Below are 71,739 nucleotides of genomic sequence, written 5' to 3'. Positions count from 1 at the left end.
ATTTTCATGACTGATAGATGAGTACACTCAAATCTTGTTTTACATCCACTATTGGGGGGACGTAAAAAATCGGTCGTAAAAAAGAGAACGTTAATTCAAATTTTAGACGTAAAACGAGAGGACGTCTATTCAAATTTTGGCCGTAAAAAGAGATGATGTTAATTAAATTTTTGGACGTAAAAAAGTGGACATTAAATCGAATTTTCTAAAACCACCCAATGATTTTTGACGACGACGTTAATTCAGATATTGGACGTAAAACGAGAGGCAGGTAATTCAAATTTCGGATGTAAAACGAGAGGACGTTAATTCAAATTTTGGACGTAAAATGAACGTAAAAACAGATTTTAGTCAATAAGATCGTACGTAGCACTACTCCTCAATAGGCGACTAACATTTAAATAGGGCCGTAGTACAACACGTAAATACCGAATGAGTGAAATTATTGGAGTGTCTTAGTGGAATACGAAGCTTGAAATTAAAGAGAAGAAAACTTTTTCCGATTGAATTTCATTGTTTATTTCATTCACGACAGATACGTATTTCGCCTACGGCTTGCAGGCTTCATCAGTGTCTGTTTTCGAACTAGAGTGAGGTTTCTTTTTTACTGGGCCGGCGTACACAATAGAACCACAGAGAACAGACTACCAGGTAATTGACAAAAAGTGTGTAAAAGGGTTTTATGTAATCTACGAGTAATCCTTCAATAGAGCGCCCCTCGAGCAGTAAGTGGTAAACTAAATCTGGATGTCACTGCCATCGCTGCTATGTAACTCCAGCACAAAGAAATATTGATAAAGGTGCATGGATATTTTTTGATGCATTTGGCAAACTATTTCTGGAGGGCGCTGCTAACAGATTTTACACACACAAAATCGATTACTTCCTTCGAGCCTGTTAATCTGTTCTCTGTGATAGAACCCTCCCTCGGTTTGCTTATATGGTAGACTTCGGCCATATTGAAATGTACGTCGTCAATTGTCCTGTACTCTTACAGCTGATTATGAAGTCTTTTAGCTTTCACAATTACAATGTATAAAAGCTATTGAGCTATCAATTTAGTATAGGACGAAATAACGTAAAATTCTACATCTCATCCCACCCATCCCTAAAATCTCACATTTTTAGCGCGCAAATAATACATAATTATACCAAAATGTAATTTATTTACTTGCATTACGATAAATGTAATCGATAATATTCAGTTTGCATCTTTTGGACTAAAAATAGAAATATTCATTCCATATCTCAAGAAGCACAGTACCGCAGATCAGTTACTAACTGGTACATTGAAATGAAATGTGTATATTTCAGCTGGAATTCCGGTACCATTCCTGCATACAAGAAGACAACATTTAATGAAGTTGAAAAGAGACACTTTTAACATAACTCCAGTCGAGATGCAAAAATAAAAGTGGACATCCGACATAATTTATTTTTAGGAATTTTCACAGCGACTGTTGTTGAGTGACGGATTAGATAAAAATGTAGTGGAAATTCCTTACTGTTTCGTTAACAGAATCTCTGAAACCTTACGTAGCCTGAAGTCGAAGTGCTAAACGATCTTCATGCCAGTGTGTGTGCCCCATCCAGTAAATACCAGAGTTCCCATACGGCATTAAGATTAATGGCCAAAGTCGCGGTGTCGAAAAGGGAAACCAACCAGTGCTGAGACAACAATTGGACCAGCTTTATTTCGGTTCGAACGACCGCCAGAGATGAAGCAACTGCTTGGGCGGGAAAGTATTTGACTGCACATTTTATTTCGCCGAGCAAAAAAGAATATTTTTACTAGGGAGTTGAGGTTGTTTCTTACAGAGGAGCGGCTGAGTTTGAAATGCAGATTAAAACATTTTCGGAAAGTTCAAAGAAAAGCCGCAATTTTACTACCCTTTTCGGTAGACGAACACCACACAATATTTGGTTGGAATAGACCAGAAACCTCAAATTTCCAATAATTCATCGTTAGGGAGAAAATGCTATAAAACAAAAACCCCATCGGCAGAACACACCGCAGCTCAATGGATTGACTAACATAAAAGATGTTAAAACAAACAAACAATCGGTCAAACAAATAATGAAGACCACGGAACGGATGGGCCAAACAACCATAGCGCGGAACCTGACTTGAAGTAAGCCATAATTACAGTAACGATGATCCGCACAATAAACGGCCGCTCCTACTCTTGACTATGGTTTGAAGCTACATTTACCGGCCGAATCAGTTTTCCAGCTGCATTTCGACCGTACTAACCATACATCAAGTAAAAACTCTAATGATACCGTAACGAGTGTAAAACCACCCAAGCCGAAAACCTATAAAAATTAGCTGCCTAGTTTCGTTTACGAGTTCACTGACAATGATGTGGTGTTTTACAAATAAACAGTACCGATATCGGTTGTTAATTTCGGCTGTTCATCATACTAATTTGCTCGAAAAAATGAATACATGAAACTAAACACTGAGTAATACTTTTACAATAATGGATATTATAATTAATTATATCTAATAGATCGTAACCACCACCACGTATGGAATTTCTTTGCTGCCATTTCAATACAATCATCAATATTTCTCAGCAGTAAGGCCATTGCAAATCATTTTCAAAGTTTTTGTCCCCCCGCCCTTCAAAATTGGCTTTCGGGGGGCAAAAAAATAATTTGTAGGATATGAGTTATTTTTTTTATAAAATCAATTGTCTGTGGGCTGTACAGCCTGAAAAACTCGAAAAATGAGTGTACGAGTTGAGTTAACGCTTCTAGCACGAAATAGAAATGGAAGTTCAAACAGTGAAATTTCCGAAACTCGGCCAAAAAAGTTTTCTTTCGTTTTTGTCTTTTTGTTCGTAGATTTTTGCATGAAAAATAACAACGTATTTATTAAAAGCAAGAATAGATTTGGTTTTCACGTTTAAACTTTAAGTGAAAATGCCTAAAATCCATTTTTGTTTTTGCTAGATTAAAAAATTTTCTTTGTTTTTTTTTCGACCCCCCCCCCCCTTCAGTGGCCCAACACCGGAGGGACAAAAACTTTTTTAAATATTTGTAACTAGCTGACCCGACAAACTTCGTATTGCCACAAATTAACCTGTGTTGTACATAATCATAAATCTCGGATGATCTTTGTCACAATCTCGAGTTTTGCAAGCCCCCCAGTGGACGGCGGGTCACCGGCAACACTCGCGACCGTCTCGTCCTGAATGATCTAGTGTTACTATAGATAGTTTTTGTGGTCTTGTATTGACTAATGTTTTATGGAAGAGTCTCGAATTTCCCGAGTTCGATTAGTTTTTGAGTTTCGCAAAAATTTCTGTTTTATTTGTATGAGAGTCCATATCCCATAGGGGTGAGAGGTCTCTAACTATCGTAAAATGAATTCAAGACTCCAAAATCTCCCACATGCCAAATTTGGTTCCATTTGCTTGATTAGTTCTCAAGTTATAAGGAAATTTGAATTTCATTTGTATGGGAGCTCCCCTCTTAAAAGGGGAAGGGGTCGTAATTCACCATAGAAAAAAATTCTGCCATCTAAAACTCCCACATGCCAAATTTGGTTCCATTTGATTGATTAGTTCTCGAGATAAGAGGAATTTGCATTTCATTTGTATGGAAGCCCACCCTCTTAAAGGGGAGATGGGCCATAACTCGCTTTCTAAAGAAGAGAGGGGTCTCAATTCACCATAGAAAAAAATCTTGCGTCCAAAACCACTTACATGTCAAATTTGGTTCCATTTGCTAGATTAGTTCTCGAGTTATGAGGAAATTTGTTTTTCATTTGTATAGGAGCCCCCCCCCCCCTCTTAAAGTGGGGAAATCCATAGAAAATATTCTTGCCTACAAGAACACCCAAATGATAAATTTGGTTCCATTTGCTTGATTAATTCTAGAGTTATGAGGAAATTTGTATTTCGTTTGTATGAGAGCCCCCCTCTTAAAAAGGTAAGGGGTCCTAATTCATCATAGAAAAAATGGTTGCCTCCAAAAACACCCACATGCCAAATATGGTTCCATTTGCTTGTTTAGTTCTCGAATTATGAGGAAATTTGTATTTCATTTGTGTAGAAGCACCCCCACTTAAAGTTGGGAGGGGTCCTAATTCACCATAGAAAATATTTTTGCCTCCAGAAACCTCCACATGCCAAATTTGGTTCTATTTGCTTGATTAGTTCTCGAGTTATGAGGAAATTTGAATTTCATTTGTATAGGAGCCCCCCCCCCTCCTAAAGTGGGTAGGGGTCCCAATTCATCATAGAAAAAATTTTTGTCTCCAAAAACACCCACGTGCCAAATTTGGTTACATTTGTTTGATTAGTTCTCGAGTTATGAGGAAATTTGAATTTCATTTGTATAGGAGCCCCCCCCCCCTCCTAAAGTGGGTAGGGGTCCCAATTCATCATAGAAAAAATTTTTGTCTCCAAAAACACCCACGTGCCAAATTTGGTTACATTTGTTTGATTAGTTCTCGAGTTATGAGGAAATTTGTATTTCATTTGTATAGGAGCCCCCCCTCTTAAGGTTGGGAGGGGTCCTAATTCACCATAGAAAATATTCATGCCCTAGAAAACTTTCACATGCCAAATTTTGTTCCATTTGCTTGATTAGTTCTTCAGTTATGAGGAAATTTGTATTTCATGTGTATAGCATCCCCCCCCCCTCCTAAAACGGGGAGGGGTCCCAATTCATCATAGAAAAAAATTTTGTCTCCAAAAACACCCACATGCCAAATTTGGTTCCATTTGCTTAATTACTTCTCGAGTTATGAGGAAAATTGTGTTTCTTTGGTACAGGAGCCCCCTCTCTTAAAGTGGGGAGGGGTCCTAATTTACTATAGAAAATATTCTTGCCCTCGAAAACCTTCACATGCCAAATTTGGTTCCATTTGCTTGATTAGTTCTCGAGTTATGAGGAAATTTGTATGGAAGCCCCCCCTTTTAAAGAGGAGAGGAGTTATGATTTCCCTTATAAAGAGGGGATGGGTCTCAATTTACCATAGAATAAATTTTTGTCACCGAAAACACCCACATGCCAAATTGTGTTCTATTTGCTTGACTAGTTGTCGAGTTATGCAGAAATTTGTGTTTCATTTGTATGGGAGCCCCCCCCTCTTAGTGGGGGGAGGGGTTTCTAACCATCACTAAAACCTTTCCTGGCCCCAAAAAACCTCTATATGCATATTTTCATGCCGATTGGTTCAGTAGTTTTCGATTCTATAAGGAACATACGGACAGACAGACAGATAGACAGACAGAAATCCTTCTTTATAGGTATAGATGACCTGATGGTGCTTTCTTTAAATAAACATATTTTGCTTATTAATTTATTAATTAATTAATTATTTGCTTAAGGATTTTTTTCGTATGTATTCATGAAATTTATTTTTGTCTTCTTCCTACAGTGCTATGCACGAAGCATGATTTATTCTTCTTTGCCATATTTTACAAGTGGACATTTTTCCAAATTATCCTACAAAATAGATTGAAAGTTCTTGGAATTCCATTAAATTTTACATAAGAGCGTAGTTTACGGACTAACTGATGAAAAGAATATTCTAAGAAATCGATATCTGCTATTTTGCCGTAAAACTCCGAAGGAAACTTTCCGATTGTCTAGGATATTGCTTATTTCAAAAGCATTGTTTATTCTGCGAAGCTTGGTTCTGGAGATGCGAATATTCGAAAAAAATACTTGCTTTGCCAGCGGTGGCTCTTGCCGTATCAAGAATTCCTCTCCACTGTACTCGGTCCTGGGCTACTCGTCACCAGTTCGTTGCCTCTATTCCTGGTGCCGATGGGGTTCTTGAAGAGAACGACACTGCACTATGGGCCAGAAATTAAAATTTCGGAACAAACATATTTGCGGTTCAACGGCGTGTCTCAGCTCAATGTGGTCTTCGGCAACTTTTTGAATGAAAAAATGATGCATCTTTGGAAGGGGTCGTCCAATATTTACGTGTTACTTTAACAACAATTTAAGTAATAACTTTTTGAGTAAATTTTTTTTTCACCTTTTTGGTTTCAAAAAATTAAAGATAAACCAATTTCAAGTATTTTTTCTGAAGATATGAAACTTCTACATTTTACACATTTTCAGCAATAGTCTTTTGTTTATAAACGACCCCTAAAATCACATTTCTTCTTGTAACATGTTTATTTCAACAGACAGCTCAATGTGATGTTCTAGACAACATTTTGCACATAAAAGAGGAATATTTTTGCTGAAGACTGTTTTGCTTCTTCTGCATTAATTGATAAGATATAACTGTTTTTAGGCTAAAAACCGTTTGATGAAAAATGTGTATTTTTTCAAGGGTTGTGTCTTCAGAGAAGTAAAATAATACAATATAGCGCATCTTCCTGCACTATTAGGGTGACCATGAATCCACCTATTAGGGTGGTACAAACTTTTGTTTTCTTAAATAGTTAAAAAAAGGTTTTTTACTTCAAATGTTGCAGAAAATACTAAAATAAGCAACTTGGCTGAATAAAGTAACTATCTATCTCTTACCGGTTACGAAATATAATAATGATGTGTTAAAAAAGAGCACTTAAAAATCAATTACACTCAATAACTTTGCAAATGATTATTTTATTGCTTTCAAATGTTCTACAAAGTTATTTAGTATGTTGAAATACATATTTTCTGTGAAGACTGTTTGACGCTAGGTGCATATTTATGAAGTTATAAAACGTTTGAAAAAAAAATCTGCACTATTCCCAGGTATTCCCAGACATGGTATTCCCAGGTATTCTCTGAAATACACATTTGAGCAGATAACTTAAAGATTTCAAATACGGCAAGTGCACGTATGTCTTTCGTAAGCAAAGTTACTGTCTCAAGTCCTGATCTGTACAGCGATGACCTGTTTTGTACAGCGTTAGCATTTTGCAGGATTCGTCAGAAGCCCAACGGAGTTATGCCGAAAAACTTTTATGGGCAAGATCCGCACGGTGTGCGGACAGAGGATATACTGTTATATGTAAGTTTTACTAACATATACAATTTTATGGTTCTCGAACCAAATCCCTTTACGAGGGAACCAAAGGCAGCACGAAAGGCATGCATGCAAATCTGTGGTTTCAGCAAGGCTGCATAAAACACGTTGGAGGCAGGAGACTTGGCGAGCACTACATAGTGCAAAGGTCATGCCTTCGTTAAATCTTCCTAAACAGCCACCTAAACCATAGGTTATAGTGAGAACAATCGGAAAAATATTGGCAGCTCACTGCGATTGTGCTATGGGTTTGCTGGAGACCTGTTCTCATGTTGGTGCAACATTATTTGTACTCGATGATATCCGGCGAAAGGTGTTGGACCAAAAAGTAAGTAGTTTTGATCGAGTTGATAAATAAAACTTAACATGGCAGTCAGGGTAACGGATATGTTTTGGTCAGAGTGTTGGCGGTATATATTATTGGCCTCTTACGGCATAATCAAATAGAAGTGTCTAATAATATATACCACTGACACTTGGGTCAGAACATATACGTTACAATATTGTTGCAGTCTTTTTACAGTTATTTCTCGTATTTTTTATATTTCTATCACTGATTTGCCAGCCTACTGGAACAAACCACTAGTGACTGCCAATGAAAATCTGTACAAAGAAGTTCGTCAGATTTCATTTGGTAGACGGATCAAACGGGGTCCAGTAACACCCTTAAACGAAGAGCGTTACAGCACGTTACAGTCAGTTCTTCTCTGCCCTACAAAACCAAAATGTGAGCGTATCTGGCATGATGAGCTTTTGAGGGGCAGGGACTTTTCAATGCAACGGTTGTAATTAAAGAACATAATGATCTGCAATAAAGAAATAAAGAACATAATTAATAAAGAACATAATGATCTGCAAGTTGAATTTTAATTGTAAGTTGATCGTATCTATAATACGATAGCACGTATCAAGATAAGTCAAAGGACGAACAGCTTGCGTTAGCCGAAATGACATGTCATTCTATGGCAAAAGAAGAAGCAATGCTACAAAAAATCACCAAAATGACCAAGCTGCAAAGTGCTAGCAAGCTTTGTAGTCTATTTCGCATAGGAAGACTAACTGCATCAATTTAAAAGAAATTTGTCGAACGAACTAAGCAAACCCTCGTAGTCGCTGTTACGTAAAATTTGCTACCCAAACGGATCAATCCAGAAGCAATCAATGCGCTATGGAAAAGAGCACCAGCATCTGGCGTTTGATGTACTTTTCAACAGTGAAAACCCTTACCATGTCAATTTGCGGAAACAGGAATATGGGCTGCTGATTTCGTCGGATAAACCATTTCTTGGAAGGCTGGAAGGGTCTTGGAAGTGTCGTCGTCCTGCCAGTAAAAACCAGTTAGATTTAAACTTCTCGATCAGTGATTACCTACAATAGACGTAGGAAGAGGCACAATTCGCTATGTGCGCGAAACGGTGCTGCCACCTTCCCAAGTTTGTTCTATTTGTGAAGTCTGTGCACAGGTTTGTTAAAGAGTGAAAAGGATAGACAAACTTTCCATATGGCAAGCCATGAGAGTGCAAGAGATCGATTTGTGCTTACATAGCGAATTTGTGTCTATAACACAACCAGACGCGTCTTGATGAGTGGGTTTTGCAGTCTCCTTTTGTCCAGCGCCTCTATGGTTCAAAGCAAGGGGTTTCCAATAGCAATAATTACTACACACCTTCGAAAAAAGTTACTTTTGATTACTTTACTGATTACCTCTGATTACCAGTAATCAATCTCTTAATCTTAATCTCTTAAAGTTAATCATGATTACCAATGCTTACTTAAGATTATCATTGATTACTATACTGATTACCATTGATTACCTAATTAATTCGTAAATGATTACAAAAGTAATCTCTGGTTACTACGCACTTATACGCCTTACTGGAAACCCCTAGGTTCAAAGGTACAAGTACCAGCGAACCACATGCCCTGCCGGGTGTTACTATTTACAGTCCTACGCGAAAATTATAGGGCTTTTGCTACACACACATGCAAGACATCTGTTGGGCACACATTGCATATTTTCCTATTCGATGCAGCAAAAATGTGCTGGACAAAATTATCATTTTTTCTAAAATTATTTATCATTTTAAAGCAACTAATAGTCAAAGTAACCGACAAATGTTCCCTGAAATATATGCTGACTTTTGGTAACTAGGGTTTCATTGAATTCGCGTTAAATCGGTGTCCCAAATATACTGTTTTTGAAGCAATATACGGCATAGGCCAAGTTGAAATTAACGGAATATAAAATTGGTTTTAGCATAATAAATTGCTTTCTTAGCCGAAAGCAACTGCTGGCTATTGATATTTGTTTAATTTTTTCCCGCTAACATAGGTCATAGTTCCATTTTTGATCATTGCTACCGCGTCTTAGCTTATTTGTTGAAAATATTTTTTTTATTTAGTAAACAGATATATTACCTATGTATGAAGCAATTTGTAATTTCTATTTTAAATGAAGAAAATAAATCATTTAAAAATTTTGCTCTTCCCAGCCCGTGTGTTTTATATGGAGCTGTCACTTTTGCCTGCCCAACAGATCTCCAATACATATGCACTCTGCAAACACCCTATTAGTGTGGTTATTGTCAATTGCAAGGAAAATTGTCCAATCAATAAGGGCGCAATCGCTCATAAAAGTGCTTTTTTAGCTTAAATCGTTTCGGTCTCTTCGGCGCACTTATTGCTGGGAAGATAACGAAAAAGTGCGCCGAAGATACCGAAACAATTTAACGCAAAATAACACTTTTATGAGCGATATCGCACTTTGGATGGTACAATTTTCCTTGCAATTGACAATATTTTCTGCGTTTTCCATATATGATTGCAATTTAGCAATTTCAACCATCTATTTTTCGTTATTGCATCCACACTGCACCCCTCCTTGCTTGACAAGCATTCTTCAATGTATTTAGTAAGTACAGGATAAATATTATTAAAAAACGAATTTGCGTACCACTTCTACCAGGTGCAATAGTTAATTTATAGCACAGACAAACAGACGAGACACTCGCGTTAATTTCATCGTCCAATCAAAAACCACTTATTTTTCAAAAAAACATGTTTCGCAACAAACCAAACCAAACCGCGGCGCGCGAGTAATGCTTCGAGTTTTCAGTATAAAACCATACAAATGTAAAAACCCTACAGCATAAAATCCTGCAAATGCAAGCTACTCCGCAATATGCATAACAGAGGGTGCTAGTATGCAAGCAAAATGTGTAGGACGATGGTTTTTAAAGGATTTTCTTCTAAGTGTCATGTCAGTTCGTCAGTGTTTATAGCTTAAAGGCTGTATTTAACTGCTTTCTGCCTAGTTTTTTTTTTTGTTTTAAAATTAATCAAGCAGTAAGTAGGTGCCAGAACCAAAGGTACCAAAACCAATGAATGGGACATGGGCAATGTATGCAGTTTGACAGCCACACCACCCCTTATTGGATATTCGGAAGGAACGAGGAAATGATCTGAATAGATTGGCAGTTGACTAAAGACTAACTGTATTTCTCCTCTCGATATAAATTGAAAATTAATTCACAGATTGGTTCGATTCGGAAAACTAACACTCCTCCTCGCCATCGAAGACTAGAATTCCGGTAGCTTCCCTTAGTTTTGCTAATTTAATGCCTGTTAACGGTTTTGTCATCATATCTGACATGTCTTCGGTCGAACAGTACAGCAAACTGATGACATTCTTATTTTTCATGTCTTTGATGAAGCAGTACCGTGGACCCGCGTTCGTTTGACCGTTTTTAATTTGAACCCCGTTGGTTTGCACGACGTGCAAATTAAAAATGGTTCAAATGTCATTCTCAATATGACATCATTTGCTTATGCAGACAATGCACATAAACACGATTTGGTTGTACTGATCTACACTGAGAAAACTTTTCATATATAGTTTCTATGTGTTTCACACATAGATTTTTTCCTGTGCCCAGTAAATGAACTTTATGTGCCAAACAGTTACCATTTATGTGTTTTTAAAATTTATCTTTAAAATTTGCACATACTATTCATATGCATATAATGTTCATGAGTACTTCTGGGCGGATTGTGTTTATATGTGGCACTTAATAATCATAAGGATTTTCATATGGAAATTTTCCATTAGTTATGTGCGGATTATTTTGAGTGTAGCGTGTTTAATCTGTTTCAAAATGCGTTTTCCCAACGAAAATGGTAGAAATCTGATCGGAGAATGAAATATTCGGTGCTTGCAACTGCCAACTGAATCAAACCACCAAAACAATAACAAAGAACAGGGTAGCCAGCTCACACAAGCTCCAGCATATTTAGGGTTACCAGTTGTTCAAATTAAAAGCTAACCCCGTTAGTGTGCATGAGGAATCGCATGAGGCATGAGGAAAAAAATATTAATATATATGTATGACCGCATTTCAAGGTCAAGACTAAAAACTTGAGATTAGTCTATGAGGAATCGTTCAAACGAACGGGGGTCCACTGTATTTTACATCAACATGCTTCGATCGCTGAACTGCCTTCTCGTTTTCTCTTGCCAGATACAGTTCTGATTGTTCTCGCGGATGCAAATCGGATGATCAATTGGCTTTCCGAGGTCGTTCAATAGCTTCAGTATTTATTGAAGTTCTTGGCATGTTTCGGCTAGTGCGATGAACTCCGCTTCTGTGGCTGATAGAGCCGATAGCTTGCTTGAAGCCAGGCTCACAACTCTGCCACCGAGAAAAATAAGGAAACCAACAGTAGATTTTCTGTCCCGTGTGTCCCCGGCCCAATCTGCGTCACAGTAGACCTCCAATGCAGCGTTTGTCGATCCGAGCTGCACTACAAAGTGTCTTGTGTGTACAAGGGACCGTAGTACCCTTTTGGCCTCGTTCCAATCCTTGGTCATTGGATTGCTGATGGAATGCCCCAAGATCGAGAAGCTAATGGAAATGCCCGGTCGTGAATTCACCGCGATATACAGCAAACCTTCTACCAGGCTTTGGTAAAAGTCGCTTCTTATTAGTATTCCACCGAATTCTCCTCCTTTTGCTGATATCCAGGATCCATCGGAATTTTGGGCCCTTTAGCATCCGTGAGACCAAACTGACTGGCGAGTTTTGTTATGTATGTCTGTTGGTTTAAACAGCAACCTTTTGTAGATTTAGTTACTTGAATCCCAAGAAACAGCTGGATGTCGCCCAACACAGTCGACTTGAAACATCGTTTCAGGTGGTAACGATTTCTTGAAACTCCTCCTCGCTGCTGCACACGACCAGTATATCGTCAAAGTAGATGAAAAGTAACGAGCTCCAGGCATTCTTAGCAAAGATAGAGGCATGCATCTACAGTTGACTGATGAAATCCAGCTTGTTTGAAGACGTTGTCGATATGGTTTGGTACCTTTCTTCCTGTAAAACTCCTTTAACTCGTTTCCACTGTACTCGCCACCCTGGTCCGATCGGATGACTTTCGGTTTTCGTCCAAATTGCGTTTCCACAAGTGCTACGTATTCCTTCAGCTTATCAGGAACCTCTTCCTTTTTTGCAGTAAAAATAGGACACAGAACCTACTATAGTCATCAATGACGGTCATGAAGTAACGATAACCAGATACTGATACATTTTCCTCCGGGCCACATACGTCGGTGTGAACAAGATCCAGGATGTCACCTGATTTTCGTTCAACTGGGGCCCTATTCTCACAGTCACTTCACCTCACCTTACTTCTCTCACGCGCCCTATTCTCACAGTCACCTCACCTCACCTAACGGCTCCCCGTTTGATATGTACAGTCACCCAGGTGAGCGGAGTCACACAGATGACTGTGAGAATCGGAAATTGTCACCTCGCCTAAAAAATTTAAGTGAGGTGACTGTGAGAATACTTCTTTTTCAGCAGCATAGATCCGGGGTGGCTCGTGCTGTTTCAAGCACTCGTCTCCATTCAACTCGGTCTTGGGCCACTCGTCGCCAATTTCCTAGTCGTCTCAGAAGTCGCAAATCGCCTTCGACCTGGTCGAGCCATCGTGCACGTTGTGCCCCCTGTTCCTGGTGCCGGTGGGGTTGTTGAAGAGAACTATTTTCGTCGCACTGTCGTCCGGCATCCTTACGACGTGTCCGGCCCACCGTAGCCTGCTAACTTTCGCTAGATGTAAGATGGGAGTCTTCCCAAGCAGTGCCTGTAGCTCGTGATTCATACGCCTCCGCCACTCTCCGCTTTCAGTTTATACTCCGCCAAATATCGTCCGCAGCACTTTCCGCTCAAGTCCATAAAGAACTACCGGTCTAATAATGGTTTTGCACATTGTTAGCTTCGTGCGGCGGCGTATGCTTCCTGATCGTAGCGTTTTACGAAGGGCAAAGTAGGCCCGATTTCCCGCTTGGATGCGCCGCTGGATCTCCTTACTGGTGTTGTTGTCCGCGGTCACCAGCGATCCCAAATACACGAACTCCTCTACCACTTCTAGTTCGTCGCCGTCAACGGTTACCGTCCGTGGGAGGCGCGCATTTGTTTCCTTTAAGCCTCTTCCTTTCATGTATTTGGTCTTCGACGCATTTATTTTTAGCCCAATTCTCCTAGACTCCGCTTTCAGTCTGGCGTAGATTGCCTCCGCCGTCGCAAAGTTCCTGGCAATGATATCGAAGTCATCTGCAAAACCTAGAAGTTGGCTACTCTTGGTAAAAATCGTGCCTCTCGTTTCGATGCCCGCTCGTCGGATCACCCCCTCAAGAGCGATGTTGAACAGCATGCAGGACCGTCACCTTGTCTCAACCCTCATCGCGTCTCGAAGGGACTCGAGAGTGTCCCAGAGATGCGTACGAAACACATCACTCGATCCAATGTAGCTCTGATCAGTCGCGTCAGTTTGTCCGGAAAACCGTATTCGTGCATTATCTGCCATAGCTTGTCTCGATCGACCGTATCGTATGCTGCTTTGAAATCAATAAAGATGTGATGCGTGGGCACGTTGTACTCCCGACATTTTTGCAAGATCTGTCGGATAGTAAAAATTTGGTCCGTAGTTGCGCGAGCCCCCATGAAACCCGCCTGAATTCCCTACGAAACCTTGTGCTATCGGTGACAGCCGGCGTAACAGGATCTGGGAGAGTACCTTGTAGGCGGCGTTTACCAGCGTAATACCACGATAGTTGCAGCAGTCAAGCCGATCACCCTTTTTGTAGATGGGACAAACCACTCCTTCCATCCATTCCTCCGGTAGCTTTTCCTCCTCCCAAATCCTCGAAATAACGCAGTGTAGAGCCTTTGCTGGCGTTTCTCCGCCATGTTTATAAAGCTCTGCCGTTAGGCGGTCCTTCCCAGCGGCTTTATTGGTCTTCAGCAGCCTGATTTATCGTTTGACTTCTTGGAGATCAGGTGCTAGGACCAGGGCTGAAAACAGTTGACAGAAAACAATGAGTTTGAAAAAAGGAAAATATCAGTTCATTATATTCCCTCTATTGTAACATCAACATCAAATCATAGCACTCGGAGATATTTGATACCTACATATCCAAAGGCTGATTTTGAATTTGCGCGCGTCTTACTTTCCCTACGCAGTCTAGTGAGCTACTTTCAGTTATCAAAAAAATCAGCATTCAACAAATGAAATGATTTTTTCAGTAACGCTTCTAGACACACAGGCAGTTAACATGCATTGCGTCTACGACACAAGAATTTAGTTTTAAGATTTTTTACTTAACACTTCAATTCTAATCACAATAATTGTACAACTAAACAAAAACTTTTGCTGCATATACCTAAAAAAAATGAAATTCTAATAGCGTCTGAACTAACCATTCATGATTGAACACACAATGTAAATTATATTATAAGCATTTTTATAAACACTCTTGATACGCATAGGCGCTCCAGGAAAAAAATCATTTAGTTGAAATGAAAATGATTTTCTTTAAAGTCCAGACTCAGTGATAGCATGTGTGAGTTGACTGCCACAATCGCTAAAGGAAAAACAAAGTTCACATACTGGACGGCGGCGTTCACGATAGCGCCCTTAATTCATTTATCAGGTAGCACGAATCATAGGTTGCTGATTTCGTAGCTAACTCATTTCGGCGCATTTTAACAGTATGATTTTGAATTTTTGCAGCTCTGGCTAGGACATCACTATCTTCCATGGGCGTTCCTAGGTTAATTTCCGTTCCGCCTCCTTCTGCGACTTCGCCATTGAGGTGTTCATCAAAGAACTGCTTCCACGTGTCGACCACCTCGCGCTCGTTTGTAATTAGATTCCCTCCCTCGTCCCCCCACATGTTAGGTTTCGGTGTGTAGCCCTTCCGAGTTTGGTTCACCTTCTCATAAAACTGCTCGGAATATTTGTTCTAATTCTTCACGATCTCTGTCCTCCTTTTGGCGCTTTTTTCTCCTCAGGATCGTGGTCAACTGGTTCCTAGCTCGTCGGTATTTGGCCAGGTTCTCTCTAGTGGCAATACTTAGATACTTTTTCCAAGCATTTTTTTCTCCTCCACCGCTTGTTGGCATTCCCCATCAAACCAATCATTTTGTGTACTCCGAGGCTCAATACCTAGTGCCGCAGTAGCGGCCTCTCCGATGGCCGAGCGTATTCTGCCCCAACCGTTTTCGAGGTTTGAAGCACCTAACTCCTCGGAAGAAGGCAGTGCCTCATTCAGTACTCGCGCGTAGTTCTCGGCAGCTTGTGGGTTATCTAGCTGCCTGATGTTCAGCCGAGGAGGGCGGCTTTGACGTGTCCGGTATACGGTGGACAGCTGTGAGCGCACATGTACTGCTACTAGGTAATGGTCAGAATCAATATCCGCACCCCGACGGGAGCGTACGTTCGTGATGTTAGAGAAGAACCGGCCCTCTATGAGAACGTGGTTAATTTGGTTCATTGTACGTTGGTCAGGTGATCTCCAGGTGGCTTTGTGGATATCCTTGCGCGGGAAAAAGGTGCTTCGGATCACTGTGAGAACTGTGAGGACTGTGATAATAAAGCCCCTCATTTTGGAAACAGCTTTCTGCACTGCTTCGCCCTTTGACAGCATTCACATCCTTGCTTAACGCCGCAGTCGTACACCTTTAATCCGGTTTCAAGATTTTTATTCAGCATCTCACCTAGAGCTTTAGGATCACGATGTCCAAATCTTCTATGCCACACGTGCTGGCAATCAACGTCGTGGTAATTTCACTGGTCGTTCACAGTTCACATTCGTTCACATCACAGCAGCTCCCTTTTCCACGTGTTTCGGAACTGACAACAGGTTCATTTCCAGGCTTGAAACAAACTTAGCGACAACTCGGTGGTTTTTCCGTCTTCATGGTACCACAAAATTCATCTTCCACTTTCGCGATTTTTTCGACGGGCAAAGTAACGGTTTTCACGGTACTTTCCTGGACTTTCACGAAGAATCCACGAGTCCCGAGTCCACGATCCATTCAGCATGGCTCAAAAGTCCACTCGCAATCAAAGCAAACGTAACAGTTTGGTTTTCGCTCCGCACGGTTTTTGCTTTCGGAGATTTTTGCTTACCGTCGTGGGTTAATCTTCCTTATGATTGTATTTAATTTACGCCCTTTACAATTCGATCGAAAATTATTGAACTTCAGTTGTTGCTGCTTCTCCGGATAAGGCAACGAAGACTTCCAAATTCACCAAACGAGACGCCAGCAAACCGAAGAATCCATCGACAGCGAACGATATGATTTTGGCTGCTATGCTTTTACTGCGCATCGTCAGATCGTCACGTCATTTGGTCAGCGGCTTTCATTGGCGTTGGCAACACATCACACATCGGCAAGCAGCTAGCTTGCGACTCATAATATCATACACATAAAATTGATTACAGATCCTACCAGTAGCGTTTGTCCGATAAACAGTATTCCCACCATTAATCCACCCACCAATAACCTATCTGATGGACGAAAGTAGACAATGGACACCACGAGTCAGAAATTTGAGAATTCGAGATCAACAAACGGACCTTTTCAGGTCCACCATTTAAATTAGCTGAAGAGTTGAAATTATGAATTTCTCACATGTAAGAACACAATCCTTTACCTTTCGTTACTCGCGCCAACTCCGATTTACAGGCATGCTAAGACTAAACAGAATTCACTAGAATACTAATGCCACTTGGTGAAAAACTTATGGAACTTTTTCCACCATTTGAAAGATCTTTGTCTGCGGATCAAGTTTACTGAAAACAGTATTTTATTTATTGCTGGTTTCCCGAGATATACCGAGATAAAGTCAACGGTTCATAGGCGTTGTACAAAATACAACAACGCGAGTAAACCTTCCGTCACTGCGCAACTGGGGAATCTACTATATGAAATTCGTACAAAGATCACAGGTTTTGGCATTGGGAGACGAATTGCTCTACATTCGTAGTCGTACTTCAAGCCTGCGCCCGTGCCACTAGGCATAGACCCTTCGAGAGTCCTGCTTTCATCTCCGCACTGGATGATCCTAGATTTCGTCTCTTTGCCATTTCATCTAACAGCTTACTCTTTACCAGCTCCAGTCGTCCGTCCGTCGTCAACGTATCGAATGAATCGGAGAGGGTCCTAAGAACGACGGCAACCATCAACTGTTCACCCAAGTCCAATCCAGCGCATGACAGCTTTGCGAACAGCTCTTCCAGCTCGAAAAGATGATTCTGCGTGTCGTCCCCTTCGTTAAACGATTTGTTGCAAATCCGTTTCAGCAGCGCAACCTTGGAGCAAAGAGATGTTTTTTTCATGACGATTCTTGAGACTTCTCCAGGCTTCTTTGGCATTCTTCGTGTTTCAAGTCAGCAAATGCTGCTGGTCTTCCACAAGCAGCGCAATCGTCGGTCTTGCCTTCCGGTCTCCGGTTTTCCGAATTTCCGTTACCGGTTCTGGAGTCTCGTCCTCGATGTACTGCCACAGGTCCTCCCTGGTCAGCAACATCTCCGCCTTGAACTTCCAAATCGTATAATTGGAGATGTTTAGCATCACAATGGACATCTTACTGACTTCCATTATTCCTTCACGACTGCGCGCTGGGTCCACAATAGTGAAACCGTAGTAGTTCACAGCCATTAGTCACCGTATCAACAATACACGCAGAAAAATAATTTGTAAATACAAAAAGATTCGGCTTACCCAAATATTGATTCGAACTGTTTGAACTGTTTCTAAAACAGTATATTAGTATTTTTAGGTTTATTAACTAATCTAGTAGGAGCAAAAAAGTCTGAATCCAACTTTTATTCATATTTTTGATTCAAAAATATGTTAGGTACAAGCACGTACAAGTTGAACTAAACAACAGATATGTAGTTGTTTCTAAGCATAATCATTTTTCTGCATGTATCGGATTTCCGTTCCGTTGAGTTACCAATCAAGTTGCCAAAAGTAATTAACAACATCAAATTTCAAACTCCAGGATCCTCTCCTCCACTCTTTGCTCCCCTCTCACTCCTACATAATTGAGCCCCACCCAGCTCAATAAGCATTAAAATAAGCAGTAAATCAGTCGTTTATTAGCATCCCTGGCGTTTTATACTGCAGGTTGTTGTTTATCAGCTTTTTGACTGCATAACTGTTGTAAATTGGCATCTACAATTCTATTTAAATTCTTCTTGTTGGTAACTAGCTGCAAATAAGCATTGTCAGCACTATAAGAGGGCTAGCAGTAAAGTAGCCGCATATTTTGCCAAAATAGCATTTAAGTAGCATTTAAGGCAACTTAAATGCTTATTGGCTTGCTTTTAAATTGCATTGGAAATGCTTATTGGTTACCTGGGCAGTTACGGCCCCAACTAATGTCATTCTCGTTAGTGACGAAACCGCAAATTACTTCATTGGGAACAAGATAAAGTTGACGTTCCGTTATGTTGCTGTTGACGGATTTTGACGGTCAATGTAGCTGGACCTAACATCGAAATGTTTGGCTGGCATATCTGTCATTGACATGTCAAAGAACAGAATCAAAAAATACGAACAATTTGTTTTGCTTTGCTACTACCTACAAGTGTAAAACGACGATGTGCAAAGCGTAATAAATTGGTTACCGCTTTAAATAAAATTAAATTTCGCTATATTAAGTCACCGCCAAGTCCGTCGTACTCTTAAATCCTTGTTCCGCTGGAATACTATGGCCATATTCTTGTTCCAGCAAAGCAAGCAGTTTGTGAAAATAGAACCCATCCAAGAGAACTTCTACCCAGTCATCCGGTACACCGACCGTGAACTAGGCCTAGACCTATATTGATATTGCATTTGGCGATCACAAATTTTTAACCTCGCAGTCGGTAGCTAAAATGGATTCTACTGGAGATGCTGGTAAAGAAGACGATGACGAAAGTTCGTCCTCGTCGTCGAATGTGCAAAATGCATTGGATGAGTTCCGTGAAAAGTGGCAACAGGAGTTGAAAAAAGATAACACCGGCTGCTCATCGCTGGGAAAATCCGGTTCTTCCAGCAATAATGAGCTGCTAAATAAAGAGAACCTTTCCATAGAACAACAGGCCAAAGTATTGTTCATTCAAGGAGCAGAACTAGAGCGGACAGGCAAAGTTTTTGAAGCTATGCGTTTTTACCGAAGGGCAGTGCAACTAGTACCGGACATCGAGTTTAAGGTATATGACAAAAAAGTATCTGTTCAAAAGCAAGACCTTTCGAACAAAAGCAATGAAATTGAGCAACTTACTTCAAACTTGATTGAAACTAGCCTGCAAGTAGGCGAAAATCTGGAAAAAGTAGATTTGGCATCGCGTTTTCAAACCCTATTGGCTAAATCGGGAAAACTTTTTGAAATGGCTTCATCTGCCGATCGAATGCTTATCGTAACTTCAGCTCATTTTTCGGATTTACCAATGGAGGTTATTTTGTACATACTACATTGGGTGGTATCCAGCGAATTGGACCTGAAGTCTTTGGAACGGTTCAGTAGCGTATGCCGCGGGTTTTACCTGCTAGCCAGAGACCAAGAAATTTGGAAAAGAGCATGTCTAAGGTAAAAAATAGAATCGTGAGTATGTTGACTAGATAAAAACTAACTCCGAATCATTATAGAGTATATGGAATAAACGTAGGTAGTCTTTCGGGATCTCCGTTTGTGACCTGGCGCGAAATGTACATTAAGCGACCACGGATTCATTTTCATGGATGCTATATTAGTCGGACAAGTTATCTGCGATTGGGAGAGAATAGCTTTCAGGATCAGTTTTATCGACCTGTGCAGTTAGTCGAATACTACCGATATTTTCGCTTTTTCGCTGACGGCAAAGTATTGATGCTTACCAGTCCTGATGATCCACAAAATTGTGTTAATAAGTTGAAAGCTCATCATCCCATGCAAAGTGAAATTCTTAGAGGTCATTACAGGTATGTCATTTGATGACAATATATTTAAACTCGAAATAAATCAATTTCGAAAACATTCAGATTGCACAACGATGAGGTCATAATAGCTGCGCAAAGAAACCGACACAATCCACAGATTCAGCGGCCGTATAGAAAGAAGGAAATTGAATCGGAATACGGACAGCAGACTTTCTATCTGGAATTAAAAATTGTCAGCACATCTAAACGAGCGTTTTCACAGCTCCATTGGAGGCAGTATTCGGTAAAACAGACATTTTCGCTCACATTTGCATGCTAATAATGCCCTTTACGCCCATTTTTCACTTTCATTTTACATCCCAACCTATAACATATTTTAACCCGGTTTTTTGTTATCTCACTCTGATCCTACCTCATGTCAGGGCATTATGTTCTAATTACTCATCTTACATGGTTTATATGGTTCATGCCTTATTGGCAGGAATGGAAAAATATCTTTAGCGACGCTTGATAATTTATTTCATGTCTGTTATCAGCATCAGCAACGTTTCTTCTTGCAAGCGATAAATACCTTATCGCGACGTGCAAAACAGGTAACCACATGCTAGTATTCATCGCTTTTCCACGTGGAGAAATATTTTTTTAATCAAATTGATAATGCGGACAAATCTGTTTGACTATTTTAACCTCGTGAGTAGAGTTGAAAAATTCTGTGACCACAAGGAAACGATTTTATTGACAAGTTCTCTATTAGCGTCGCTATTTTATTAAGTGTGAATCGGCGATAAAACAATTCTATTCACTATTAATGCCACGTCACCAATAACGTCGCTTTTTATACGATTTGTCTTTCTATGAAACTTGGTACCATTTTTTCGCTTTAGATAAAACGAAATCATATCAATTTTTTCAAAAACTTCACAATTTTTAGTGTTGATGTAGTAAATTTTCAAAACTGCCTACTGGCCATATCGTAATTAATAACTTATCCAACGAGTTCAGATCATTCTAGAATGATTTTCTATAACAAAGCAGGAGTGCAAAAAGTCGCTTTTCACGCAATTTCATGAAAATCTTGGAACCTACTCCACGCGTAAGGAGCGACTCGAGGGTGTATAAAAAAGTAAGGGTAGGTTAGTTTCTTTTTGGCCTTCAGCAAAATTGGTGTTCCGTTAAATGGATTGATGCTCGCGATAATATTACAATTGGGTCTATCACTTCTTCTAAACAAGATTAAAAATTCAAACGTTTTCAAAGTTTGATAAATGAATCAATTATATTCTTATTTTTTCAGATGATACAAGTTCGTAATAATCAAGAAAAAACGACTATTTTTGATCTTGCTCCCACAAAATACCCGCCGCTGTACTTTTCTCGCGTTAAAAGCTACCATCAAGAATCGGAGAGGCCTTTAAAGTGAAAATGTGCTTACGCAGTGTTTGGATACATAAAGAATTGATTTGAATTGGTGGACAATTGCCAGGAATCTAGTTTGGAAGGTAGCATTTTTATTCGATTAACTCAACGTTATTGTCTAAACTGATAATGGAATACTATATAATACATAACTATTTAGTTTAAAATCATCGTTAAAACTTATCAGAAAATGTTATTCATTATTATTACATGATACACAAATAAAAACTTTTTGGTAGACATAAAAATGCTTTGAATAATTCAAATTTTCATCTCTTTTAAAAGAATACCTTAGAACTTTATGTCATAAAGAATCGTAACAAATTCATTTAAACTTTTATGCAGTAGGAACTAAATTCAACTGATGCTGCTGACTCGTCACTCGAATTTTTATGCATGTATGTGGAATGTAGAACTTTACATCAAAGTTAATCACACGACCACACAATGAAGATTTGTAGTTTAATGGGTCAATGGCCCATACTTAAATACTCATTTTAAGCCATTCAAGCACTTGGGTTGCGTTTCATTAACTCAATGTCTGCCTTCATCATATCAGCAACCAAATTAAGAAAGGATGTCCTAGGTGTCCAACCCAATTCCGCCTTTGCTTTGCTTGCATCACCAAGCAAAGAATCTACCTCCGTTGGACGAAAATACTTTGCATTTACTCTAATGCGTACGGTCTCAGTTCCTTTTTCTAAGCCGATTTCTTCAACTCCTTTCCCTCGCCATTCTATTTCACGGCCGATGACTCTAAATGATGCTTCTACAAATTCACGTACAGAGTGGCACTCTCCCGTTGCAATCACGTAATCTTGGGGCTGATCCAGTTGCAGCATCAACCACATTGCTTCAACGTAATCTTTAGCGTGTCCCCAATCTCGTTTCGAATCCAAATTACCTAGCTCAAGGCATTCCAATTGATTCAAATAAATCTTAGCTACCGACCGTGTAATTTTACGTGTAACAAAATTCTCTCCTCGGCGAGGCGACTCGTGATTGAATAAAATCCCGTTGCATGCAAACATATCATATGCTTCACGATAATTAATCACTATCCAGTAAGCATACATTTTAGCGCAGGCATATGGTGAACGTGGATAAAAAGGAGTCTTTTCATTTTGTGGAGTTTCGACAACTTTACCGTATAGTTCCGAAGTACTAGCTTGGTAGAAGCGCACCATTTTCTCTAACCCACAAGTTCGAATAGCATCTAATAATCGGAGAGTGCCTACAGCATCCACCTCAGCGGTATATTCACTTAAATCGAACGAAACCTTAACATGACTCTGTGCCGCTAGGTTGTATATTTCGGTCGGTCGAACGGCAGAAATAATCTTAACCAGACAGCTGCTGTCGGTCATATCACCATAATGTAACTTCATTTTACCCTGTTTGTGCGTGTGTGGATCCGCGTACAGGTGTTCAATTCGGGATGTATTGAAGGTACTTGCTCTACGAATGATACCATGCACTTCATAATCTCTGTCCAGCAGAAACTCTGCTAAATAGGATCCATCCTGAATAAGAGTTGAACAATAAAATAATCAAAATAATCACAAAACGTTCATACCTGACCGGTTATACCGGTAATAAGAGCTATTTTCCTCTCTTTAAATGCTGATTCACAATCGATTTGTTCCTGCCCAGCAGGCAATTTATCCGTAGACATTTTGAGCTGCTATCAAAAATTAAATACTATATTTAATATTTAATTTGTTTTTTCACTATTCGCAGAATATCGAGGACGTCACCACAAGAAAAGAGCCGACCGCCTCACGGGAATGACACTTCCAATACCAACCTATACAAAAAAACGTAGCCAACATAGAGCGGGCCCAAGCTGACAGCTTCATAGATGGGCTCAAGCTGACAACCGAGTCGGATGTATAAATTGTTAAATTTTGTTAGTTTTAGTTCGATTTTAGTCAAGGTTTTAGCATCACATAGCCAATTTCAGGCAGACAATTAATGTGAAATACATGAAACTGTGAAAATGGTTAGATAAATTCGTTTTGTGAAATCGCTATGCGTTTGCCGCCTTTTTCATGTGAGCAACGAAAATGTGACGTCATATCAGCCCCCTGGACCGCCTAGCCGACAAAGAAAGTTTAACCGAGGTACCTAACAAAACAAGCGAGGTAACTTCTTTATGTTTACACGCTCGTTATGATTTGCATTAAATGAGGTAAAATTTTAGTCAGCTCTCAGCTTCGCAAAAACATTCCATCAAGAAGACTGGTATTTATCACAGTCTTTTGAGTCTTTCTGAATTTCAAATTTCAATTAGGGTATAACTACTAGTAGTAGACACTTTTAGTGCTAGAGTTGACTTCTTCTATGGAAACTGGCATTAGAGAATACGCAACTAATAACACTTACAATATCAGTAACATTCTAGTTAGCTAACAAAAATAACAACTTATGTTCCAAATCACTACATTTTCCATATTTTCCGAAAACAGATTGGACTGTCCAATTTCCTTTAATGGACCCTTTGGGGGTTACAATATAGAGCTTTCTGACAGCTCAAGCACCCAGGAATTCATCCCAAGGAACAATTTTTGCTTATTAAACGTTTACCCGACAGCTTTTATTCAGCACATGCTGTATAGCTGCTTTTCAAGTATGTCTAAACACCTCTGTTCAATGCTTATACAGTTGGTTTTGGAGAATTTAAGCAGCACAGTGCTGAATATGGGCGTGGAAGATGCGTTTGTATAACTGTTAAGCAACGTATAGTAAAATGTTTATTCAGTACGTATAGATATGTTTATTAAACTTCTGCTGATGACACTGAAGCTACGTTTATTCCACAGCAGTTCAACTTTTAGACAAGCAAAAAGAAAAAAATATGCAGGAAGTATTTTTTTTTATTTTGTGGGTTTCGCTATTTTCATGGCCATTTTTCTATGCATATATTATAATTTAATAAGAGACTTTAGTAGAAAATCATTGGTTGACTCTAAATTGATCAAGCCTGCCAAATACTTTTTTATTCACCCGGGTTCGAACTTACATCCTATCGGTCGGAAGCCGTCAACGAACACATCTGAGATAATCTGACATATGACAGGCGCCGAGTTTTCAGCCGATGTAGATTTACCAGCTAAAGTTTGTCAAGTGTGGAACAAAACTTGGCTAAAATACATTTAAGCGCTGAAGAGTAGTTTCTTAAATCATGTTTGGCATCTGCTGTACAAGATTACTTTAGAAGTATTTATTCCGCACATTTAATAAACTATTTGTACTAACATAAAGCATTTCGCTTGTACCACCAGCAACATAACACAGTCGCAACGCAGAGGACTTTTTTCTTTTGAATATTGACGACGGTGAGCGGTGCTAGTGAATAAAATTAACTGGAAACTAGAAATCCAGAATGTTCGGTTAGCGATTGTTCATTTAGTTAGCAGTGATGTGACTAGCAGCAGCAGTGATTAGTTAGCAGCAGGAGTGATTCGTGTTAGTACCGCAGAGAAGGAGTACTTTTGTCACCCCGTCATTAGTTTACGCAGATAGTCCTGAGCTTCCAGAAAACAAAAAAGAGCAGCGGATGGCACGAGAAGCAGTGGTGTTTTCGCGCACCGGCAGCGGGAGCAGTGGTGGTATCGCCACTATGCCACCCGATCATAACAATTCTGGCGGCTTTAGCCCGACGGAATTCATCTCGCTGAGCAAATCCATTGTGAGTAACTCGTAAAGCGTCAAGCAGCCGGCTGCCTTTGGATATAAGTTTGTTAAAGTTAAATTTCGGTACGACGAGGGACAACGACACGCCGAGGGAAAAGATACACACCGTACAGACAACACTTAAAAGGATTTCCACGACCAGCAAAGATTTGCGGCGGCTAAAAGTGGTTATGCAAATGTTTTCTATTCTTAATGTACCAAAAAAAAAAAAATAAAAATAAAGTGTACCTAACATAAATTTAAAGCATAAATTATAAAGTGTAAAGTATGAAGTGTCATTCAAGTTATTGGTGTTATTGGCTGCCATCAAGCACCTTTTATTCCATACCTGCTCTTAGTGGTGCTACTGATACGTTTGTACGACGATTATTCGACACATATTCTACAATTCCTTTTAGCAATGCAGCTGATGCGTTTGGGCAACTTTCATTCCACTCTTATTCCACACTCGCTCTCAGCAATGCAGCTGATACGTTTGCGCAACGCTCATTCCACACTTATTCCACTTTTATTCCACACCTTCTCGCAACAATGCTGCGCAACATTTATTCCACTGTTATTCCACACTTGCTCTCAGTAATGCTGCAAATTCGTTTGTACAACATTTATTCCACTATTATTCCACTTTTATTCTGCACTTGCTCTCAGCAATGCTGCTGATACATTTGCGCAACGCTCATACCACTCTTATTCCACTCTTATTCCACACTCGCTCTCAGCAATGCTGCTGATACGTTTGCGCAACGCTCATTCCACTCTTATTCCACTTTTATTCCACACCTTCTCGCAGTAATGCTGCTCAACATTTATTCCACTGTTATTCCACGCTTGCTCTCAGCAATGCTGCAAATTCGTTTGTACAACATTTATTCCACTGTTCTTCCACTTTTATTCTGCACTTGCTCTCAGCAATGCTGCTGATACATTTGCGCAACGCTCATTCCACACTTATTCCACTATTATTCCACACTTGATTTCCGTAATGCTGCTGATACGTTTGCGCAATGCTCATTCCACTCTTATTCCACTTTTACTCCACAATTGCTCTTGACTGACACGTTTGCACAACGTCTATTCGACATGCATTTTCATGGTAGCTTTTAAGCGACCATTATTCCACACCTGCTCTTAGCCGTACTGCCGATACGTTTGCATAACGTTTATTCGACTCTTATTCCGCAATTATATAACAACGTATAAATGTTGATTAGAAGCTAGAAAAAACGTAAGATATGACGTTTAAACAACAGACAATTCAGCAAATTCGCTTATTCAGCACCGAATGCTACCACACAACTCTTATTCCACACCTGCTTGTTTAGGTGCTGCCGTTTTGTTCCTTGGGATGTGCTTTTCTTATGGAGAGGGTCCACTAATGGTGAAATGTTTTGCGTTGATAACCTTATAATGGACCCTCGCTTGTTGAAACTGTCAAAACTACGGCTTAAGTAAACGAATGCAACTAAACTAAAGACTAATATATGTGATATGTTTAGTTTTTCCTATTCCTTGTTATACTCAGAAATAAGAAGTGCAAACTAATAAACGCTAAAATTGTACCCAAGGGTCCACTATAGGGAGAGGGTTTACTATTGGTAGATATACCCTATGTTGCCCGTTCCTTTGGTAACAAAAGCTTGAAATCGTCGCAAAAAGAATCTACTTGGCTGTTATAAGTATTGCTGATTGTAAGGAAAATTGTCGACTAACATTTGAAAAGGGCGGATAAGCCAACTGTCAAACAGAACGAGTGAGAGTTCATTTTCCTATGCTGCTCCAGCAAAAAATAACTCTCACTCGTTCTGTTTGACAGTTGGCTTATCCGCCCCTTTCAAATGTTGGTCGACAATTGTACCACAGAGAACAGACTACCAGGTAATCGACAAAAAGTGTGTAAAAGGTTTTTATGTAATCTACGAGTAATCCTTCAATAGAGCACCCCTCGAGCAGTAAGTGGCAAACTAAATCTTGATGTCGCTACCATCGCTGCTATGTAACTCCAGCACAAAGTAATATTGATAAAGGTACATGGATATTTTTTTATGCATTAGGCAAACTATTTCTGGAGGGCGCCACCGACAGATTTTACACACAAAAATTCGATTACTTCCTTCGAGCCTGTTAATCTGTTCTCTGTGGTTTTAGTTACTTTTGACGACCACGTTAGGTGAACAACATGCCTATTTACAGCAATCTGGCAACAGTTCGAGCGCGGTGATTGCTTCAAGCGCGGTGTTTCCTTTAGACCGCGTTTAGCTTTGGGCAAAGCACCCAATAGCGATTTAATAGCGATTGCGCACTTATTGATTGGACAATTTTCCTTGCAATTAGCAATATATATTATGCTTGTCTAGCACGTAAGCTGTTGATTTACTTGACAAAATAAACGATATTTTTTGCCCTCGTGACGATTCTGGCAACGGTTTCGCCTGCAACGGTTATAATTCATCACGTACGAAAGGGTGGGAAATTAGCAATATATAATATTTATTTATTTGATTTGATTTTTGCTCGAAAAAACGAAAAGGAAGTATTTTTACTTTTGTTAAGGCACGTACGTACATGTTGGCCGAAAATGTTGGTGAATTCATGTTCGTCCAATGCACGCTCGCCTGTATGTGGGTGTTATGAACCAAACTGACAGAAGAGAATGTTCGGTTCGGCGCTCGACCGAAATGACCCTCCAACATTTTGCGTAGAGCTTGTATTAAATGTCCACCCTGCTCTTTGTAATTTTTTTGGTGGTTCGATTTAGTTGGCTGAATGGTTACTTGGGTACAAATGAATCGCGTCCATTGACCGAAAATAGCCTCTATTCTACATACCTATCGGGCCCGGATCCGATCAGAAATTTGCCTACGATCGGAATACAACGTAAAGTCCCAAAGCGAAAAGGATCTTTGTCGAATAACTTGAATCCCAACTCTCGGAGTTATACCACCTGGTGAAATTTACCGCGGCCAGTAACGAAACCCTCGGCAGCGTGCGCTGCGGTCGGATGGAGTGAATTTCGGATGAAACTTGGGTGATGAACGACGAGCGGAGAGAGGTGGAAGAGCGGCTAAGACAGCTACCCGTCCACGATACGCCAAATTGGAGTGGACTGTTACTGTTAAGCGAGCTTGTAGGCGGGACAAGAGATTCATTTGTTATACGAAACTTCTCGCTGCCTTAATAGTGCCAGGATTAATACAAGGATGCCGCTAAAGGACAGAGCGGAGGTTTTTGCAAAAATCCTAACTGTTTGCATAGATGTACTCTGCAAACAATAAAAATTTCAAAAAAATAGGTTTCCAACCTGCTTTTTTTATGTTAAGTTTTTGGTTTGGAACAGAATAACCATCCTGTTCTGCATTATAGTGGTCTATTTACGTAGGCCTTGTTAATAATCGATATCCGACCATTTATGATTTCAAAACTAGAAACTACCTCAGAACACAATATTCGACTTCTGCTCGTTAAACCGTTTCATATGATGAGTATCAGTACGATTGTGCTCAGTTTTGGGCTTTTACCTCTCAGTCGACCTCGAGGTATGATGCTGGCCTAATAGTCGTCGTATGTTCGAATCTCGGTTGGGAGAGGCTGTTAGACAGAACAGAAGGTCAAGTTTCGATGACGGAATGTAGCACCTAGGCTTTGCTATTGGGCTTTTACATTATTACCAGTCATATGCGGTCGTTTTAAGAAAACCGGAAGTCGCCATCATTACTTTCAAAATGGCGTCAGAACACGATTTTCTATACCCAGCCGTCGTACTCTTTCACCAATTTCCGTTTTATAGGGGTGTATCATTTATTGACATTTACATTTACGATGGATGTAGACCACTGTTGCGGAACGTTTTGAGGTTTACAGATAAATTATATATGAAATCATAATGGTACATTGGTATGAATAAATCGCATATTTTGACAAAAAATTGGGGTTTTTATGTATTCTCATGTTGAATCATTTCATATTCTGGACATTAGAACACTTGATTTGGAGAAAATACTTGAATGAAATTTTTAACAATTGCGTCTTTTGTAAAATTTACTGAATGGTCAATAGACCACTATCACCGTTATTCTATATTTCGAACGGATTGAGTTTTCGAACGAAATTTCCGCCAGCAAAATCAATTGGGGAAAACATCTCGTTCGAAACAAGTCGAACGAAATAAAGATTTGCTCGAAATACAGAATAGGGGTGTATAAATCGAAACGGCTCATATGAGAATTTGTTTCAACTTGTAGACTCACCACTTTTATTTATAAAGTTCAAGGCGGGGTGCGATTTAGCTCAACGAAATGAGCTGTGGCGGGTTATGTATTGTTATTATGGTATTCCAAAAAACTGATTAGGCTGATTCGTGCTACCCTTGATGGTTCAAAATCAAGCGTCAGAATAAGGTGGCCTTATGGCTCCGCGGCTTGCGCCGGGAGATCGACACAACCGACAAAATGATGCGACGGAAGCGCAAATCGAGGCCCGCCATGTCTGAGCAGCAGGCAATCACCAAGGAGCTGCTGAAGGTGCTGGTAAAAAAGCCCCATGGTCATAATGAATGACGAGACCTACTTGACGCTGGACGGCAACGACTGGCGGAGACCTATAGAGATAAATTCAACTAATCGAATAACAAAAACATATCTACAACCCTGCCGACAACCATGTTTTCATCGACCATCGCTAAAACTACGGCCGGCTGGGCGTCGAAATATTTTTGTAAAAAGCTAATAAACGTAAAATTAACACTAGATATACAGTCGATATTTGTATAACGCGGGTAATTGGGACCGCGTTATAAGAAGCGCGTTATACAAGTACACGTAGCATATGGAAATTGAGTTAATTGGGGCTATACCTGAATTTTACGAAGTTTTGAATTAACACGACCATGGTTCCTTTGGGAAAGATGTCGAATATATATTTTTCCATCTTACAGATGCTTGATGAGACAGAAAAAATCGCCCCTTGGTCTTCCAGAGCTTCCGGAACATCCGGTAAATTTTCATTTCTGCGAAGTCTTCTCATAGCTTCCAAATTCTTTTTAAAGTCCCTATGGCTTATTATTTGGCGTAAAATAAGTAAAGTAAAAAATCCGTGCTATTAAGAAGCCAACATACGATTCTCCGACAAATACGGTACATCCGTAAAAGTGGTCAAGGAGCGAAAATTGTTCTTTGAGTTCGGAATTATGTTCATTCAACCTCGAATTGAACAATGTGAAATAGGAATATAAATTCAGCGGTTTATGACTCAACCTGGCCATTATGAAATGCATCAAAAGATCCGATAAAAATGATTAAACTTGATGATCAAGGGCATCGAACTGCTTATCGCGTTGACGAAGCAACAAAGTTTTCGTAGCCTGTTCGCTCTTACAAGAAGCCCCATTCTGAATTGTCCAGGAAAAGGTGAAAACAAAAGCAATAACACTTCTCTCTCACTTTTTCTCAGGCAAAACCCATAAAAATATTAGATACCGTCAACGCGGATTTCGGAATGGCCATGGCTAACTACGATGGTTAGATTTCTGCTAAAATTTTCCCAGAAGAGCACAATACCTGGTGAAGAGCTTATACAAAAGTTAATATATTTGCCATTAGATTTGTAAGTATAGTAAATGTTACCGGTAGTTCAGTTTACTATACCACATCTATCAAATTACACTAGCAAAATTGGTAATTTCCACAAACTTGCGAAATAACCTCGTTTATTTGTCAGCGAACATTTGCAGTATTCGCATCATTTCTGTTTCTAAATCCGAAATGGTTTATATCAAACCTTTTTCAAATTGTAACGCGGACTTCAACATGAATTTTCACTTATTGTTCATTTTGACGGCAAATCCTAATTTTCCAGGGAACGTCTTGGCGGCCATGACGAGTCGTGAGCGGCCTATTTAGTTGAGGATTGCTAATATTCCATTTCATTTTGATCTGTTACAAATTAAAAACATTTGCATTTCCAGTGACCAATTTCAGGTAAGCTTTGGATTTTCTCCCGGTAAACCATCCAATGGCCAAATTGAATCACAAATAGTCGAAATATACTTCTAGTGTAGTCAAATTACACTCAAAATATTCACGATATGTTCTGAATTTTCCGGAGGACCACCTTATGGCTTTCTAAGGTCGTTTATTTATTACTTTTTTTTAATTCGTATCAATTACCCGACTTTAGTTACTTCAAAAGTATTTCACCAATTTTAACCAACTTTACCAATACGAGAATTTCAACGGATATTCCGGACCCACCAGCAGGGCAACCCGTAACATTGTGGTTTCCGTATATCACTTAGAGAGTCAACTGTTATGTGCCCTACAACTTCTTAAAAGACACCACGGTCGTATCTGTTCAAATCGCTCAAAATTCGAGTTTAACCCCAATTAACTCAATATCCATATGCTACGTGTATTTGTTATACGCGGAAAACCGCGTTATAGAAATATCATGGTACCCGCGCTATAGAAATCCGCGTTCTACAAATCCGCGTTATACAAATCTCTACTGTACCAGCATTTTAAATATACCTATTTATACCAAAACCAGTCAAAATGACTGGTGGATAAGAAACGGTTGGTGAACGACTGAATAATGTGCAACACAGACCCTATAGTGGTCCTTAGCCTCTTATCCAGCAACTTTTATCTCCACCTCCTCGTGGTAGGGTAACCAACCTGTTTTGGACCTCATCTGCAGCTGTACATAATTTGGACACCTTCATTTGATTTTGCTGTAAGTGTTCAAATTATGTACAGCTACAGATGGGGTCCAAAATAGGTTGATTACCCTACCAGCCGGAATACGAGCAACCTTACCAGAGGTGTGGTAACCAACACTGGTGGAAACTAAAGTCGTATACCGACAGGCAAGGAGGCACTGTCTTGTCTCGGCACTATACGATAACAGCCCCATCATGAGACTCGGCAGCATAGCCCTAGTAAGGCAAGCTTTTTATATCTAAAATATTACGAAAAATCAAGAAAATTCAACTCGAAACATTTAACATGAACAGGCGATGAAACAAGGATTTGGAATGGATGCTTCCTACCTGGAACGGTAAAACCAAATTTCGTGGATGGCGACAGAATGTTGCTCGTTCAGTTAGAACCGCAAAAGTTCGACATTGTGGCACTACAGGAGATCTGTCGCAAAGGCTGGAAGGTTTGGGGGATCCGTGGCGGCAAGGCCCAATTTTGCCAGAACGATGGAGCAACCAGCTCCGTAGCTTCGTAGTGATGGGCAGAATGCAGGATCGGGAGAGGATATATTTGTTGAGGATAACAGGCCGCTTCTTCAACTACACCATCATAAACGTGCACTGGCCATACGAAGGTAGACCCGACGACGAGAAAAAAGCGTTCTATGTCCAGCAGGAGGCAACATACGATAGCTGCTCCAGTGCTCGCCACGGGATATCATCGTCATTGGGGACATGAACGATCAGATCGACAGGGAAGCAATGTATAGTGATAACGCCCAGCGATGCATCAACTTTGCAGCTTCCCGAGGCCTGGGGATCAGAAACACATTTTTTCCCCACATAGACCTACGGAACCACCAGGAGATCACCTGACCAACCAAGATTGAACCTAATCGACCATATTCTCATTGGGTTTTCTCGAATATCACCAACGTACGCTCCCTACGGGGTACGGATCTCGACTCAGATCATTACCTAGTAGCAGTACACGTGCGCTCAAAATTATCGACGGTATATACCTCACGACAAAGCCATCCTCGGTTAAACAATCGATAATTAGACAACCCGGAATGTGATGAGAACTACGCGCATACTATGCGCCTTCCTCTGTGGCCAGGTGATTCGACCCTCGAAGATAAATGTAGCAGGATACGTTCGGCCATCAGTGAGGTCGCAAAACGCCAGAAGAAGAGCTAGAACCACTATTTCAGGCCAGTGAGATGCGTGAGATGCGTAAAGGATACACACCGAGGCCTGATATGTGTAAGAAAGAGCAGGGAAACCTGGCCACAAACGAGGGCATAGTGGTTGGTGAGTGGAAGCAGTTCTTTGATAGGGATCTCAATTGCTGATATAGCAAAAGAAAATGGAGCAAAAGTGAACGTATGAGAGCCTAAAGGCGTTTCGACTTCCGATCTCAAAGAGATCCGGCGAGAAATCGGTCAGCTGAAGAATAGAACCGCCGAAAAGGACCGACTCTCGACAAAACTCTACAAAAATGGCCAAGAACCATTAGGAACGGCATTTCACTGAATAATTACATGCTTCGAACTCACCGTTCTCTAAATGCTAAATTTCTTCAAAGAATCTTGCACCAGTCATTTTGACTGGTGATGGTATAAATGGCATAAACAAAAATTATATTTGTTACTAATATATATAAAGTAACATTAAGTTCATAAAATGTATTCTATAGCTACAAAAGTCATAACATCGTTTCTAAAATCAAATGTTAGATGTTGTAGAAATTTCAAATTGAAATTGCACGACCAGTCAAAATGACTGGTCTGGTATATCTAGTGTCAAAGGAAAATTTGAATTACTTGTAGCTTTTTTTCTTCGCCACCCGAAATAAGTCCTTTTTTCAATGCATATGCCACATTGCATCCACTCGTACTTTTCACACAGACCCAAAACATTTACCAGCAAATTATAAATTGGACCAATATTGGTCTGAACATTAAAAGTCTGAGAATTAACACTTTCAGATTTCATTTAGTGCAATCATCAGAACGAAAGCTTTATCTCGATCGGGCCCATTCGGATCAGCAACCATATTTTGTGTAGTGAAATTTCTGATCAGAACAGGTACGATCGGTATGCAGAATAGAGATGAATAGCAAAAACGAGACTAAAAAAGCACAACTACAATCCAACCATGACTCTCGAAGAATTAGAAAGACGGTCACATTTTTTTATGATCAAAATAACGTCTTTGTTCGAGGTTTTATCCCAGAATATTTCGATAAGTACCTATGATCGTCCGTGTTATTTAGGAGAAAGGAATTTTCTTTCTACGTTTGGTTTGTTGCAAAGTTACACGACGATCTTGTCTATTTTCCCTCAAGTTGTGTCTATTCTGGTTTATTGATCGGTCTTCGTTTTATAAGCTAATTTTACACATAGCTACATTGTGGTAAAACTATGTGCAACTTTAACAATCGGCAAAGTTGCACCAAATGGCGCTGCGTTCTTCCTGTGGTGATGTTGATAAAACGCTTTTATTTTACTCAAGACGCGAGCTCTATAGCATGCTATAGATTTGGGCTGAAGGTTGAAATAACATTAAATAACAAACAAAATCAATATCCGGCGCTGCAACTTCGTTCACATTACCCGTGTGCTGGTATAGAAATACGGAATGTGTACTGTTGACATATCTTTTCGATTTGAAACAAGCTTTTATCTCACGTTTGTTCATCTTAATGTATTACATCTCTATCAACCTTGTTGTTGTCCTATTAGTTTGAAATATCATTTAGAAGTTTTAATCACTCCTAACATAATTTGCGATTTTGCCTGTGAGTTTCTTTTTAACTTTGAATAAATAACTGTTACGGTTTTTACTGCTTTTTTCACTTAAATTGATTTAGAAGTTAGTTAGCTGTGTGTGTGTTTTCGCTAGCCTTAAACCTAACCCATCAAAGCCTTGAGCTCATCGTAGAACACGAGCACCAGCGCGCCACCAGTACCACGAAGGATGTTGGAGAAAGCTCCCTTGAAGAAAGCTCCGGAACCTTCCTGCTTTCCGATCTTGACCCAGCAATCCAATGTATTCTTGTACATGATTTCGGACTTGGCACGGCCGGACTGCATCATCATGCGTCTTCTGACGGTATCGAATGGATACGAGATGATACCGGAAGCCGTCGTGACAACCTGAAATAAACCAAATATATTTAGCACAGTGTTGGGATCGAGTTGAAGCGTTGCTAAGCATTAAACGAGGTGACCTTCAGAGCCTTACCAATCACGTGGTATTCCGAATGTTTGCACTAACATCCTATCAACTCATACCATTGAAAACAGTCATTAGCATTGCACAGTCGGTCGTTTATCGGTCCAATGCGAATTTAAGCCGACTGACATCACATGGTTGAGATGACGAAAAGGCGCGCTCGTTGATAACGATTGTACACATGGTTTGTTTTCTGTTTTGTGCGGTTACATTTTTCAATTTTCTTTTTAGTCAAGTCAATAAAAATTTAATCGTAAAGTTCATAGCAAGTGAAATGCATAATGCGCTAAATTTTCACATACAGCCTTCTATTCTATTTGCGTTACAGTCTTCAGAATGCCCCTTAATGTGATATTTTTAAAAGCGGTGTCAAAATAGTTGTAATTTTCCCGACGTATGACGTCTCTGACAGCAGGTGGCAACAGGGAAAAGCGTTACAATCTCAATTGTAACTTTGGACTTAAAGGAATGCAGTTTCTTGTACTGATAGTTCGAATTTTCTGTCCAAGCTTATTGTCCGGAAACCACTATTTACCGACTAAAATTTATAATATGCAAAGGTAAACATGTTAACTCCTAAACCTATATTTACTTCTAACTCCTTTGCTATTCATAGAAATTGGCTCCTGTGAATGTGATGAAGTAAATGGCACTTTCCTTTCAACGTCAGCCATTATGCGTTATTATCACTCGTGCTTTATCATGTCACGAGTTTCATGATACCAGTTTTCAACACTGGTGAAAACTGGTATAATAAATTCTTCAACTGATTTGATATACCAGCTAAACAATTTATCAAACAAACATTCGCCGATGTACTGAATTTTACTAATTTTTTTAACTGCAACTTCGTCATTTTTTAGAAAACTATTTTGAGTAAAACCTTTTTTCTGTGTGGGCTAATCACCGAGACCAATACTTTAATGTCTTGTGATATTGCCCGGGTGTTTGCTATATTCTGCACTGCATCTCTGCACAGAGCAGAAGTGGAAGTTGGAAAACACGTACATGCTAGCTTCTGCATATACTAGCGAACCTGGCGGTAGTGAGGGGATTTTTCCTACGAAAACACCCAAATGCACACGAAACCATATGAAGGCATGTATCAGCGATGGACATCTAACGTTCTGCTTGTATTGCTGCTGCTGTTTCTTTCTATGCGCAAACCTTACAAAAAATCAGATAAAGTCGAAAATGACTGTTATCATTTTTGATCGCCGCAAAGTTTGGACTTCCACTTCTGTGTTTCTGCGCTTCATCGTTGTTGAGTAAGCGATAAGGTTAGATTTTATAGGTATGTGTGCTTGTTTGTATGAGGGATTAACCTTCCTTCGAGGCATGCCCCACCACCACACTAAAGTTGTGGCAATGGCGAGTCCTCATGAGGTTAGAGACCAGTACCGCAGCAGGTCCTCATGGCCAGTACATCAACTATAAGCAGCGTATCTTCGGGTAATGTAAAACTCAGCTTGAAGAAAGGGCCATGAAAGGCCTGAGTCACTTGACATGCACTGGCCTTGATCCTATTAAGATTCGAAACCACGACCATTCGCTCATCAAAGCAGATTGTATAATCTTGTGACTACCACGGAACTCCCTTAGTAAAAGCTTAGTTCCACATTGATTTTATCGATATCCATCATATGTTATATAACGGTTGTGGCTGAATATAACAAACCATTACATTAGGGCGTTAAATTTCAAAAACCCAAATATTTTATTTTAACAAAATACGCAGAGTGATTTATAATTCTTAAGCTTCCCTTTGATGTTTCTTTGAGTAAGTTATGGTAAATGCTAGAAACTATGATAAATTATCAAAGAGTAACTGAAGTCAAAAATTGTTACTAACATTTTTACATTTCTATATTAAAACACACACGAAAACATCCACATTTGATTATAATTTGTTATCGTTTTGCAATATCTCTGATAAATTTTTAGCATTGCTGCTACAAGTTACCAATTGTACTGATGAAACGTAGCTACAATTCTAAGCAGGGACAAAAACAAAATATTTCCCAATATTTCACAAAACCCAAATTTTCTGTACGAATTCATTTTGCGAATATAGGTACGTCACTATATAACCTTGCACGAAGGCTACCCATGTGATTAGCGCAATGCGTACATTCCTTTAATTGCAGGTGGATCACTTTTCGTTGTGATATGGCAAGTCACATCTGTTGGCAAACAAAACCGAGATGAATGTGAATTGCCCTTAGCCAGGCTTTTGCCACCAACTAAGAACTGATTTATAAATAAACTATCAAATGCTTTGCGGTGTTCGCTGTTTCGCAATAATGCTCGCGCATCCATCCTGCATCCGATTAATTAAAGTGAAAGAATCTAAGTATGCTAAGTTCAACACATTTGAACTATAGATTACAATCTTTGAATTGTAGGTACCTCCTTTCAATCGGTGGGTTCAATGAGTGAAATGTTTGGCTAAAGGTTTAGGTCAGGAATTTCACTAGCATGCACGAGTATCGATTTTCTCAATGCGCTATACAACGACGAATGCACAACGGCGTAAAAGGTTTTTCATATTGGTGTGTGTAAAATTCATTCAATGTTCTTCCTTGATTCGTAATTCGTTCCATACTTGGGCATTACTATCAGTAATTCCTACGCAATTATACATACGCGATTATATTTAATAATACGTCATTGAAATGTAACATTTGAAATTTTTAGATTATGTAATGCAAATGATTTCTTAAAACAATTTGCTGCCGTTTTGCCTAGAATAACACCCATCAAGCGCCGTTCATTCCCAATGAGCGTCAATTTAAATGACCTTGTTCTTTTTCCTTACAAATTTTCATTCCACTACTTCGCCGCTTACAAGTTACAGCCGACGAACTGTGTACATAGAGATAACGACCAACTAGCATCATGTCATGGAAAATAGACAAAACTCACGATTTTTGAGATATTTCTAAAATTATCAACTGAAAGTGAAAAACTGCATTACGTAAACTATGCCGCACACTCATGCAGAACAAAGTTCTCTAAAGCGAGTGTTGTCAATCTTTGAATTCATGACATGCGTCAGTGATCTTGAAAAGCTATTTTCAAATTTCCTTTACGTAACTTCACATGATAAAGTTCCACACTTAGAAGATTCCGCCTATCGATGTTAAATACTGTACTAGTAGGACCTGCGCATTATTTACTATTAAAGTGATGATGTTATCGTTATCAGCTCAAAAGGTTGACTGAAATGCCCTTTAATTAAGCTGTCATATTCGATCTGCTACCGGTAGTTGGGGGCTTGTTTCCAAGCCTCCATGAACTGTAAGCACTACGGTGTAACAGCTATCCTTATTTTCACTGCTATACGTAACAAACACATCAATGAGGTTGAAGTTATGTCATTGAGTCCCTCTTATATAAATAAGCCTTCTGCAGGTCACCTGGTATCGATCAATTTTCAACTTAAAAAAAGTGTACTTACCTGAGCGATGGCCCATGAGACGAAGATAGAGGTGTTTTTCGGATCTGGCAACATTCCCTTGGCGGTATCGAAGCAGCCGAAGTAGGCAGCACGATAGATAATGATACCTTGTACCGAAACGTTGAAGCCACGGTATAGACCAACAATGCCGTCAGATTTGACTGTCTTCTTCAGGCAATCCAACAGACCGTTGTACTCGCGCTGACCAGCACCGCGACCAACGTCCGCACCTAGACGGGTACGGGCAAAGTCGAGTGGGTAGACAAAGCACAGCGAAGTGGCACCAGCGGCACCACCCGATCCGAGATTTCCAAGGAAGTACCTCCAGAATTGAGTGTTCTTATCGACACCACCCAAGAAAATCTGTTTGTAGACATCCTTGAAGGCAAAGTTCAGTGCCTGTGTTGGGAAATACCGGATCACATTGGCAAGGTTACCTCTCCAGAAAGCTAGCGCGCCTTGTTCCTTCGGGATACGAACGAAGCAGTCGACGATTCCTATCAATTGATAAAAGCACAAATCACAAACCAGGTGTTATGTCGAGCTTTTAGTTTAATAAAAAGGTGGCGACGCGAATAAATGCTTGAAGTGGATGCACGCGGTTTTTCAGGTATTCAGGTAATTATTATAATTTTAAAGCCTGCATTATGGGAAAAACCCAGATAAACATTTAGCGATTCTATTTGGATTTATACATACTTTAATTAAATTTAATTTAAATAAGATATTTCTAAGTAAAATTTCATTTTTCGGTTATATTTGGAAGTTGAAATTGATTTAAAATTTTGCAAATCAAGAAATAGGTAAATCTCACTACCTACCATATTAAAAAAACAATTAGCAGCAATTTACTATTACTATATATTTCGAAAATTCTGAATGCAGTAAAAACGACTAGTTATCTTGCTGGCCATTGGACCAGCAAGATACACAAAACTAAATTTGCAATAATCTGACTGCCTGTTATATAACCAAAAAAATTTATGCCATCACGTGAATATATTATTCGAAATATTGTTACCTAATCAACCACACCCCATCACTATAGGACGATAATTTTGAAGCAAAAATTTGACAAATATGAATTCTGGAGATCACTGGATCAATTCGAAAAACGATTTTTGCACACCTGTCACGCGCTTATATTAATATTAAATATGGCGGCGGCCATGTTGGAACCCGGTCTGTTCGGGACAAGCAGAGCCGATAGAAATTTTAGCTTACCTTTGTACTGCTGATCGACGGCAATCTGTTTCGAAGCAGCTTGCACCTGGAGCAAAAGCTTAACACGTTCGATCGGGGCTACGGCTGTTTTGGAGACAGCAGCAGAGATACCGCCGGCCAAAAAATCCTTGGCGAATCCGTATGGATCAGCAGTTTTCTTGCCCGACATTTTTAGATTTTTTTTTTGCTAGCTTTACACACACACACTGGTCGACTGTCGAAGGGGTACAAAAGCCGCGAGCTTCCTAACCGTACGGAGGGCACAATCCAAAGAGAATGAATGCTGGCAAACCGTGCTAGATGTAGCCGAGCTACGATTTGCAGTTCAGCTGAGCTAGGTGGGATTCCAAAGTTCTAGTCTCTCCGATAAGTCACGCTCTTGGTCAAGACCAGCGTTTTCAAGCCCTGTAGCTGTCTCTTTTTTTCTAACTGGATATAACATAAGCAGGTAGAAAAAAAACACAAGTATTAGCAGGCTATCGCACTTGCACCCACGTGGTTCAAGTAGCCCGACGAGAGAAATAAAATGAGAGAACATTCAAATCTCATATCTAACACACACATATGTACCGTCGATCAATTGACAACATTGACAGTGGTTTGACACGAGTTAAAAATTGTTTTGCAAAAAAGAGCCATACAATTTTTATCTTGATGAAAACGTACACGCTAAACGACGATACTTTATAGAGTATATAAAGCTGTAATCACCAGGGCTGTGAAATTGTTAAAATTTTGCTGAATAAACATCCATCATGGTCACGGGGTAACCCAAGCAACCAAAAGTTCGAATATTACTTGACACGCGAACTCGAAAGTTCATAATTAGTTCAGATTAAGTTCCCTGGAACTTTCTTGCTAATTAGTAGTGTATATTGCTGTTGCAGTTGAAAACCATAATAATTGACGTGCGACATTCGGTTTTAGTCTTGGACTGTATGTCGCAACTACGTCGCAGGTGGTGCGCTGTATAGCGCATCAATGTGTGAACACACGGCAGCTGTCGATATTTGCCGAATGGTGTAAAAACAATCGTCTAACATTGAACCCCGATAAATGTGAAGTGATTACGTTCTCCAGAAAGCTGAATCCGATAATCTTCGAATACCGACTGTCAAGCATGTCTTTACGACGTGTAGATTGCGTCAAAGATCTCGGTGTACTACTCGACTCCAAACTGACCTTCAAGCAACACGTTTCCTTCATTGTCGACAAGGCCTGCAGGAATTGGGTATTTTAATTTTTTCAAAAAAGTGGATTTTTTCGCCTTATTTGATAGCTCGTCGTTTTCTGAATCTAACAGTTCTTTTTTTATTTCAACTAAGTCAATATTTAATGAAAAAATTAATAAAAATCAAAAATAGAATGATTTGCTGTTTGACAGATATCAACCAAGCTGATTGATTGAAATGATGTCAAAAGTTCTCTCCCTCGCTTCTATCTTTCTGATAGAGCTCTTCATTTTGACCGAGCTTTTGACAGCTCCCATATGAAACCTGTATCGTCCGATGACCATAGTTTATCTATTCACTGTGTTGTCTGAGGTGAGCTGAGAAGAAAAGTGGGTTACTTTTCAGCTATCGTCTTATCCCAAAAAAAATTTTTAAATTAAAAAAATGCTATTTTTATTACTTTCACTCGTCAAATTTGAAAAAGTCTTCATGTGACGATACAGTAACATCATATGTTACCATAATATGTGAAAATTTATATACCGCTAAAATACCCAATTTGGGATTCATCATGCGTATCGCCAAAAGCTTCAATGATATATACTGCTTGAAATCACTCTACTGTGCGTTAGTTCGTTCTAATCTTGAATACTGCGCACCCGTATGGAGCCCGTATTATCAAAATGGCGTCACCCGAATCGAGGCAGTACAGCGGAGGTTTATTCGCTTTGCGCTCCGACGGCTACCATGGAACGACCCGATCAGACTACTAAGCTACGAACAGCGTTGCAGACTAATCAACCTGGACTCTCTGCAAAGACGCCGGGACGTAATCAAAGCTGTTTTTATATCAGATGTTTTGACGTCTCGGATCGACTGCTCTTGGATACTTGAGAGAATCGAAATCTCAGCTCCGCCTCGCTTAACACGGAACAATTCATTTCTACGTATACCACACAGAAGAACCAACTACAGCACCTTTAGCACTATTAATGGTTTACAACGCAATTTTAACCGTTTTGTATCCTGTTTTGACTTTGGCGTTAGCCGCAACGTGTTGAAATCTCGCTTTAGAACATTAGCTAGTAGTTTTTATTAGTCATTAGGATCCAGAAATCTGTTGACTTTTTTACCAAATAAACAAATAAACAAATAAACAAATAAACACAGCGCATTACGTGCGACGTAGTTGCGATACGCAGAACACGAATAATACCGAATGTCGCACGTCGATTATTACGGTTTTCAACTGCAACAACAATATCAAGTATACGTGGAACTAAATGCTTTAAGAAGTACAGCACTCGTTCGCTAATTGCACGAATGAGGTGATGCGATTAGCGAATTTCATTTTTTAATTACACGATAGTTGCCAATATTTATTGTAAAACGTTATGCGTTATCACTGTAAAGAACTCTTCACATGCATTCACACGTACGCTAAATTTTTGGAAGAACATCTAAATTTTTACAAACGAACTAAAAGCTTAATGAATATGTGTTCAATTAGTCAAAGTTTAGCCAAATTTGCATGAATTTGTTTGTAATGTATCTACGTAATGCAGAGATAGAGAGTTTGCATTCGGCAACGCTGCATTTTTGTTTATAGCAACCACCTGGAAAACCACGTGTAGTTTAACAGATAACTGTTTTTTAGTTGCACGATCGTGCAACTAGCGAACGTGCAATTAAAAGACAGTGCAGTTAGAGGACGTGCAATTAGCGCACGAGTGCTGTACTGTAAGTGCTTCATAGATACTTCAAAGCTATAAGGATGCTATATGAAGTTCTGAAGTAACTTTAGTTGCTAACAAGTTCTGCGTGCTACTTTTTTGTTTATATTTTTGGTGATCGAACCAGCAGAACCTAAATCTATTTGAGATTAATTATTTTTATTTCACTTGAATAAATTTAATGCTCGCACATTTCTAATTACAAATATAAATTAGAATGCAATGCTCTTCATTATTGTGTTGTGTTGTGTAACATATGTTGTCGGTATCTCACTACTATCCACCTTTTCGCGTGCTTAATGGCGGATAGTGGGCGCAACTTTTGGAAAATATTTAAATGCTTTTGGCAACTTTGCTAACGTACGCTTGACAGTTTTGCAAGGGGAACATGTCAACTTGGCGTGAGCAGAGTTGCCAAAAGCATGTTATTTTTTCCGATAGTTGTACCCACAAGCCGTAAAGCCCTATAAATGTATATCTTTATAAGGCTTTAACTAGCCGCCATTGGGCACGCGAAAAGGTCGATAGTTGATTGTCTGGTTCCAAACTTTATGTTCTATAATTAACTCGCGCTGCATAAAGCCACAGAGAACAGACATCCAAGCAAAAGGTCCCCACTTGGATAAAACTTATGTCAAATTAGTTGGGAAACTATAGTGATGATGTCGCTGAAGGCGCAGAAAATTCTACACTAAACTCACAACAGCTAGCTTCTGGCGCTAGAATAACGCTTATTGTCCATATATACTAGCGCCAGAGGAGCCAAAGGTTGTCAGTGTGCAAATCAAAAGAATCATTTAGTTGGGAACCTATAGTTGTGGTGACGCTAGCATATTAGGTGATTTTAATTTGCAATTTTATCCAAGAATTACCGAAAAATTTGTTCCTGAATGGATGTCTGTTCTCTGTGATAAAGCTGCTGCAAGTTCTAAAACGAAATTTTACTTAAGAACAACTCATTAGCAAAATTCACATCGCTTGTATACGACAAATGTGACGCAGTGGATCGGGATAGGTTTACAACGCGGAACACCCGGGTTCAAACCCAACTGCAGGCAAATGCAACGAATATAGAAATTAGGTAGAAGTAGAAATTTAGAACATATAGAGGTGTGGCTAAATTTGTTTTTTCTTAGTTTTTGACAGTTTATTTCGAAGCTGCTTAGCGTTCTGTGCAGCGAACCCAAGACAGCTTGAAAGTTCGGTTAATTACTTAAAAGTGACGCTGCTTAGCAAGTTATAGATTGATATACATAAAGCTGTTTAACTCTTGTTAGACACTATTATTCGAACTCTTGGTTACTTGGGAAATCACTTCCTGCATAAATAATGTTGTTGCAGTTGAAAACCGTAATAGTCGACGTGCGACATTCGGTTTTATTCTTGTTCTGTGTGTCGCAACTACGTCGCACGTGGTGCGCTGTGATCGCATATTGATGTGCTATACTGCGCACCAAGTGCGACGTAGTTCCGACACACAGAACAAGAGTAAAACCGAATGTCGCGAGTCGAATATTACGGTTTTCAACTGCAACAACAATATTCAATATGTGGAATATTTATGCAGGAAGTGATTTACCCCGTGATGACGCCTGATTATCTTTTAAAGTGAACGCATTTATATTACCGATGTTTAGATTAAAAATTCAGATTAAAGAGGCTCATACCAGTGGGGCTTTTCGGTAGTATCAAAGTAAGCAAAAATATTGCGAGTCTCACGCGAAAATTATTAGCGTGGATATTTTCTGCGTTTACCACACATGTTTGCAATTTAGCAATTTGAACCATCAGTTTTTCGTTATTGCCTCCCCACTTGCTCCCCACTGCACCCCTCCTTGCTTGACAAGCATATTTTCAATATATTTAGTAAGTACAGGATAATTATTATTAAAAAACGAATTTGCGTAGGGTTCGTAAAATTGCTGCCAGGTGCAATACCTGAAAATTGAAATCTGCAACAAAAAATTGCGATTTTTTCGAAATTTTAATTATTTATGTTTCCTTAAAGGAAATTGTGTATTTACTGTCTTGTGTGTATTCCATGCAAGTCAGAGCAATGCAAGATATTTTAATATTGGCAACACTATTTTCAGATAAAAGGAAGCCACCAGCGGAGGTTGACATTTTCGAGACAAACAAATCGATATTCAAAAAGTTACTTAAAGTAGAAAGTCTTTATCACAATTTTGTATTTATTTTTATCGTATATTGCATTGCAAATTATATATAGTTACAAATTTACAAGTTAACAGTAATAGTGAAAGGCTAAGAAATCCTATACCATGAACAACAAAGCAAATAATGGTGAGTAATGAAATTTACCACAGGAATGATTGTATCGCTAAGAAATTGTATCCCTGAAAATTAGCATGTTATTTTCCTTGATGCGTAAAATAATTATCCATTTTACGTTTAACAACGTTAGCTTTTCTTTGATTACGAGCAACTGAGCGCTGTAGAATATAGTGCTAAAAACTGAATTTAAAATAATCAATATTGTCCATGGTTTTGGTTAATTTTGTTAACACTAATTTGGGAAGGGTGTTGAGTCATGAAACAACCTCGAAGAAAAGGAAAATATGTCCAAAATCAGGAATTATAATATGAATACATTTTATAAGTTGCCTTTGCTCTGAACATCTAATGAATGGTAGTTGTTTTTGTTGCTTACACTGTTTTTCTTCAATCCGTTACTTTATTTTTGTTATTGAATGACAGTATTAATTTATGATGGCAATTCTTATTCCAGGATATCCGTACGACGCTCAATCAGCGGCATATCAACAATACGTGAATAGCCAAGTAAGATTTGCCCATTTCGTTGTTACTTTTATAAATGTTTTGCTTCATGTTTTATACACATTTGCAGTTGCCAGCGCACGCACAGCTGCCACCATCGTACAACTCTGTGGTGACTAGCATGACACCGGCAGGCTATTCTCCGTATCCCCCTGGACTCGTCCAGCAGCCATTTTACACCAACAATTGGAGCGTGAATCCGTCCGCACCGCAGGCTGCAACGATGCCGTTCGCCGCTCACCATCTTCCTCCACCACCACCCTATGCAGCAGCTGCCGCACAACAGGCTGCTGTTGCGGCCATCCCAGCTCAAACAGTACATCCGACAATGTACCAATACCCGATCGCGACTCCACCTCAAGCACAACCACCGCAAGTGTATCAAGCGCAAATGTATCCTGTACAAGTAAGTTTTTTGCGTTGTTTTTCTCGATTTTTTTCTATTTTTCTATATTTTTCTATTGAAAAAATCTAAAGGTAAGTTATTTCATTGCGAGTAAAAAAGTTAGTACACACTCTAAAATCTTATTATTCAAACCAATCACTCGGCTCGATCCCATATTCTGATTAAAGCGCCTCGATCGGAGCTCAGAATTGGAATTCTGATCAATATGGGATTGTTCTGAATATCAGAAAAATGTCAATTTATTTTTCTTTTATGGCGAAAATGTGATGTCGCGTGGTGCCGTACGGAATTATTGGGCCGATTTGGGTTAAAATCAGAGGAATTAACACCTGTGGTTTCATTGTTGGTGCAGATCATGCTATGAATACATTGTCGAGCCTGTCCTCTAATAGCATTCAAGCGTCCATTCTTAAGTCGTTTTCGAAAGTATTGATTGCTCATTTCTTGATTATTCAGCAATTTGCAAGAGAGCAAATTTTCTGTCCTGTGAAAATCCCCATTTACATTGCTTGTTCACAAGAGAGGTGACCAGAGAGACGTTCGGAATTACAGAGGCATCACCTGCTAATGTTGTTCAAAAGTTTTTGAAAACATTATCAATAGTAGAGTTAGCGTGTAAGGCGCTATATCTCTGCATATTAGCGTTGAAAGGAGGAAATGCCTATCAACTTAGAGACTATATTGGCTCGTTTCTTTATGCCTGATTTTTGTTTTCAGGGATAATAAATTCAAATTTGTCACGAGGTTTTCGAGTCACTTTAAATCTCGCATGTGCATAATAGTTTTAGATATAAATTATCAAATTATGGTTGATTGTGTAGTGCCGCTACCATTATATTAAATTTATAAAAAAATGTGATCCTCATTTTAGTGGTACTTACTGGCTTTACAAGAAGATTTTCGAATATCTAGTTTAGTCTTATACAACCGGTTGCTTATATCTCAATTCTCTTTTTACACTTTTTTACGATTTGCGCATTATCGCGGGTTTTTATGACAATTTTTGAGTTAACACGGTTTTTATGACGATTTTTTATTTAACGCGTTTTTTTTACATCACCGAATTGACGCGGTTTTTTCCGCGATTTTATGAATTTGAGCGGTTTTTCGACGACTTTGAATCAACACGGTCTATTTTGTGACGATTTTGGAATTAACGCGGTTTGTTTTTACAACATATTTTGTATTACGTATTTGTATATTTTGTATTTACAAACAACCGTAAATATTATAGGACGAGAGTGAACAGAATCATCACGCTAAGGGAAATGAATGATGCGCGGGAGAAAGGTGAAAATAGTAATGCGCATATAAAAATCAAGAAAGAAAGAGCCAGAAGTCAGACACGGACGAAAAAGGAGACGACTGAATACGATGACTATCACAGGACAATTCACCGACAAAAACCTCGAGCTTAATTCAGGCAACTTAAGTCCTTTTGGTCCGAGGAACGGCGTTCAATTGACCCGCTATGTTTAGTTCGGCCAGCTTATTTTGCATGGTTAACTCGCGAGTCGGGCCAAGAACTAATTAGCAATACGCTGCAGCCCATCAACTCGCACAAAAAAAAACATCAATAACCAAGTGTGCACGTTTCTGCTCATGTAAGAGTTAAGAACCAAACAGAATGCTCCGTCAGCGTTATTCTGACAGTTTTTCCATGGGCTTACTGCCAAATTGATGCTGATGGATACGTTGATACAGCATTCTGTTTGGGCTTTTACATTTCAACTACTCTCTCAGCATGGAAGGCATGGATCCTATCTCAAGCAACGCTTGCTACGTCTTGTATAGCAGCATCGGGTTCCGATGTTTAAGGTCGCTCTATGCTTTATGGTGCTTGCTGCAAAGCGTTTCTTTGCGGTCGTTCGGTTGTGATGCGGAACGTCTCTGTTGTCGTGGTCATAATTCTCTTAGGCAATGTAGCTGTTTTGTTAAGGTTTTATTACGGACCGTTGGCATTCGATGAGAAGCGACTTGGAAACATTGGTCCTGGTGAATTTTTACGAAGTCCAACTTCATCCTTGATGCATTGCATCACTGCTATGCCTGCCCAAAGTTATCCAACAAAATATTAGTATTGCGGGCGGGGAAGTATCTGCACACACGGTAGCTAGTAAGTGATCCAAATGCGAACGGTAGCACCTTTCGGCTTCCAATTTGGAGATTTAGGAGAACGTTACTAATCTCTTCCAATATAGTACCAGTTACCAGGCATCCTCCTCTTCTGTTGAGTATACTCTTACCACTGCGTCCAGCATTTTGAACTATTGTGGTATACCCCTTTTATTTCTTTTACTGTACGCTTCAAGCTTACCTATCACTTTTTGAGGAAGTGACAGGCTATTAGCTGGCGCGAGACAGGTGCCAATCAGGATAACTTACCCTGATCGGCGACGCAAACCAGATCTCCCTATTTTGAGATACTGCAGTCTGCGTCCTATTGGTGCTCTACAATTGCAGAGCAAGCGTTCCGAGGTTTCGCTCTCGGCATTACACAGACGACAAATATCACCTTGTACGAAACCGAGATTCCGAAGATGATTGTGGATGGACGAGCAACAGGACTAAATATCTGCTAGCGCATCGTTCAGGTCTTGTTTCTCCCCTATACTCCTCTCCACCTCCGTCGATTCTTAGTTTTTCGGCAGACCGGTTTAATGCAGCAAGGGCAAATTACTGTGCAGGGCGCTCGAATACTTCACAGGCTCCGTTACAGCAGAGTATTTATAGAACCTCCTCCAGCATTCATCCCTCGGCACGGGTCGCGTCACACCTTGGATTAGAGGTTTATCCATTCAAGTCTTCACGTTATAACCATGGATAACAGTTAATAAAACCATCCTTCTTTTTAGGGTCTTTGGACCCTCTGCTATGGTTCTCAGTAACCGTAGCCTCTACAGGGGTCCATGATTTGCAGGCGGAGTTTATCAGACATCCATTTCCAATTGTCTGTTTAAGTAAACTTTCGTAAAAACAGCAATCTCTTCTTAAATCCGAATTCCGGCGAACTGCTTCTTAATAATCTATACTGACGATATAGATCTGTAGGCTTGCAAAAATATCTGGACAGCAATCGATATCGACACTATTGCTTCTCCGAGAATTTTCTTCAAAAAACGTTTCTATGGATCAACAAATTGTTCTGCTTGGCCATTGGATTGCCGATTGTACGGTGCAATACGAAAATGTAGGTACTACTCCCTATTCTTCATAGTAAACACGAAATTCAGCACTCATAAATTGGCATAAATAAACTCAATAATGGGTCAGTACGCCCTGTACGGATGACGGTGGTAACTTTTAGGTTGTATATCTGCAATCACTCTGGCATCACAACTGGCATCATTGTCTGACATCGTGCATCAACATCACACGTATACATTCTTTCATCCTTTGCTGTGTATATGCGAACCCAGGGGGCTGATATGACGTCACATTTTCGTTGCTCACATGAAAAAGGCGGCAAACGCAAAGCGATCTCACAAAACGAATTTAACTAACCATTTTCACAGTTACATGTATTTCGCATCAATTGCCTGCCTAACATTTGCTATGTGATGCTATAAAACCTTGGCTAAAATCAAACTAAAACTAAGAAAATTTAACAATTTACACATCCGACTCGGTTGCCAGCTTGAGCCCATCTATGAAGCTGTCAGTTTGGGCCCGCTCTATGTTGGCTACGTTTTTTTGTACAGGTTGGTATTGGAAGTGTCATTCCCGTGTGCGAACCACCTTCTAGTATAGTTACTATATATATAGTTCGGCGGATAGAAAACCAGGCGAATTGGCATCCCTGATTTATGAAATTAAATTTGAAATTATGGTGAAATGTGCAGGTTTTTACGAAAAATAATCACTAGCGGGTGTTGAAAATGACTAGTTCTATGAAAATAAAGTGTGTTTTTTAACATTACTCCTGCATTTTGGATTTTGAAGAGCTTTTGGCTCCGCTTTTGACGTTCATTTGGCTCCCGATTTTCTATCCGCCGAACTATATATATAGTAACTATACTTCTAGGCCCAGTCTTGAGTTCTGCAATTTTCGCCAATAGGCTATTGAGATTGCTGACAGCTACCGTACGCACACTATGCCGCGTATACGTACACGCAATTTGTTGCTGCTGCTGTTGGTTTTTCCATGACGTTTTTCAAACTGGGGGAAAACAAACCACCAACACAAGCGCAAATTAGCAAGCTCTATATGTACTGCGAGCAATCGTCTTAGTTCTTTCAATACCGGGGTGTCCTTGATGTAGCTGCGTAGGCTGTGAACCATTTCGCGAAATTTTTAACTTTTTGGTTAAAATTTGACAGTTCGATGGTTATTTCTCCTTGAGTAGTTAAAATCAGTTCAGAATGTGAACCATTTCATATTTGCCGGATTGATAGTTTTTTTGCTCAATGAGAGCATATAAGGTGAGGATGAAAATATTGGTTTTTCTGTCCGAGTTAAAATCGGAGGAATTTTTGATGTTCATTTGCTTTCATTCGATAGATAAAATTCATCTCATTTCAACCCGAGTTGTTTGAACAAATTCATAATGCGATAAGCATCCATACCAATGTAAAAAAAATCTAACGAAAAATCAGTGAAACTTGTCGAAGCTCTCTTCCTCACCTGTGCATATCTCATTGGCTCTCAGAACTTGGTAAAAACTAACCATGCTCCCGAGCAGGGTTATTTTCGGAAAACCATCGAACTGTCAAATTTTAACCAAAAAGTTAAAAATTTCGCGAAATGGGTCACAGTCTTAAAATGCATTTACGGAAACAGTCGGGAACAACAATTCTATTCATTATTAGCATAAACAACGGAATATGATTCGCGGCGGCTGTAAAATTCACGTACACTGGCATCTTCAACGTCATTGTAACGGGCTGGCTACCCATCCTGAGTGTAACAAATTACCCTCTGGAGAACTAGATTACTAGCCGCGGTATTTCGTACCTTTATAGGAGTATTCTGCTGCAATATTTCATGGCAGGGTGACTGTCCTGCACTTACATGGAAACATCACTATCGGTCACAGGCTTATAGCTTAACCATATACACCAAAGTGTAGTCCTGCCGATCCAGAACATCACTGCGCTGCTCGTATAGATGTACCCTATATGGAACTTTTTTGAGAAAACTTAACTTGAAATTTGTATGGGAATGTGACTCAATGGACGCGCAAGGCACTACACCCTCAAGAAACAGAATAAAAAGAAAATGATATTGCTTGAAAAAGGACATAAAATATTATGCGACAAGCGCATCTAAAATCATTTTTCTATCCAGCTGGAAGTGTTATTAAACTAGTCTCCTACTAATAATTTGTTAATTGCGTTACAAGTTATTCGTTTACTATTATACAGGATGGAATTTTCTCTCTAATTAGATACTGTGGCATAATTGGGACAAACTTCTCTGTGGGCACACTTTCAACAATGTTTACAATACGTAGATAATCGAATAAAGCTTTCTTCTTTATCTTTTTATTGTTATGTATCATGTTGTATAAAACAGCAAGAAACAAAATTTATAATATTCATGTGCCAAACTTCGCATTGTGTTGTATTAATTATTTTGCCCATTGTTAAGATAGGCTCATTGCTATTTACGTTTTCGGTGTTCCCACGGATAGTGTTACGAGTTAGGTGAAAGTAGTCGAACCCAGCTGACACTTGGCAAATACAACTCATGCTTTAAGTCAGATTATTTAAATTAACTGCTTGCCAGCCAAATCTGGATTATTTACCCTAATGCCAATTGCCGTTGTTACTCTTTCTCTTTCTTACGACAGTGATTTCAGTATGTCGCAATTTGATCACAGTTCTGTACAGTCGCACTTTCAAACTGCGGAGTCCCGTTTAGCGGAAAGTGCGGTATAAAATAACATGGAAGTGTAGCGTAACGAGGAGAAAAGTTTAATAACATTTCCAGGTGGACAATAAAGTGATTTTGGAAAAGCTTGTTGCATAATAAAATCATCCTTTTTAAAACAATGTCATTTACTTTTTGTTCTGTTACTCGAGGGTGTACAATATACCATGCGCCTCCATTGAGTCACATTGCCATACAAATTTCAAGTTAAGTTTTCTCAAAAAAGTTCCATAGGCATACGCCATAGCAGTGCAGTGAAGTTCTGGATCGACTGGTCAACACTGATGCATATGGTTAAGCTCTAAGCCTGTGACCGATAGTGATATTCCCTATCCTTGTTAGTGTACCGATTTTGCTTATTTAACTGTAACACTGTGGTGCGCCAAGAGTACATTGTGTGCATAGTGATGTTCCCTATCCTTAGTTCCCTATCCTTGTTAGTGTACCGATTTTGCTTATTTAACTGTAACACTGTGGTGCGCCAAGAGTACATTGTGTGCACCACCCAGTGTGAACTGGGAGTGCACCCTAAATATTTAAGAGAGAGCAACACTTAGTTCAGCAATCTTATGTATAATAGGACTCTAAAAATGCCCCATACAATACATTTGCGAATTTTGCTTGGCTGAGATGTTACAGTTAAACAAGCAAAATCTGTGCACTGAGTGCAAGACTACCCTGTTTCGTTGAGACAGCAACTGACATCAGTTTGAACGTAAGCTATGCATAGCGATGACTGCTTCTTCCTGTGGCTGGCTTTCCAAGATTATCGATGAACCTCCACGAAACACAGAACATCACCATACCCGAAGTTCTGCGTTGAGATATATTCGACATTAAAGTCATAGTCCAGCAGAATGAGTTCACCGCTCGATATACCGGATTAAATGTCATTCAATTTAAAATAGCGCTTTTATGAGTGATTGTGCACTTTTGAATGTAAATTTTTTCTTGCCATCAGCAATATATAAAGGACATTTTGTAGAACTGGTCATTATCTATAATTTTGCTGAATAAAGTTTTGCTGTAACATTTGTATTTGCGGTGTTACAATGCTGCTACCCAGTTGGTAGCCAAGTGAACGTCAATTCACTTAACGGGGTATAGTATTATAACTAAACAAGATACAGCTTAGCTTTATTTCGCAAAATTGTAGATAATAACAAGTTTTACAAATGTCCCATATATAACTTTTTTAAATTTTGCTTGGCTGAGACGGTACTGTCAAATGAATCAAAACTGAGTCAAAGTAATCGAACCTGATAATGATTACAATTAAGACGTTAACTGCTTCTAGTTTTCTCTAATTATTGACCTTAGAAATTCCTATACAATAATGTATGAAGTTTTTTAAATGTAAATGGTATTTTGTTTTCCGAGGATATAGTCGAAGTTATGAACAAAAGGTCGATTGATAATCGGCATTTGAACGTTTTCGCTGAAACAAAGAAAATCCTCATATTGCAGAAGAGATTAAATTAATGTAACTTTGCTCTATAGGGTGCCATGTATGATGCGGGTGCGCGCTTTGGAAAAACCGGTGGTGCAGCCACTATTCCACCACCACCACCAGGAATTGCACCAACAGCAGCTCAGATCGCTGCAATGCAGGGCCAGCAGGTCGTAATGACGAAAAAGAAGAATAACTTTATTCACGGTGGTAATGGTGCTGGATTTACGTTTTGGTAATAATCCAACTGGTAGCTTGATACGTGAGTATATTTTACTGACTGCCCAGAGTAACCAAACCAAAAACCGGTGATTTTCAATTACTTTACTATTGGTTTTTTACATTATATTTTGCGTAGTATAATTTATAATTAATTGAAAATGAATATTGATACCTCTTTTAAAACGATGTCGTTAAAATGTTTTGGTTATTTTTTTAGTTGTCCGTTTCACATGCTTGTTCTTTTTCTGTTGTCGGTATTTGAACTTAGATTGTAGGCGCTAAACTTTGGTACTGCAATTGTAAAACAAAAGCAACACATTAAATTCCAGGAAATGAAAACGTGGTGAACTGTAACGAATTGCGTATGTAATACAAATCTAACGACGCAGAAGCATACTGCACCTAGGAAAAGTTAATGAATAATTATTAATCATATGTTAAACAGTTGAAGCAAACAAACCCGCAGAATGACTGTAGAAGTTCGCCAATTAGAGTGCAGTGTTCGAATAGAACAGTGGCGCCGCAATAGCAATTTAATCAGGATTGAATAATATAATAGCAAAATATTATTCATCAACACGCTAGGATCAGCTGTTACAAAGCTCACCAATATACTTATATTAAACAAATGAGTTACAAAAAATAAAAAACATACTAATAGAGTTGAGAAAAGGAGGACAGTTTCAACTATATACATACTATATAGTCAGCTAAGCAAATTTGAAGCCTCGAAGTAAACTTACAAATGAAAAGGCACTATTGCTAATCACAGCATACCCTTCATCAGTGGACGACAAACATATTATACAGTTAATGTTCCGTTTTGTAATACCCAACCTCAGTTGTTCCGAACAACTTCAGAAACGATACGCGAATCAATATTTCCCATGATGGGCAACATTAACAAAAAAAATGCCATAATGAATTGCAGGGTCAGAACAAAAATTGAAATTCTCTATCTCTCCAGCCATAATACCCCAATGCCTTGGTATTTGTTTTGTGCACAAATCACTTCATGATGAAAAATCAATAAGCAATAGATGACAAAATTTGTGCTCTCCGTGCCGTGCCTTTGGGTTGGATATGACCTAAATTCATAACAGTGAACACATTGTATCTTTCTAGTTTATTTTATACACAAAAATGATGGTTTATTTAAAATATCGCACTACTTACTTTTCTTATTTCTACTTTAGTCAAATCAAAATCAAATTAACAACATACACTCTGTAAAGTTTGGTACATTTGGTTTTGGAACAAACAATTGCGTGCATTGCGGATTCCAATCTAAATATTGAAAATGTAATGAAGGATTTTATTTTTTCAAGGACAATGTAAGAAAGATGTATTTGTTTTGGCTTCGAAGGAATACCTGGACTTTTCTTAACACTCTTGGTTCGTCCATATTCGGTCTTATTCCTTCAAATTTTTCATTTGAGTGGTGTTTTTGATCAAATAATCCTTCGCCTACAGTTTACTCTTCATGATAACCCGATATTTCCTAATTGGTGTGTGGACTATAGGGTCGGTCGAAGTCTATCTTTGCAAACTGCACTCTGTTCGCTTCTTGGTACGACTGCAAATTCTTGGTATAGTGACAGGATCTGGTCGAAACATCACGAGATAATTGTCGAATTGGATGAACGGCCAAATTCCCTTCTGAATGTGCTGTTTTTTGTGAAGATCCGACTTTATCTTATTATCTTAGTCTCATATCGCAATGGTTTTTCCAGATGAGTCTGGACAATTTTTTTTTGTTATTTTTTTGTTCGTGCTATAATGCCTTATCTCCGAAGGTAAACCTATTTCTCTTCATCCATGTCCACCTATTCTATTCCCAGCGGCGGCATATGCTACTTGATCGAAACGTGTTGCGGAGGGAAAAATAGGGTCCAATTTCAGCTTGAATACTTCCTTTAATCTTCCTATTCGTATTATTGTGGGCCGTGACTAGAGATCTCCAATATCTCATCAACCACTTCAAATTCATCGGCGTCAATAATCACTATCCGTTGGAGGCGATTGTTTTCCTTTAGTGCTGTTACTGCCATATATTTGATTTTCGAACATTGATTTGTTGCCCAATCCTACTATAGTCTCAGTTTTTGGTCTGACGTAGAGCGTCTCCGTTGTCCCAAACATTTATACTAATGACGTCGAGGTCGTCTACGAAACATAAGAGTTGTTTACTTTTGCTGAAAATCGTTCCTTTCAAATAGATGCCCGTTCGCCGCATTATACACATTTAATGGTTTCAATAATGACGTTGCATAGGATACAGGATAAGATAAGATACCTACGTTGAATAAGAATAAGCCCATACTCTTTCCGCAAGCCTACGAGATTCGAAGGGACTCATGCATTACATGAAACAGCTCTTCGCACGCGACTGTATCGTATGTTGCCCTGAAATCTATGAGAAAATCATGCGTAGGTACATTATACTCCCAAAATTTCTGGAGGATTGGTCGAAATGGGAAAATTTGATCTGTGTTAGCATGGGGCTCTTAAGTGACCACCTTGAGGCGACGTTGACCAGCGTAATGTATTGGGTCATTACAGATTGATCGCTCTTTTTGAAGACGGGATTAACCATCCCTTCCATCCTTATTCCAGTAGTTTCTCCGCCTTCCAAATGTTAGAAATTACTCAATCATGAGCCGTTACTAGTGGTTCCCATGGTTACCATGTTTGTACTGTTTGTCCGGAAGCCTGTCCTTTCCGACGGCTATATTATCCTTCAAGGTTCGAAAACTAACACTGATTAAACCTGCAAGTAATAGGCGAAATACGTATCCTTCGAGAATAAAATTAATAGTGGAATTTAATCTTGAAAAAAAAAATTTAATCTTCGACAAAGATTGTTTGTATTCCACTTAGTCGCTCATAAAAACTTTAATCCCTCAGCTGCCCGATTTCTCACCGGATCACTTTGAGATCGAGAACCGGGACTATTGCTCATGGGCACTCCCAGGTTAACTTCCATTCCGATTCCTTCTATTATAAATCAATATCCTACTCAACTGAATGTTCGAAGCTGGGTTCCTTATTTCTTTCATTCCTTACTCAATAACTACCAGATCAACTTATATTCATAGTTAGCAAATCTAACCTCACAGTCAATCAACGCGCATTTACTCACAAAAGCAACACGCAAGAACTCACAAACACTCTGGTATGAAGAAGTTTAAACAGCAAGAATACGTAATACGTGGTACGTAACTCATTCCAGTTTTCTCCGCTGTATATTGAAATTGTATGAAAAGAAGTTTAAGCAGGAATTCTTCTGAAAAAAATATAGCTGCTATTCCTTTAACTAATTATAATTTCATATAGGTAAATGTGTTCACAAAAAAACTACAATCGGTGAATATCCTTCTCAAAACGCACACACATTTAACAGCACCATTCAACAGTAAATGAAGAACTATTCAGTATTCTAGCTTCTCGGAAATGTGATTAAATCTCCCATCTAACGAATAATGTACGCTCAAATTTTCCCGCAGTATAAAAATGGGTCGAGTGTGGTGATAGTGATGCAACAAACGTGATCAGATTTAACTGAAAAGTTTATTCCAAAAATTTACAACGAGAAAGCATATTAGAAACTTATTCTTTTTTTTATCGTTTTACACGTTTACAATTTTTCAGTTATTTTTCTGTTTCGTCGCTATTGTATTTGGGGAAACTATTACAAACAAAGAAACAATAAAAAATCAATTGAATTGAGACCAATATAATCGATGTTTTCATTTTCCTGCAAAGCTTGGATTAGACGTTTTTTCGTCATTGTCTGCATCAGTTTTTTTCGTCGCTTGTGGGTCTTTTTCATCAGCACTTGAAACCAACTTTTCTTTCACTGGCAACGGTTTCGCGATGACGCAAATTGGAAGCGAATCTTCTAAGTTGTCAGGTTCACTATCGTGCACTATGGTAATGTTATGCTCCACAATAGCTGGCTCGCTCGATATTTCTTGCTCAGCAGGCTCCACAGCAGTGGCTGTTGTGGTACTAGTGGATTGAGAGGGCGATTCCTCGCCCCGTTCGAGCAGTAGTTCTTTTTTGATATCCGACTGGGCATCTTCCTCTCCCTCCGATTCAGATTCAAACTTTTTCTTTGTAAATGTTTTTTGAGCCGGTAGTTCTACATGCAAATAGCAGGTAGAGTCTTCGAAAATGTTCGCTAATGGTTCCTGACAAATGACTCCACTTTTTTCGACTCCGCAAGATTTAAATAGTATTTGCTTTTTGTCTTCTAAAATATGTTTCCGACAAAATTTGGAACATGGTAATGTCCGTTCCCCGCATTTAACACCACCTTCTGTAAATGCACATTTTGGATAGTTTGGTACCTTCTGCTGTAATCCTTCTGTAGCTTTTGCGCGCTTTTCTCGATACTTGCGATGTAGAATCGCTTCCACTCCATGCTTAGTGTGATAATGGTTCAGAGCCTTCAACTTCTCGTACATTCGACGTTCCTTAGGTGTGTCTTTGATTTGATTATGAATACTACAGTACTGTTCTCTCTCACTGCGCAGATCTTGTAAATATTGTCGACGTTTTTCCTTTAGCACATGCTGAAGTCGATGGAATTGATCAATATACAGAGTCTGCAATCGAATCAATTTTTCCTTGGTAATCAAAGTGGCTTCCTCAGCGGTGTAGATCCCAGCGTGCTTCAACAAGTCTTCAGTTTGCGAATCAACACTCTCATTATCAGAATTGTCCATCTCGAATCCGCGCCAGGTATTTGCCATATTTGTTGCCTCGTCTTCCGAATTGCTATCCGAAGCGTAGTCTAACACGACGCGTGCCGAGTCGTTAATTGCTGCCACGTCAATATCAACTGGAACAAAAAGGAGTCAGCACATGCCCAAAATATTTTCAAACCACTTACCGAACGGATCGACCGATGGCGTGACAACATCCACGTCGCCATCTTCATCGTCCTCGTGAACTGTGATTTTAAGACTGGAACAATTGGCCAATTGTTGCTGCTGCTGCTTAGCTTTGTCAACTTTCACATGATGAGCCAAATTATGCATTAAGGTTTCCGTGGTTTCTAACGGTGTATGCTTTCCAATGGTGGATTTTGTTTTTGTCAACTGTGTCAACCGACTGTGCTCGAAGCAATAGTTTGTACCATAATCTTTTTTATTGTCATATTTGGGAGCGGGTTCTTGACACCGCTTACCATTGAGGGCATAGAAAAAAGCGCATTGCTTGTAGGGAGCCCGGGAGTCTTGCAAGATATGACGCTTGCAAAAATTGTACTGTTCTAGGCGCGGCAATGTACACTCATAGGTGAGATTTGAGCAAGCTTTAGATTTTTTTTCGATCTCCATGTGAATTTGATTGCGAAGTGCCGTTTCGTGATCAACAGCGGGTCCTGCTATTAAAGATGGTGAGCTGCGTTGATTACCGCCAGCAATGCGTCCAGCTACTGCTGCGTTTGCTCCAATATTTCTAGTCGTGTGTTGATATGGGCGAGTCCTTTGTTGCCCGCGAGAATTGTTCATCTTCCTGGGGCTCTGCAGTAGTAAAAAGAAAAATAATATTAAATACCCATTTGAGTTAAACAAAACGTGTAAATCTTACGAGATTGTTTTGGTTTTTCATTTTCACGAGTCAAAGCGTGACATGGTGGTTTGTACTAAAATGACACTGAGAAAAAAGTAGTTTTACTTAGACGCTCTAGCAAAAATTAATTATAAAATTATAAAAGCTTGTATACAAGTGAAGGGAACAGTCCATATCCACCTTTTCGCATGCGTAATGGCGGTTGGTGGGTACAATTTTCGGAAAATATTAGCATGCCTTTGGCAACTTTATTCACGTCAAGTTAACATTTCCACCCTTAATTGTTGTTGTAGATATCAAGCGTACGTGAGCGGAGTTGCTAAAAGCAAAAAAAAAACATTTTCGAAAAGTGTACCCACTAGCCGCCGTTAAGCACGAAAAGGTCGATAACGTAATGCATATATTAAAGATTCCTCCCAATATCAGGCTATGTCAATGTTGCTAATCTAATGGCTAATGCTGATCTAATAAGCCAGTCGTCGTATGTTCGCCTCTCGGCTGGGCTGTTGGCTGTTAGAGCCAATAGAATCGCAGCACTTAGCCCCGCAATTGTCCTGTACTCTAAAGGCCCGCACAGAGTTAGTACTTTATGGTTGCGGTTGCGTAAATCTGCCAGATAATCTGCCAAATTGTATGGGAGAACTGACAGATTTCTCGGGTACTTTTTCATTTCGACGTATGTGACAATGAGAGATTTTTTCGTGCCTCCTCTCTTCCGCTTTTTATGGCGATACTAATGCATTCAAAAGAAAATTTTTAAAACATTTAGCTAGCTAATGACTCCGGCAACCGATTCATGCAAAACAAATGCGTTAAAATGCATTAGCATCGCCGTAAATAATCAATCAATCGCAAAGAAATTCTTACCCGAAATAGCTTAAACAGATTTTATCTAAATTTTAAAGTAAAATGTACCTAAACCTTTTCACCCATTTACAGTATCCTCCTTTTCGCGTATCTAATGGCGACTAATGGGTACAACCTTGGGAAATTATTGGCATGCTTTTGGCAACTCTGGTCACGTCAAGTTGACATTTCCATTTTTTTTTTGTAAAACTGTCAACTCCGTTCAATTCGCGTTGACGGCATTAAACGATCTCTTGCACACTCATAGAAATGCCCGTATGTACGTGTGGGTGAAAATCTGCCAAAATGTTTCGATCTCTTGCGCTCTTTAAGGAATTCCTATTCCGCTTCACCCCTACAGTAAACTTTTAGAGGTGGCAGCAGCTTACGTTCGTCAACGCGAATAGACTCACAGTTAAATAATTTTGTCACACCAAAATATGCATACACCAAATTAATTAATGTTTATTTGAGCGTCTTAGTAGAATACCTTTGTTTTTCTTCTTTTTTATTGATGCATACACCAGTTCACAGAAATTTCATAGTGAATAAAGCGTAGTTTATCCACAGAGAACAGATTAACAGGCTCGAAGGAAGTAATCGATTTTTTGTGTGTAAAATCTGTCGGTAGCGCCCTCCAGAAATAGTTTGCCAAACGCATCAAAAAATATCCATGTACCTTTATCAATATTTCTTTGTGCTGGAGTTACATAGCAGCGACGGCAGCGCCATCAAGATTTAGTTTGCCACTTATTGCTCGAGGGGTGCTCTATTGAAGGATTTCTCGTAGATTACATAAAAACCTTTTACACACTTTTTGTCAATTACCTGGTAGTCTGTTCTCTGTGGTTTATCCTTCATTATCCAAACAAGCAATAACAAAGCAATAACGTTCGTATTCGAAAACAATTTTTTTAATGCCTTTGTATGATTAACACGAAGTCACGATCAAGGTTGCAACCGAGGTTGCGACAGAAACGCAATGAGCCTGTGTTGCCAGTAATGGCGATAAAACATTACGAACTGTGTTGCCAATTTAGTCATTTTTTACCTTTGGAACGTTTGAAACCAGCCCATCGACATCTCTATATCGAGCTGCAGTGAACGTCAGCGACAGCATGTCCTGGGCTCAAAATTTGACAGCGGGCCCAAATCAGACTGCTGGCAGTTGAGTGAAACGCAATGCTGACATGCTATCTCATTTTCGCACACACGAGATGTTGGCGGCGAAAACATGGTTGCCTGCCGATGGGGTGTTTGAAACAGTACCTGAACCACAGAGAACAGACTACCAGGTAATTGACAAAAAATGTGTAAAAGGTTTTTATGTAATCTGCGAGAAATCCTTCAATAGAGCACCCCTCGACCAGTAAGTGGTAAACTAAATCTTGATGGCGCTGCCGTCTGTGCTATGTAACTCCAGCACAAAGAAATATTGATAAAGGTACTTGGATATTTTTTGATATGGTGTTAAATACAGTGGACCCCCGTTCGTTTGAACGATTCCTCATGCAAACTAACGGGGTTAGTTTTTAATTTGAACAACTGATAACCCTAGATATGCTGAAACTTGTGTAAACTGGCTGCCCTGTTCTTTGTTATTGTTTTGGTGGTTTGATTCAGTTGGCAGTTGCAAGCAGCGAATATTCATTTTCCGATCGGATTTCTACCATAATCGTTGGAAAAACGCAATGTAAAACAGATCAAACACGCTAAATCAGCACAAACAAATCGTGTTTATGTGCAATGTCTGCATAAGCAAATGATGTCATATTGAGTATGACGTTTGAACCATTTTTAATTTGCACGTCGTGCAAACCAACGGGGTTCAAATTAAAAAGTGTTCAGATTAAAAACGGTCAAACGAACGGGGGTCCACGGTATTCCAATTTTGTTAACCTGGAGAAAATTTGCTATCCACCTTTTTGCGTGCTTAATGGCGGCTAGTGGGCACAACTTTTGGAAAATGTTTAAATGCCTTTGGCAACTTTGCTAACGTACGCTTGACAGTTTTACAAGGGGGAAAATGTCAACTTGACGTGAGCAGAGTTGCCAAAAGCATGTTATTTTTTCCAAAAGTTGTGCCCACTAGCCGTGAAACCCTATAAATGTATATCTTTATAGGGCTTTAACTAGCCGCCATTAGGCACGCGAAAAGGGCCATATTTACCTGTAACTTTCAAGGTTTTGAATACGTAATGTACGAACAGTCCCTAGAGTCCTTGATCATTTTAGTACTTTCACAACCCTGCAGTTGACAGCATGCCAAGGCGAGTGTCAAATTGCTGAATATCGCCGTTGTGAGGTCGGCCATTACGGAGTGCGAAACATTGCTCAGTGAAGTGCATTTTTACGCGTGAATATTTCTTTGAAACTCACATACCACTCGTTGGAATTACTTCCGTCTATTCTGGCACATTGGAGTCCAACGTTTCCGTTAGTTAACGGCCATCAATAACACGCGTAGGGATCATAAAAGAAAACCAATAGCGCTTGTTCGGTTCACAGACGAGGTGAAAATCGAGATTCGCGACAGCGGAAAGCACACACGTAACAGCCCACCAACTAACCCTGCGTGAAACAATGGCGTCGAGCGTTTTTTAGCCAGTTTTTGGCTAGTATGAATGGATGATGCAAATTTTTTTCCAGCTTAGTTTAGCTGCTACAAGTGGCTGCAAATATTTGTTCTTCACTGATTGATGTCAACCAAACAAAGAGTAGCGTTTTGAAAAAGGTTTAGGAGTACTTACGATCAATAATAGTCGATTAACTGTGCGAAGTTCACCCAGCAACTTCACTGGTTATTAACAAATCACTACACTGTGTTCGCCATATTGAAAATTTTCCACTTGCTAGCGCACGCTGAGGCAGTGTGTGAGTGTAGGTACAAAAATTTGAGTGTATTGTGTACCGTAATTTTACCTGCTCCAGCCATCCAGAAGATAGCGGAAAACGACTTATTGGTGTGCGTGATATAGTTGCTGGATCGGAGTATACATTGTCATTCATGAAGTTATTTTTTTTCTGATGCTACCTATCCGAGCAGTGCGGTGTTTGTTTATAATAAAAGCTGATGTTTTCGCTTAAAAGATCGGAAAAGTTAAATTTTCTGAAACTGAAAGTAATATAGAAATCTTACACCAAAAGAGTGTCGTGCATTTGTTGCTCTGTTGCTAATTAGTTGCGGCTATTTATTCTGCCGTCGAGCGGCTGGCTAGTGTTCTGGTTTATCGATGGCGTCTGGTAGCGCCAGTGGCAGTCTAGCGAAGGATGACTCCAAGTGGTACTTCACCTCAGAGCAGCTGGCCAATTCGCCTAGCCGCAAGTGCGGCATGGACGCCGATCAGGAGCTTATGTACAGACAACGGGCGGCCAATTTAATTCAGGACATGGGCCAGCGATTGCAAGTGTAAGACCTTTTTTCTTATTTTCTTATCGTTCTAAGTATAAAAATCGATTACTTCGCTAGAAGGAGGACACAGCTATATTGCGATAGTGAACGGACGACCGAAGATATTATTTATAATGTTGAAAACGTATTTCACAACAGTATGGCTGCAATTGCGATGTACTTTCGGTTTGCTCAGCTTTGCGAAAATTGTTCAAATCTAGTGTAACTATATTCGTTACGTTGTTTTTAAAGTGAAATGTTTTATCATTGTAAGTTTCTTTTACTTAACTGTTACAAGTTCTACAAAGATACCTAACATGAGGTATATTTGAAATTAAAATTCAACCTAAAAAAAGCTTCGTGTGGTGTGTCGGTAATATTAATCCATCATTATTCGTTCACTATTTTGCTTATGTTGCAGATTTATTACTGTGTAGGCTCAAATTCGTATTGCGACTAGCTGCTGAAGTTATGGTGATCCTATTTCATGATTTCAAACTGACGAAGTTATTTGTTTGCATGGAATAGTATCTTGCAGCCGGGATCGCATTGTAAACAATTTAGATTTAGCATATCCGTTCTATGGACGATTAAAAGAGCAACAATATTTGATGATATTTGTTTAGCAAAAAGTTTCTTTTAGAAACAGTAGATTTTAAAGTACATACACTGCTATTTTGTGTTGGGAACATAGTATAGTACATTAAAGTCTTTTTACACGCTTTTTTCGACTATGACGCGTTTTTTCGATTCGACGCGTAATACATTTTAACATATTTTCTTATTTAGGTAGTTGATTTATTTCACTATTGTGATGAGTGAAATAAAACGCTGGTCATCAACTGTACACTTGAAGTATCATTGAGTCAAAATATACGAAATGTTATATTCCGTCAGTTTCGAATAAATTCCGTAAGCATCGACACAATTCATTGATATCATGCACTTTCATAGGGTACCTGACTACTACTTAGGATATCAACTTTCTCTAAGTTCAATTGAACCTAGGAAAATAATTTAATCTAGTTTATCCTAGGTTTTCTCCAAAATTTCCGCAATGTATTAAAAAACGGATGGATTTTGTTTGGGCCTTTAGGGTGAACATCGATACCCTTATCTAAAAGTGCCACTTTCACGTTGAGGCCTTGAGGTTAAGTTGACAAGTCACAAGTTGTTCGACAATAACTGTCTGAATTCTGAACTGTGTATCCATCTCCAAGTGACCTTAATCCCTTTATCACTAGTTGTATCCAGACCCATTTTAATATAGATTTAATAAAAAAAAAACAAAATAAAAAATAAATTCATGAATACTTTGATAGACACAGTAAATTTTGCTGGCTATAAATGCACAGAAACATTAAAGTTTACCAGTCTGACTAGAAATAGCCATAAATTTGGTATAATTCTTATTTCTAGCAGTATGAAGCCGGGGTGGGTCTTCCAGGGTCGAGCCATCTAAAGTCTGGCTGAAAGTTAATCTCGGTACTTATAACTCCAGACTTAAGTGTCGCAAAAAACCGTAAATTACTCGATTGCAGTACTTTTATTCAGCTTTAAGTTTCACAGTACAGTAGACTCTCGGAAAAGTTAATCGATTGGGGAATGGGTCGATTAACTTTTCCGAAATATTAACTTTTCTGAGTAGTCCTAAGAGTCATCGAAAATGATAAATACAAAAGCGAAAAATATATTCTCGGATACAGGATATACATTTTTAGGAATCTGGAAGTTGTAATGTAAAGAAATATGTAGCAGATCCTTATGATTTACCTATTCTAATGATAGTTAGTTCCTTTCAGTAAATTTAAAATAGTCGGTTATTCTAGTTTACTTTTGATTTTTCGTAGTCTACGACAACGTTTTGACAATGTTCGCGCTTATTTTTTGATTTGTACTGTTCCTTCTTTTGCATTTAAAATTCAATCTGAGATGCCGCTTTTCCAGTTTGTTATGAAAAATCCTGAAGCAACTATGTGGCCGTATTGAACTATTACTACAACTGTCCGGTACAAGAGTTCAATTTAATCCCAGCTATGATGATACTCAGTATGAAGTTGTGGAAAGGCGATAATAAACCGAAAAATGAGAAATAAAGATAAAAGGAAACACACGCGTGTGAATGAACGCTGTGGACAACCAATAAATTTAAACTCTCAGAAAAGTTAAGCCAAAAATTAACTTTTTAGAGCGTTGCATGAGAGCTAATATTCGCTTAACTTTTCTGAACAATTAACTTTTCAGAGAGTTAACTTTTCCGAGAGTCTACTGTATTACATTACAGTGCATTGCATTTGTCTGGTTCCTCTATTTTCCTGGTGCTGGTGGGGTTCTTGAGGAGGACAGACTTTACTGCATAATTGTCCGACATCCCTGTGACGTGGTCGGCCCACCGCAACCTCCCGACTTTCGCCAGATGCGCGATGTAAATCTCCCCGAGTAGTGCCTGTAGCTCGTGGCGCATACGCCTTCGCCATGCTCCACTTACCGTACTCCACCAAAGATAGTACGCAAAACCTTTCGTTCAAATACAGCAAGTGCACGCATGTCTTCCGTAAGCAAAGTTACTGTCTCAAATCCGTATATCCGGAAATCTCGATGAATGCGTCGTTGAATCTCCTTTCTCGTGTTGCCGGCGGTGCCCAGAGATCCCAAATATATGAACTCATCAAGCGTTTTCATTTCATCATCATCAATGATTATTTGTATATTATCATTATTTCTGCTCTTTCCGTAAAATAGCGTAAAATTCTGATTCGGTTCAGTCTATCAGGTTTTGAAAATTCTTCCAGCACTACTTTTAGATGCCATGCGAAACAACATTGTATGTCTGCTGATGTAAATGATAATATATTACATTAAAGCACAATCACACCTCTTGTCGGATAGACACAGTCTTTGACAGTTGCACGTAGTACTAAATTCGATGCTTAATAAATTGTTCCTTATACTTACAGGCGTAACTGCGTGTGTTTAACTTAACTACAAACTACCCGCGTCTCGAATAACTTTTATGCTATTAAACCGGATGTCCAAACAAAAATATCAAATATTAGTCAACGAAATTGTAATATTTTTCACTTGCCCACAAAATAATCATATCGGTTTGCTTATATTTTACTTATTTGTTACAAGCTTGTATGAATTTAAAGCAGAACAGAACATGCATACCATACAAAAACGCAATTAGTTCTTCTTCAATGAATGTCTCGAAAAATGCAATTATGAAGATTAGCATTGAAAATGTATTGAGCGTCTTGTTATCCATACCAAAATTATAGGGAAATCTCATCCTGTAACATGATTGGATGGATGGTTAAGACGACACGTTACAAAAGCGCTTAACGTACAGATCGTGCTTCTTAACTAGTGAAGGTTGCGCAACCATAATTATGAGCGCAGGACTACAGTATTCGCTAGAAAACGTCATGAAATATGACGAAATAAAGTAAAATTAGTATGAATGAAATCTGGGTTGTTGCTGTTTATTCGTTGTAGTGGTATATCTCCAATCTCGTGGTAATATTGATCTGGTGAAGGTCGTCAAAATTTCGAAAAAGTTAATTGAAAATTAAGTATTTGGCATTCCATGGTCTGTTTCTTATCTTTTCATGTTACATGTAATTTTGATACAAGCTTCTTCCATTTTCGACGCTGGTTTGACATTTTTGCACTTAACCTAAATGCCCATAACCTTTTTATCTTCCCAGTCCAGGATTTTATTAAAATAAAGTTTGTTTTTAGATACAGTTAGATTGACAAAATTCTTTTTGAAACCAAACGGAAATAATGGAAAAACGTCGAAAGGTGACCCAAATACGTCGAAATTCCCCTACACATAAGTTTTCTAACTTCACAGAATATTTTGAGTATTTTCCAAAACTCATCATTGATTTGTTAGTGAAAGGTTATGGTGACTGACGACGATAAGTGCTCCGCTCAACTTATCTATCATGTGTCCGACTTTTATAGTGTTCTTTGGCTAATTTATTGTTGTAGAGTTGAACTATGTATTCGCCATTGTTAAATTCGGGTTTAAAATTGATGCTCAAAGATTAAAAAATCAGTCGCAACAATGCGTCCATCAGCCTAGTGCCTATCATATACATATCAGTCCCATATGAATTTTCACTATTTTTGAGTTAAATACAAAGATCGTTTGTTTTGTTTGTTTGTTTGTTGTGATTAATCTTATAAAATATGGTATATTTTTTGGATAATTCCATATAAGAAAAACATATGTGAGTATGTCAGTAGTGTTTCAATCGTAATTTGCCAAAGTTTCAATCGTAATTTGCACTGGTTGCAATCATTTGGAGTTGCTTTATAGTAAAGGACATTCAACTTCTTTGTTGGCTATCATGCTTTACGCTGCTGTTGTAGTGGAGTTGATAGCATTCTTTTCCCAATACTATTTTCAAAGCAAGCCGATGACTAAGGTTTTCAACAAAACTGTATTGTTTATGTGAAAAAGCGTTTAGAAACAAGTGATTTATTCGTCAAGTTGCTTCCGTTGACTTTAAAAAGGTATGCGAGCAATAAAAGAGCTGGAGTTGCCACGTACATTTTTTGCAAGCCTTCCGCTGTACCAGCAATCTCAACAAACATTTTATGTGAACAGAGCTTTATTCAACTTTTATACAACAAACCTACAAAGACTGGACACACAAGATTTGTGCTGAAGTTTTAAATTGTTCTAGGATCTCTTTTTTCTATTGATGCAGGTTTTATGATGATGAATTTATGATGTCCGAACATAGGGGTCCTAAACAGTTTTTTCGATTTGAGCTAATTTGAATACAAAATAGAGGAAGGGCGGTAAAGACAGACACTGCGGGAAAGACGGACACTTGTCATATTTCATAAACAATAATTTTTTGAAGCAAATCAATAATGATCAGGGATGGAAGATCAGTGATTTTGATAAAATCTGTGAGTTATCGCCACACGCACAGATCACGATCCGTACATCATGACAGTGAATCTTTAGCGTTGTTCACAAGATTTTGTTCTCTAAACAGTTTCAACAGTCGATCACAGTGTTACATCTTACCTAGCTGCGAGAAAAAAGGTCACACATGTTGTTTGTATTGTGAATCATACGATGCACACAACCAATCGTCTGTTTCTGTTATAATTTTCAACGCAATCATGCAATGAACATGATTTGACATGAGGTTTGTCATAATCTGTACGGATCGCGACAAACTGTTTGTCGCTTACAAGTAGTGATATCAATGAATCTGAATCTGATCGCATCTATGATCTTGATTGCTAGAAGCGATTTTTTTCCATCCCTGATAATGATAAATGTTTGTATAGACTAAATGAACATTTTTGAATTAAATTGCCGATTTCTAGCAGCGCAGCTGTCAAATTTATAAGCAAATTTATAAGCAGAAAAAATGCGTGCATACGCTAACCGATGTAATTTTGTGTGTGAAAAAAATAGCTGGTAAAGCGTTAAAAAACGACATATTTATGCTGTATCGACTGTATTAGTTTGCTGTATTAGTTTGATCCTTCACTGAATATCCATTGGAAGTCTGGTGAATTTTTGAATATTCAGTAAAAAGTATTGAAGTTTGAAAAAATGGTATCCAAGTCGGGAAAGACGGGGTTTTCCCCAAACCACTTCTTACCTAAATACAAGATGAAATAAACATAATGTTTATAATTTCAAAAAAAGCATAAATTTTGGAAGAAATTTCCTGGCACACGTTGTAACTAGGGTAAGGAACGAGTTAAGCAGTGTTACCTATTTTAATCAGTTGAACATAAATGATCCGAAAATGCACTTTTTTATTCATATTTTCAAAATCTTTTGATAGGATCATCTTCACAAATCACTTAACCATACATTTGATTCCCACAAACACAATTTACTTGGTTTCCGACAAGAAATATGATGAATTAAAAATTGTTGTCCAAAAACGTATATTTTTCAGCTGCTCTTCAGCAATCGCCACCTCGCTACTAACGAATTCATCAAATTTTCAGCACTGATTACAACCACTCTGAAAGTCAAGCACTCAATTGTCACATACCATATTATTCAGTCTCTTTTTTTCTATTATCTAAGGCTTTGTCACTAGCCAAAAGTTTTATTATTTTCTAACAAAACTGAAAACAAATTCTGAATTGACGGAACCTGTTCACCAGTAGCAGCAGCTGCAGCACAACTGATGAACTATCGTGTTGCCAAGACACTGTTTCGGTTCTGGAAATAAGAATTTTATGTTTGAAATTAACTGAAACCTCCTATGGTGAAAACGTGGTTCAATACTTTCAAGAGAAATGTATGTTCATAATTAATTTTTCTTTATTAAAAACAACACAAAAGACAGCTTTTTCAATAATTTTCGAAGATTTTCTCAGTGATTTAATAAAGCAACGATGTGTTTCAATGTTATTTGCTTTGACAACACTGTTCTAAGCGGATCGTCTGTACTGCTATATGTTTACCTCTTTTGTTCTCCCACCATCCTTATGAACAGCGAGTTAGACGTCAAACTCGCAGTTTCCCATAAGAACACCAGAGAATAAAAGAGACGACGAATACCGTTTGCCGAACGGTGCGGTGAGTGTATTCCCCGATAAACAATTTAGACAGATGGCATTTTACGCATCTATGCCGATACGCTATGCCGATTACGCATCAGATGCCGATTAGTAGGTCGCGGATAGGAACGCGAACTTACTGAATAGGGGGAAAAGTTCGAGGGATTTTTTAACGGGACGTAAAAAAATTCAGATTTCAGGATTGCTTAAAACAGCACCTTGCGGGTGAAAATGGGTTCGGTGTGTTCAAAATTAGTTCCACCGCTCCAACTTTTAAAGCGAAAAATCAAAAGTTTAGCTCAACAATAGTGTCTTCCAATGGTAACAGCTTGAAGAACTAAAGATAGCAAGAAGATTGGTATGCTGATATCCCCCACTTAGTCAACCCATCGCTTGTAATAAGGTAAAACAATCAGTGACCCGCTTAGACTGCTTAAAACTAGTTCTTTACCCTATATTAGACAGAGACTCAAAGATTCGATTTGTATGAAAATTGCGATCAATACAGTTATATTTAAGTAGATATTGAGTCTAACCCTTAACGTGTCCGTCTTCTTATCTACTTTCAAAACTAACCTTGCAGCGTAAATTTCGCTGCTCTGTATTTTTTGTTGTTGCTTATAATGTGTTTCTCCATATTAACCCTATCTGTCCCTTGGTAGCACAGGTGCTCCATGACTTCCGGTACTAAAATCGGCCGTTAGTTGTGCATTTTCGCATGATCAGAGACTGTAAACCATCAAACTACCCCTGGGAGAGAGAGGGTTAAAATGAAAATAGATGCAATAAAGCCGGTAGTTTTTGAGTTTTGTCTGAAAACCTAAAGTGTCCGAGCATATAGGACTTCCTCTTATAGCGTAGTTTTATACATAAAATGAGCGATTTTGCAGTGTAATTCCGAATTTGGATGACTGGGAGAGTGCATATGGGAGGTCATCCGAGATAGACCAAGAAGAGTTTTTCAAGAGTTTTTCTCGGTTTACTTGCTTACTTAGTTGGCCTTACCTCTTATGACAAGGCCGGCATAGCAAAATTCTTCCACATAGTTCGGTCCTTGGCAGCTGGTCTGCAGTTCCGCGGGCACCCAATGCTCGTCAGATCTCGCTTGTTGTGCCCTTCTTCGTCTTGTTACTACCGGATTCGATGTGAAGACCATTCTTGTAGGATAGTTGTCCGACATTCTAGCAACATGTACTGCCCAACGTATTCGTTCTGCTTTAACTACTTGCTGAATACTGGGTTCGCCAAAGAGACGCGCGAGCTCGAGGTTCATTCTTCGCCTCCATACACCGTTTTCTTGCACGCCGCCTAAGATGCTAAGGTACCCGCCGTTCGAAAACTCCGAGTGCTCGCAAGTCCTCTACTAGCAGTTTTCACGTTTCGCGCCCGTAGAGGACAAACGGTCTAATTAGCGTTTTGTACAGTGTGCACTTTGTACGGGGACTCAGATTGTTCGACCGCTGCCGTGTTTGTGGAGTCGTTCCGTGGATTATCACGTCCTCAGATTATTACAGTTCTTCCCAAGCGGGCCTTGTCGCGCTCGGTCCCGCCCGTAAGCTTATACTTCGTTTTAGATATATTTATCTTGAACCCATTTTCGTTTTAGACTTTGTTTTAGACGTATTTATCTTCAACGCCTTCTTTTTACTATCAACGACGTATATACAAAAGACAAAACTTTACTTTGGCAATATTGTAAATAATTACTAACCCTTTAAAGGCCCCAAACACCACTTTT

At 39.1% G+C, this 71,739-nt stretch overlaps 6 protein-coding genes across 7 annotated transcripts in view; 3 read left to right on the top strand and 3 right to left on the bottom strand.

The window, feature by feature from the left end:
* Positions 1-18,924: 18,924 nt before the first annotated feature.
* Positions 18,925-21,909, top strand: LOC128738921 (F-box only protein 9). Its single transcript, XM_053834413.1, has 4 exons — positions 18,925-19,912; positions 19,972-20,283; positions 20,344-20,524; positions 21,536-21,909. Exons 1-4 carry the CDS (start codon positions 19,218-19,220, stop codon positions 21,659-21,661), a joined length of 1,314 nt encoding a protein of 437 aa, XP_053690388.1. The 5' UTR covers positions 18,925-19,217; the 3' UTR covers positions 21,662-21,909.
* On the bottom strand, positions 21,527-23,420 carry LOC128738923 (GDP-mannose 4,6 dehydratase). The gene is made up of 2 exons (XM_053834414.1): positions 23,234-23,420; positions 21,527-23,180 (listed from the first exon to the last, which is right to left on the bottom strand). The coding sequence occupies exons 1-2, from the start codon at positions 23,330-23,332 to the stop codon at positions 22,164-22,166; spliced, it is 1,116 nt and encodes a 371-aa protein (XP_053690389.1). The 5' UTR covers positions 23,333-23,420; the 3' UTR covers positions 21,527-22,163.
* Positions 23,421-34,881: 11,461 nt separating this feature from the next.
* On the bottom strand, positions 34,882-40,249 carry LOC128738423 (ADP,ATP carrier protein 1). The gene is made up of 3 exons (XM_053833527.1): positions 39,970-40,249; positions 38,746-39,242; positions 34,882-35,206 (listed from the first exon to the last, which is right to left on the bottom strand). Exons 1-3 carry the CDS (start codon positions 40,136-40,138, stop codon positions 34,961-34,963), a joined length of 912 nt encoding a protein of 303 aa, XP_053689502.1. The 5' UTR covers positions 40,139-40,249; the 3' UTR covers positions 34,882-34,960.
* A 4,756-nt stretch (positions 40,250-45,005) lies between these two features.
* LOC128734601 (DAZ-associated protein 2) lies at positions 45,006-57,353 on the top strand. Of its 2 annotated transcripts, XM_053828879.1 has the most exons (5): positions 45,006-45,178; positions 45,624-45,676; positions 45,744-46,079; positions 53,452-53,663; positions 53,953-57,353. In XM_053828879.1, exons 1-4 carry the CDS (start codon positions 45,157-45,159, stop codon positions 53,638-53,640), a joined length of 600 nt encoding a protein of 199 aa, XP_053684854.1. In that variant the 5' UTR covers positions 45,006-45,156; the 3' UTR covers positions 53,641-53,663; positions 53,953-57,353. The 2 variants fall into 2 exon arrangements, with proteins under 2 accessions (XP_053684854.1, XP_053684852.1); XM_053828877.1 differs by having other exon boundaries at positions 53,452-57,353.
* On the bottom strand, positions 57,000-59,270 carry LOC128734600 (KAT8 regulatory NSL complex subunit 2). The gene is made up of 3 exons (XM_053828876.1): positions 59,222-59,270; positions 58,521-59,154; positions 57,000-58,469 (listed from the first exon to the last, which is right to left on the bottom strand). The coding sequence occupies exons 1-3, from the start codon at positions 59,240-59,242 to the stop codon at positions 57,373-57,375; spliced, it is 1,752 nt and encodes a 583-aa protein (XP_053684851.1). The 5' UTR covers positions 59,243-59,270; the 3' UTR covers positions 57,000-57,372.
* Positions 59,271-62,358: 3,088 nt separating this feature from the next.
* Positions 62,359-71,739, top strand: part of LOC128734813 (cyclin-T2-like) — a 20,685-nt gene continuing 11,304 nt past the window's right edge. The window contains exon 1 of the mRNA XM_053829171.1: positions 62,359-63,458. Within this exon, the coding sequence (XP_053685146.1) occupies positions 63,283-63,458 (176 nt within the window). The 5' untranslated portion in view covers positions 62,359-63,282. The remainder of the gene's footprint in view (positions 63,459-71,739) is intronic.

Source organism: Sabethes cyaneus, chromosome 2 (assembly GCF_943734655.1).
Source record: "Sabethes cyaneus chromosome 2, idSabCyanKW18_F2, whole genome shotgun sequence".
Classification (NCBI taxonomy): domain Eukaryota; kingdom Metazoa; phylum Arthropoda; class Insecta; order Diptera; family Culicidae; genus Sabethes; species Sabethes cyaneus.
This window is presented reverse-complemented; position numbering and strand designations above follow the sequence as displayed.

What these genes read in the sequence shown, in the direction of transcription:
- LOC128734601 (XM_053828879.1), top strand. Translation starts at nt 45,157, where the DNA reads ATGAACAACAAAGCAAATAATG. An exon ending in GAACAACAAAGCAAATAATG is followed by an intron (nt 45,179 to 45,623) that starts GTGAGTAATGAA and finishes TTCTTATTCCAG; the next exon opens with GATATCCGTACGACGCTCAA. An exon ending in AACAATACGTGAATAGCCAA is followed by an intron (nt 45,677 to 45,743) that starts GTAAGATTTGCC and finishes ACACATTTGCAG; the next exon opens with TTGCCAGCGCACGCACAGCT.
- LOC128738923 (XM_053834414.1), bottom strand. Translation starts at nt 23,332, where the DNA reads ATGTCTACGGATAAATTGCCTGCTGGGCAGGAACAAATCGATTGTGAA. An exon ending in TTACCGGTATAACCGGTCAG is followed by an intron (nt 23,181 to 23,233) that starts GTATGAACGTTT and finishes ACTCTTATTCAG; the next exon opens with GATGGATCCTATTTAGCAGA.
- LOC128738921 (XM_053834413.1), top strand. Translation starts at nt 19,218, where the DNA reads ATGGATTCTACTGGAGATGCTGGTAAAGAAGACGATGACGAAAGTTCG. An exon ending in ATTCTTAGAGGTCATTACAG is followed by an intron (nt 20,284 to 20,343) that starts GTATGTCATTTG and finishes GAAAACATTCAG; the next exon opens with ATTGCACAACGATGAGGTCA. An exon ending in TCCATTGGAGGCAGTATTCG is followed by an intron (nt 20,525 to 21,535) that starts GTAAAACAGACA and finishes TTATTTTTTCAG; the next exon opens with ATGATACAAGTTCGTAATAA.
- LOC128734600 (XM_053828876.1), bottom strand. Translation starts at nt 59,242, where the DNA reads ATGAAAAACCAAAACAATCTC. An exon ending in TGAAAAACCAAAACAATCTC is followed by an intron (nt 59,155 to 59,221) that starts GTAAGATTTACA and finishes TTACTACTGCAG; the next exon opens with AGCCCCAGGAAGATGAACAA. An exon ending in GCCATCGGTCGATCCGTTCG is followed by an intron (nt 58,470 to 58,520) that starts GTAAGTGGTTTG and finishes TTTTTGTTCCAG; the next exon opens with TTGATATTGACGTGGCAGCA.
- LOC128738423 (XM_053833527.1), bottom strand. Translation starts at nt 40,138, where the DNA reads ATGTCGGGCAAGAAAACTGCTGATCCATACGGATTCGCCAAGGATTTT. An exon ending in CGTCGATCAGCAGTACAAAG is followed by an intron (nt 39,243 to 39,969) that starts GTAAGCTAAAAT and finishes ATCAATTGATAG; the next exon opens with GAATCGTCGACTGCTTCGTT. An exon ending in TCTCATGGGCCATCGCTCAG is followed by an intron (nt 35,207 to 38,745) that starts GTAAGTACACTT and finishes GGTTTATTTCAG; the next exon opens with GTTGTCACGACGGCTTCCGG.